The 72,089-nt window shown below is 43.4% G+C and overlaps 1 protein-coding gene across 1 annotated transcript; it reads right to left on the bottom strand.

The window, feature by feature from the left end:
• Positions 1 to 38,370: 38,370 nt before the first annotated feature.
• On the bottom strand, positions 38,371 to 40,578 carry LOC307072623 (uncharacterized protein). Its single transcript, XM_079732001.1, has 8 exons — positions 40,368 to 40,578; positions 40,094 to 40,211; positions 39,919 to 40,010; positions 39,729 to 39,846; positions 39,453 to 39,548; positions 39,147 to 39,335; positions 38,782 to 38,934; positions 38,371 to 38,677 (listed from the first exon to the last, which is right to left on the bottom strand). Exons 1-8 carry the CDS (start codon positions 40,575 to 40,577, stop codon positions 38,466 to 38,468), a joined length of 1,188 nt encoding a protein of 395 aa, XP_079588127.1. The 5' UTR covers position 40,578; the 3' UTR covers positions 38,371 to 38,465.
• Positions 40,579 to 72,089: the final 31,511 nt, after the last annotated feature.

Below are 72,089 nucleotides of genomic sequence, written 5' to 3'. Positions count from 1 at the left end.
GTTCTGGTTTTCCTTCTCTCCTTCTCCTGTTCACTTTTCTTCTACAGGTCCTAATCAAGGGATTGGAGTTCACTAGGGCAGTCTGATCCTGCTGTTTATTAGTTGCTTCGGAATGGGAACCTGCCTGCTTTAACCTCGACCGACGGTCTCTTTCTTCCTTGTTTTGTGCCTGGCTGTTAACCTTAGCTGATGCACTCTTTTTAGCAATCCTGCGGTACTTCGGTACATGCTATGTTGGGGGAGTTTGAGAGCAATAGTGAGTTGGGGGTACCCTTTACACACGCAGAGTTAAACCATGGTCAAGCGATATTAGCGCTATTAGTTATTTTGGTCGATGTCACACCCTGTAATTGTTGGCATTGTCATGTTCTTGAAGAAAGTAGTCTAAACCGGATCGCTTTTAACTCACTTAATTTGTTAAAGTATTTCGGTATGGTAACTATGAAGCAAAAGGAGGGGAATTGTATTTAACATGCGTGGAGCGACAAACGGCTCGCCCTCGTCTGACTCGGGACTGCCCTATGTTTCTGACCTCATCTGACTCCCGCTTCCTGTTTGTATGAAGTAGGCGTGGCCTATGTGAAGTAGGCGTGGCCTATGTGACGTATTGGCTCCGGCTTCCTCACCTGTCTAAAGGTGCTGCCATCTGTGGCTGGAGTAGTTAATGCAGCTTGTATGTTGCGTCCTGCTCACCCTGTGGCTATGTATAGTAATTACAGCTTATATCGTTGATCCTGTTCCTTGTGGCTATGTGGAGGTAATGCAGCTTGTTTGTTCGATCCTGCTTCCTTGTGGCTATGTGGGGGCAGCTTATGTGCTTAAAATACGTAACAGTATTGTGGCGACCACGGGTGTGGGCGCCATGTTCCGGGGCCGCGGGGATTCTGGGAATTGGGGTTGTCAGTTGACAAAGGGGGTTTTGTTGATTTGTTCTGTTGTTGGGGCTAATTTCTCGGGATGATGTGTGTTAATTGTGTGTTGTTCCATTGTTGTATGATGTGTAGTGTGATCGGGACCATTAGTGAGAGTGTTGTGTGTGTTGGTCAGGTGTCCCGTGTTTCTCTTATGTTCGTTGTTAATAAAGGCAGTCCGTAGTCGTGCGGTGTATGGGGCACGGAACTGCATAATTGTTCAACCTGGGCTCCCGTCTCGTCCTTCCCGTGCTGCTCGCCACATTGGTGTCAGAAGTGGGATTGGCCTGCGCACGTGGATAAAGGATTGGGATTGACGGTCGAGCCCATGGAAGCCCCAACCGACGCCGACGCACCCTGCGTTGTGGGAGCGCAGCGGCCCACGGACGGAGAAATGGCAGCGGTCAACCGCCCCCTGGTGGCAAGGACGGCGGTGAAGCTGCCGAAGTTCTCCGGGGCAACGCAGCTTGAGCCGTACCTTGCTCAGTTCCGGCTTGTTGAGTGGCACAACGGCTGGGGTGCCGGGGAGGCGGTCGTCCACCTAGCCCTGGCGCTGGAGGGGACGGCGGTGCAGGCGCTCCTGGACCTGGCCCCAGAGGACCAACGGGACCTCCGGGCCTTGATCCGGGCGTTGGAGAGGCGTTTCGGGCAGCGGGCGGCCGTGAACGACAGCCGGGAGCTGCTAACCAGCCGCCGCCGCCGGGAGGGGGAACGGTTGGGGGCCTTCGCAGCGGATGTACTGCAGTACGCCCAGCGGGGCTACCCCGACTTCCCTGCTGCGGCTAGGGAGGAACTAGCCCTTCAATCGTTCCTCCAAGGACTTGTCCCGCCGCGGCTGGGACGGCACGTCCGCCTCACCGGGCCTCCGAACCTCGAGGTGGCTCTTGAGGTGGCGGACCGGGCGGACTGGGAGTTTTGTGAGCAACCCAGCCTGCAGCCGTCCACGGAGGATGATTGCCAGGACCAGTGTGGTCCGGCCAAGTACTGCTGCCGCCGCTGTGGTGCCCGGGAGGACGCGGCTGGGACAGCCCTCTCCCGTGGCACAATGCCAGTGGCATTCCAGTCCGGGCAGGACAAGGACCGGGTCCTGAAACCCAGGCCACCGGACCTCGAGCCGGAGCAGTGTCGGTGGGTCAAGGATTGCGGGCGGACTGGACAGCGTCCAGTCCATCCCAGCCGCCGGCGTGGCCGTCGGGGGGCCAGGCGTCGGAGGGCGGCGGAGGATGGGGTGAACGGACGGCGCTCCAGCGCCACCCTACGGCAGGAACTGGTGGGGGCCCCGATGGCGGTGGTCCCCGACCACACCCCCAGGACTAATAGAGACTGTTGGAGACGGGCGTCCCAACCAGGGAGGAAGGCTGCGCCGCAACGGGGCCGCCGCTGGCAGGGGCCAAGGCGGCGGCGCCGACCCCCTGAACATTCGGGACTATGTGTTGGGTGTTGGGGTCGACGGGACGTCTGACCCCTAAGGTGGGGGCTGTGTGGCGACCACGGGTGTGGGCGCCATGTTCCGGGGCCGCGGGGATTCTGGGAATTGGGGTTGTCAGTTGACAAAGGGGGTTTTGTTGATTTGTTCTGTTGTTGGGGCTAATTTCTCGGGATGATGTGTGTTAATTGTGTGTTGTTCCATTGTTGTATGATGTGTAGTGTGATCGGGACCATTAGTGAGAGTGTTGTGTGTGTTGGTCAGGTGTCCCGTGTTTCTCTTATGTTCGTTGTTAATAAAGGCAGTCCGTAGTCGTGCGGTGTATGGGGCACGGAACTGCATAATTGTTCAACCTGGGCTCCCGTCTTGTCCTTCCCGTGCTGCTCGCCACAGTATGTATTCTTGAAAAGAAAGAGGGGTATTCCATCAAAGTCGCTAACAAAGACGGCGCTCAGTTGATTAAGCCCAGTTAAAACTAAGGCCAACTTCCACTTGAGGCTAAAGCCATTCCTTCAACACAATTCAGCTGCACCTTGTTAAGGCTAATCAATCCAGGCTAACGTTATGTGTATTATCCCGACGCAATTTGTAATTTATAATAAGAAAATATAGGCTGTTTGTACTTCATATATGAAATTTGACCAATTGTGGTATTTTACTTAACAAAATCGTGAGGACTAGGCTTGGCGGAACCTTCTGATGGTACACTTGTTTCCGACAGATGGACTTCTCTGAAACACTGCTAAAGTAAGCCTGCTAGTTAGCTTGCCACGGACCAGGTTAGTTTGGTCAGATAAATTCCCATGGTTACCGTGCGGAGAGTCCCTTAACAGAACTCTAACTGAGAGTAGCGAGGCTTAGCGAAATTTGCCCGGCTTTGCGTTTAGCTTGGTTGATGGAATACCCCTCAGGTGGGTCTTTTTGTTGTTTATTTTGAGATATGGAAGTGAGCAAGGGAGCTTGTTTTACTGATTAGTTTGTTTCGGCAGGACCACAATTGTTCTGTCGGGGTAATATAAGAAGCGGGGCTCAAGCGGGAGACAATCTCGAGCAACAATCCCTTTCTCCTCCATGTCTTGGTTCATGTACTTCAGGGAGTAAAAGCCAAAGTTCCTTTCCCCCAATACCTTCTCAACCATGGCTGCGTCGGGTTCCCCGACATCTCTGGTTCTTCCACTTCCACATCAATCTGAAGTTGACTGAACTCTGCGCTGCCCGCTGCCGGCTGCCCGCTGCCGGCTGCCCGCTGCCGGCTGCCCGCTGCCGGGCGGTGGTGCTTTGCGGTGGTGGTGCCTTGCGGCAGCGGGGCTCAACGATGGCTGAGATAACCCCAACTACAGTCTCGTTGTGGAAATACCAGAGACGTCAAAGAACCGACGTGTTATGTGCCACAACACCAAAAGCAGAACGGTTATCCAAATAAAATAGTGTAGGCCTACAACACTTGCTTTACAGTCTTGGAGCTCTATATCTAAATAATATCATATAGCCTAATAGGCCTGCATATCATATAATACACATTATCACGGCCAAAAGCTTTGTGCGCCTCCAGACGATATTTTGAATCACAAACGACTGCGTCGGGTTCTCCGACATCTCTGGTTCTTCCACTTCCACATCAATCTGAAGTAGACTGAACTGCGCGCTGCCTGCTGCCGGCTGCCCACTGCCGGGCGGTGGTGCTTCGCAGTGGTGGTGCCTTGCCACATTGAGTCTGCTCTTTCTAACTGTGTCTTTGTGCAATCTGCACCTCTTCACGCAGGTCTTTCTTCAGGCGTGACACAAACTCATTGTGGTCCACCACAGCACCGTCGGAAAGCACAGTTTGAAACAGCCTGTCGTCTCGTGCTCTGTGCAATGTAACAGAATGTGAGTAGCTGTAACATCTGGCGCCACTTTGCTTTGGACTTAGGAGGCAACGTTCTGATCATGGATCCAAGGGTCCTGTTGAACCTCTTAACCACGCCATTGCCCATGGGGTGGTATTTGTGTTGTGTGCGACTTCTCGACACCTGAAAGGATCAACAGCTCCTTGATCAACTTGCTTTCAAAGTTCGCTCCCTGATCCCTGAATGAATCCTCTTAGGGGAACCGTATATGAGAAAGAAATCATCACAGAGCTTCTGAGCCACTTGCTGTTGTTGGGGCTAATTTCTCGGGATGATGTGTGTTAATTGTGTGTTGTTCCATTGTTGTATGATGTGTAGTGTGATCGGGACCATTAGTGAGAGTGTTGTGTGTGTTGGTCAGGTGTCCCGTGTTTCTCTTATGTTCGTTGTTAATAAAGGCAGTCCGTAGTCGTGCGGTGTATGGGGCACGGAACTGCATAATTGTTCAACCTGGGCTCCCGTCTTGTCCTTCCCGTGCTGCTCGCCACAGTATGTATTCTTGAAAAGAAAGAGGGGTATTCCATCAAAGTCGCTAACAAAGACGGCGCTCAGTTGATTAAGCCCAGTTAAAACTAAGGCCAACTTCCACTTGAGGCTAAAGCCATTCCTTCAACACAATTCAGCTGCACCTTGTTAAGGCTAATCAATCCAGGCTAACGTTATGTGTATTATCCCGACGCAATTTGTAATTTATAATAAGAAAATATAGGCTGTTTGTACTTCATATATGAAATTTGACCAATTGTGGTATTTTACTTAACAAAATCGTGAGGACTAGGCTTGGCGGAACCTTCTGATGGTACACTTGTTTCCGACAGATGGACTTCTCTGAAACACTGCTAAAGTAAGCCTGCTAGTTAGCTTGCCACGGACCAGGTTAGTTTGGTCAGATAAATTCCCATGGTTACCGTGCGGAGAGTCCCTTAACAGAACTCTAACTGAGAGTAGCGAGGCTTAGCGAAATTTGCCCGGCTTTGCGTTTAGCTTGGTTGATGGAATACCCCTCAGGTGGGTCTTTTTGTTGTTTATTTTGAGATATGGAAGTGAGCAAGGGAGCTTGTTTTACTGATTAGTTTGTTTCGGCAGGACCACAATTGTTCTGTCCTTACCCACATATTGTGATTAACCCTTATGTTTGTTATTTGAATGAACCCCTTTAATTTTCACTTCTCTGATTCCTTCAATGTCTTTGGTTGTCGTGTTATGTATTTCCACCAGGCCGACGTAACAACATCGTAGCAACAGGATGGATATGCGGCAGGTTTTTCAGAATGATGTCCTGCTTCACTTATCCAGCAAGAAGTTGAAACCTCACATGTGTGTTCTTACACAATGTATTCTAAAAAGTGGACAATATTTACAAATCATTAATTTGACAACACATAAGTTATAACATATTTACACATATCAAAAATCTATTCTTTTTTCTTTGAACAATAAGTACTTGTTTGATGCTTTCCTTATGCAAGGGCTGTGGGCACATTATCAATCAAATAAAGCATGCATTGCCAACACAAACCAACACAAATACAAAGGTATTTCTCTGTAGAAATTGAATTCAGTAAGCATTAAAAAAACATGTTATATTTAAAGGCTGTCCAATATAATCTGTCAAAAATAGGTTTTCCATTTCCATAAATCTGTAGTCTGTTTCTTTAATACTGTTGATTTCAGTCCCTTCCTCATCGACTAGGCTCTATCAGACGTTTCGGTCACTCTGTAAAGTATTCATCTTTGAATCTGTGGGGCTGGTTGTGCTAGAGAGGGCTGCAGAAGGCTATCACCGCCGCTGCTTTCTTCTTCACACCGTGTCCATGCCGTACAGCACATAGCTAGGTATGCTAATGCTCCACGCCTGACATCCTTAGGGGACTTCAACATTCTGAGCAACACCTCCCGTTTATTTAGCATCTCTTCTAGGCACAGTGCCGTTCTTTCCTCAGTAAATATCCTTGTAAAAGTTATCGCTCTGCATTTAGGGCTCTCAACCAAATGAGCATACTATCATCAGGATTGTAATGATGATCATTGTGCCTGGTTAACTATTCAGATAGTCATTAAAAATTCCAGGTGAACTGAGGGCAGATAGAATTGTAACAATGTAAAGTTAACAAATTACATTAATCTAGAACGTGGGATAAAATTATGATGGACACACCTTGGCTGATGATGATGATTAAGATTATGATACTGATGATGATGAGTCCTCATGTCAAGCAGTGAGTCCGGACTCTGACAGGTATCGATCAACTGATGGTGCAGGGCCAATCAGAGACCTGAATCTGAGCCGGAGGAAGACACAACCCGATAAGCCTACAGGCTGTTATGGAATACAAGATAATGCAGCTAATGGCGGATGGCATACACTAAGATCCATTTGGGCTACAGACCTCTGTGTGTGAGTTTGTTGTGTTGTTCGTCAGTGAGCATTATAATTGAAATAAATATATATATATATATATATATATATATATACACACACACATATACATATATATTCATAATTCATTATCATTTATTTAATTTTTTTGGGTCAAATACAAAAATATATATATATTATATTTGAATTTAATCTACATAGAATTAATACATGACATTGCTTGTTTTTAATGACAATGGATATGATTATCAAATTTAGACACATTTTGACATTGTATGCAACTTAAGGGGTTTTATTATTTACTTATTGTTCAGCTAAATATCGAAAGCAATGGGCTATTTCATGTTGGAATGTTCAGGTTCTGACGTCTATTGCTTTTGGTGCTAAAGCCTTAGCCAAGATTTCACCAGAGACTTGGTCGCCCAAGTCTCTTGGCTTGCAGATGTTGTTTTACACACTGTTTCAGACTTAGGGCCCTATTTTAAAGGTCCCATGGCATGCTACTTCATGGATGCTTTAATATAGATATTAGTGGGCCCCTAACACAGTATTTGAAGAGGTTCCCGAAATTCAGCTGTGGTGCAGTCGCACATTGAGCTTTCCCCAAACACGGCATTTAGATGTCTGTAGCTTAAATGCAGTTGAGGAGGAGAGAGGCGGATCAAGGAGGAGGGTGGGGGTGTGGCCCTGAGCAGCTTGCGGCCACGGAACCATGCGCTGTTTACCATGGATGTATCGCAATGGCGAGGCGCACACAACCTTTGGCCGTGTTCTGTAAATATTCGGGAGTCCTGGAGCTCTATATCTAAATAATATCATATTATACATAGATATCAATATCATATCATATATATTATCCCGGCCAAAAGCTGTTTTCGCCTCCAGAAGATAGAATGGATCTCAAACGACTGCGTCAGGTTCTCCGACGTCTCTGGTTCTTCCACGTCCACATCAATCTGAAGTAGGCTGAACGACGACATGGAGGAGATAGGGATTGTTGACCGCGATTTTCTCCCGCCGAGCCTCGCCGCCTCAGCACTGGGCATCGGGCAGTGCTTAGGCACCACCGCCCACTGCAGCAGGCAGCGGGCAACGCCGAGGCGGTGGTCGCTTGGCAGCGGGCAGCGGGAAGCGGGGCTCAAGCGGGAGACAATCTCGAGCAACAATCCCTTTCTCCTCCATGTCTTGGTTCATGTACTTCAGGGAGTACAAGCCAAAGTTCCTTTCCCCCAATACCTTCTCAACCATGGCTGCGTCGGGTTCCCCGACATCTCTGGTTCTTCCACTTCCACATCAATCTGAAGTTGACTGAACTCTGCGCTGCCCGCTGCCGGCTGCCCGCTGCCGGCTGCCCGCTGCCGGCTGCCCGCTGCCGGGCGGTGGTGCTTTGCGGTGGTGGTGCCTTGCGGCAGCGGGGCTCAACGATGGCTGAGATAACCCCAACTACAGTCTCGTTGTGGAAATACCAGAGACGTCAAAGAACCGACGTGTTATGTGCCACAACACCAAAAGCAGAACGGTTATCCAAATAAAATAGTGTAGGCCTACAACACTTGCTTTACAGTCTTGGAGCTCTATATCTAAATAATATCATATAGCCTAATAGGCCTGCATATCATATAATACACATTATCATGGCCAAAAGCTTTGTGCGCCTCCAGACGATATTTTGAATCACAAACGACTGCGTCGGGTTCTCCGACATCTCTGGTTCTTCCACTTCCACATCAATCTGAAGTAGACTGAACTGCGCGCTGCCTGCTGCCGGCTGCCCACTGCCGGGCGGTGGTGCTTCGCAGTGGTGGTGCCTTGCCACATTGAGTCTGCTCTTTCTAACTGTGTCTTTGTGCAATCTGCACCTCTTCACGCAGGTCTTTCTTCAGGCGTGACACAAACTCATTGTGGTCCACCACAGCACCGTCGGAAAGCACAGTTTGAAACAGCCTGTCGTCTCGTGCTCTGTGCAATGTAACAGAATGTGAGTAGCTGTAACATCTGGGGCCACTTTGCTTTGGACTTAGGAGGCAACGTTCTGATCATGGATCCAAGGGTCCTGTTGAACCTCTTAACCACGCCATTGCCCATGGGGTGGTATTTGTGTTGTGTGCGACTTCTCGACACCTGAAAGGATCAACAGCTCCTTGATCAACTTGCTTTCAAAGTTCGCTCCCTGATCCCTGAATGAATCCTCTTAGGGGAACCGTATATGAGAAAGAAATCATCACAGAGCTTCTGAGCCACTTGCTTGGCGGACAGTTTTTTGGTCAGTCACAACAAGCACATCCATGGACTTCCCATCACTGACCTCTGCAGACCAGTTCCATCGGCTCTGATGTGGGGATGCTCTCAGGTGGAGCGCAAGCATTGGGCTCTGGTGTCTTTCCAACAACACAGCGATGAACGTTTTTCACATAATCATCAATGTCTCTTTTCATGCCAACCCAAAAGAATCTCCACCTAGCCAAAGACAGTGTTCGGCTCTTCCCTTGGTGACCAGCGGAATCATGAATTCCATTCAGTACTTACGCTCTGAGGGAGTTGGGAATGACAAAGAGATCTGCAGTTTCTGCAGTACTTATTGGAAAAAAGGTTTGGCCTTCTCCACTATCAAGGTCTATGCGGCAGCCGTTTCGGCTGGCCATGCAGGTAGACCAATCTTCAGCCATCCACTGGTCAAGAGATTCTTGCATGGGGCTAGACATGTTAGGCCTGTTCCGCACGTGCTTAGACCCTTTCGAGCCTCTGTCTCAGGCCCCTTTGGATTCCCTGATGGCGCTCTTATTGGCTTTGGTCTCTGCCAAGCAGGCCGGTGAGTTGACCGCTCTGTCTGTCAGCCCGAGCTGCTTGTTGCTTAACGAGGACAGCTCCTTTGCGCTGCTCAGACCTAATCCTGCGTTCCTCCCAAAGAACATTAACAGTTCTTTCCGGTCGAGAGATATTGTGCTTTTCACCCCCCGCCTCATTCTAGTGAAGCGGAGCTGCATCTCCTGTGCCCGGTGCGGGCGCTGGCTATGTACGTGAAACGCTCAGCCACGTTCCGCTCAACACAACAGTTGTTTGTGTGTTACAGGGACGCTTGCAGGGGCCGCGCTCTCTCTAAACAGCGGTTTTCTCGCCTGATATGTGAGGGTGTTTGCTTAGCCTACTCTCGGCAGGACTTAGCACCACCGTTGGGCGTTAAAGCTCACTCGACATGGGGCGTGGCCACTTCAACGGCTCTACTCAGAGGCGTTGAAGTGGAAGACATCTGCGCGGCTGCGTCTTGGTCTTCCCCCGGCCCCTTTGTCCTTTTCTACATGTTAGACATGTCCAGGGGCTAACTCGGCAACACCAACTGTGCTGGAGTCCGGGGCCCCTTCTACGGCTTAAGAATATAGGCATGTTCTTTTAAGTGGCATCTTTAATATCCTCTCGCCGGCTGGCGAGTTGGATTTGACTGCCAGTATTTCTCTCCCGCCGTTTTTCAAATGGAAAACGGACTAGAGGGGTTTTCTATTGGCTCGCCAGTTGACGAGTTGGATTCGTTTGCCAGTATAGCACTCCCACTGTTTTTTTTCAAATGGGAAACGGACGAGAGAAGTTTCTTATTGGAGAGTTGGACTCCATAGCTCGGCCCCCGGTGTTAGCAGACCTAATGGAAACCGTATTACCCTGGTTTATCTTTTCCTTTTCATGGATTCCATGAAGCACGGATTGGAGCCGGAGGTTTTACAGACTCACTTTTTTCTCTTGATCATCACCTTGCTTGATCTAGGAGGACTTAGTTTTTTATTAAGCTGTTGTGTTTTGCACATCCTCTGCTTTTTTGAGTCTGATGTGCCCTAGTGACTTAAGTCTTTTGACTGGGGTCCAGCAGGAGTACATTGTTTGGGCTCCGCTCGCAGCTTCGCCTTAGCCCATAAGGCGAAGCCTAGACGGCGTATCCTACATGAAATAGAATGATAGTTATGATATTATAACTCTAGTTCTATGACTGTAGGCGTAGTCGTCTAGTTTCCCTCCTGCTGTACCCTCCAAATGCTGAAAGTATAGCGTGGAGGATGAGTGGCGGTATGCGCCGCCTTATATACACGGTGCTGTGGCAAATGTGGGCGGTGCCCACGTGATTGGTGCATAGTTGAATTTTTTCAGTGAGCGCAAGCACGCGCACGAGACAAGCCTATAAGGCGAAGCCTAGACGGCTACGCCTACAATCATAGAACTAGAGTTAAAATAACATATCTATCGTTTTCCTAAACGTTGGTCATCAACGAGGTTGTAAAGTAATAACTTCAGGCACATCTGTTTTTTCTTCTGACATGTATCCGATCTTTATTCATTCATTGCACCGCGACCGAACTGACGGGGATATTCTCTGATATTATGAATTTTAAAGACTGCGTCGGGTTCTCAGACTCTCTGGTACTTCCACAACAAAGACTCGTAGTGGGGATTATCTCGGCCATGGTGGAGAAGGAATTGGGGGAAGGAACTTTGGCTTTGACTCTCTGAAGTCCAGATTGAAACTGTGGAGGAGTCCGCATACGAGAGAAATGGAGAAATGACATGGACCCGAAGTGAACTGACAGCTGTCTACTGAAAACATCTTTCTCGATTGCCGCCTGTGTTTGTTGTTGCTGGAATATAGAGGTCAACCGGAAGTGGCTCGATAACCACTTGTTGAAAGGGCTACAGCGCCACCTAGGGTAGCAGATTCAGCCATGCTCCAGCCATTATTCGATTCTCTTAAAGGCCATGTACTACTTCTAACACGAAACCGCATAGGTCCGGATATATTTGAAACCACCCTGGGACATGGTTCCAGAAATGTGCGGTTTTGGGCACCGGATCCACCGGTTTCGTCTGGACGGTCGGCCGAAACGAACAAGACTTATGCGGTTTCTGTTTCGGTTTTTGTGAGACCTGCTGTATCTAAGCTTTCAGCTGGCTGAAAGTGTAAAAAGCTTTTGGGAATGGCCCCATTGTAATAGAACCTCACAACTACAGACATTTGTTATTTTTTCTTTAAATCTTTGGTTTCATCTGAAATTATACTAAAAACTTCACTTTCTTTTACTTCTCTTAAGAGAGAGAGGCAGCAGAGAGAGAGGTCATGTTTCCCGAAGCTCTGCTAGGCATTGGAAAAAACTACTTTATTCACGATCAGATCTACTTTATTTTATTGTATTTGATGATCATAATACTTAACAATATATAGTATGTTTCCGTCGTCCTCTATCGCTCGATTCAACAATATATTTTGGGACTTTTTATGACTCCCGGATCAGACCACAGCAAAAGCCTTGGACTTTCCTATCGCCAACATGCCTCTGTACTGGGATATCTCAGGCACAGAGACTGGGAAATGCACAGACTGCACCAAACTGCGACTGACAGTGGCTTTATTTGAAACGAGACTAGCAGCATTAGAAAAATGCAAAGGACTTCTCCAGGATACAGTGACGATGGGTGAGTTTGCTGAGCTAACTCAGAAAAATACACAACAAGATGATCAAAGCCACACTGTATCCTTCCCGAAGTTGGACAAGAGTGAGACAGTTCCAGCTGCGTGTCACTGGCACAGAGTCGGCGCTAAGCCAAAACAACATACCAAAGTGAATCAACAAGTTCACTCAATGCCAAATGCTACGCTAACCAAAGCAGAAGTTGCATGTATCAGCCGGATTAGTCCGTCACTGAAGTTAACCCTGCCGCTGAAGAACCGGTTCCTGCCACTTCAAGAGTCCACGAACGCGCCTGCCACCCATGCACCCCTGAGCCCCGAGATGCATCCAGACAAACAGTGCGGACAGAGACCGATCATGAACCCGTCGCAAGAGAGGCGAGCTGTGCATGCGTCGGCCACCGGTGCACCCCTGAGCCCCGAGATGCGTCCGGACGGACGGTGCGGACAGAGACGGAATAAGAACCAGTTGCCGTGGAGGCGAGCTGCGCATGCGTCGGCCACCCGTGCACCCGTGAGCCCTGAAATGTGTCCGGACGGACGGTGCGGACAGAGATGGAACAAGATATACACCAGAAACTAGCCACAATCATATTGGAAAACCCCAAAATCTCATAGATTATTGTGCATGCAGGATTTAATGATATTTGAAGAGAACAGTCAGAACTTCTGAAGAGGGATTAAACTGATCTATTGGATACACTGGACAAAATACACATTAAGTCCTTCATCAGTGGACCAATACCAGCAGTTGACAGGGGAATAAACAGATTCAGTCGTCTACTTGCACTGAATACATGGCTTTCCAGAGTCTGCAATGAAAGAGGAAGGGGCTTTATTGACAATTTCAACATATTCTGGGGGCGCAAATATCTTTTCAGAGCAGATGGCCTACACCCAAACAGGTTAGGCTCAAAACTGTTCTCTTCTCTCTCTTCTCGCTCTCCCACAAATCTCCATGGCCTGACGCACAGCCCACAGTCAGAGCACAGGTTGAGAAGAAGCGAGACTACAGCATCCCCCACATATCTACTCTGCCACTATCTGACACACAGATAGCAGACAGACCACAGACCTTGAAGAGAGACAACAGCCTGCCCGACGCCATGGACACCTTGCCTTCCCCCACCGCTGATGCTGGCTTGGCGAGGAATGGCCACCCCCTCCTCTGCACTCCCCCATCGACGATGACCTCCAGCCTCATCTCTCCCAAAGCCACAACAACTCTAGCTCCACTGTCTCCTCCCTTTGCGATTTTCCAGCTGAATTTAAGAAACTGGAATATGTTGGCATCAATCTTGCATCTGTGTCAATGATAGCATCGCCACGTCATGGCACGTCATAACACCCAAGCGGAGGGCGCCCCAGCCCCCCCCCCCCCCCGGTACTAATAGTAGTCCTGAGTATTACTGAGACAAAAAAGGGTTCAGCCGTAGACACATTATAAAGGAAGTTTTGCATAATCTGCTGAACCGAAGGTTGCCTACGTCAAAACATGGCAACTTTTGCATTCCTGCTGTAACCACTAAGAGAGTAAACAAAGGGAAACTTAGACACACTGCTAACCTCACAAATCTCATACCTATTGCCTCCAAACCAAAAACAACCTTAAAGCCTATCAACAACAACATCAGGATGGGTCTACCTAATGTTAGGTCTCTTAATAACAAATCATTTTTAGTTAATGATTGTATTACCACTTCTAAACTGGATTTTATGTTTTTAACTGAAACATGGCTGGAACAAAATAACAGTGCAACCGGGCTGATAGAGACAGCTCCTCCCAACTATAACATTTTGATGCATGTAGATCTGGAAAAAGAGGTGGAGGGGTTGCTGCTATATTTAAAAATGTATTTCAGGGGAAACAGATGTTATTTGGTGATTTTCCATCATTCGAATACCTAAGTGCTGTATTGAAATGCTCCCCCAGTTCTATTAATTATTTACAGGCCGCCCACATACTCTGCAAATTTTTTGATGACTTCACAGAATTATTGTCTAGTATCACCACAGAATTTGACTTTCTAGTTATAACTGGTGACTTCAATTTTCATACTGATGATTTGAAGTGTGCAAAAAAACTTTTTCCCATTTTGGACACATTTGAACTGTCTCAACATGTGAAAGAGGCTACTCATTGTAAGGTGCACACTCTAGACCTGGTAATCACAAAGGGCCTCAATGTTTCTGATCTCTCTGTGACTGATCCTTACTTGTCTGACCACTTTTGTGTTTTCTTTAACATATCTTTTATTCCCGACATACAGACAAAATCAAATACTGTCAAAAAACGGTATATCAATAAACATTCTGATGTACTTTTTAAAAAGGCCATCTCCTTGCTACCACCTCTCAACCCATGTTCTGCTGATGATCTTGTAACTTTAATTTGAACATTTTGAAAGTCATAGATGTCATTGCACCTTATCAGGTTAAAGCGATTTCTGGAAAGCAAAAGGCACCCTGCAGAAATGCTGCTTCTGTAACAGTACAGAAAAAAGAATGCAGGAAGGTTGAACGTATCAGGCGTAAAACAAAACTTCATATTCACCATGATATATATAAAGAGAGCCTCAGTGCCTACAATTTAGACTTAAAAAGTGCTAGAGAAACATTTTTCTCCAATGTCATTAAAACCAATGCTAATAATGCAAAAACCCTATTTGCAACTGTTGACAGACTGACCAACCCCCCAACACAAATTCCACCTGATCTCCATTCCACGCAGAAATGCAATGAGTTTGTAGCTTTTTATACTGATAAGATTGAAGGCATCAGACGTGCCATCAATATCTCCACTTCAAACAAAAATGTTGGACTACCACCCTGCTCAGGCAAAAGTAATGTGGCAAGGATGGCATGCTTTAATGTTATAGACTCTAAAACTCTTGTGGAAACTGTGACACAACTAAAGCCATCCACTTGTTGCCTTGATACTTTACCTTGTGGTGACCCGGGTCTATCAGCCCCGCCTCCGAGCAATGAACAGGAGTCTCTGATGCTCACAAACTGCCAACAAAGGCACGTTTATTAAATTCAAAACAGAAAAAAGGGGAATCACCCGTCAATGAAAACTATAACTAAAAAGAGTCTGGGCTCAGTGAGCCACTGGGGACGTTGTGGTCGTCTCTCACGCGCTGTCCCGGTATCCCGATGAGGAGGTCCCTCCGTGTAGTTCCGTGGTCTCCTCTAGACTGGCCGCTGGGGCAAAGGTCCGTCCGGGTAAGGAGTCTCGGTCCGCTCTCTGCTCCTGCATGGGTCACATACCTGCTCTCCTCAGACAACGTCTCTACTCTGGTTATATACCCTCACCTGTGCCTGGTTGACCTCCTTCGCAGGTGTCTCCCGTTTGCATCGATTGGGGCTGCTCTAATGCAGTCCTTGGCTCCCTCTGGGGAAAAGGGTGGTAGACTGCCTGTATTACCTGCCCCCTGGGCTTCCAGAGCCGCTGTTTCTGGGCCGGGTTGCCACAACCTACCAACCTCTTTAAGAATGTTTTCGACTGCCTAGCAATAGACATATTGCAGATAGTTAACAACTCTCTCCAGTCAGGCAATTTCCCAAAAGCCTTGAAAACTGCAGTTATTAATCCCCTTTTAAAAAAGCGGAGCCTAGATGCCTCTATTATTAACAACTACAGACCAATATCAAATCTACCCTTCATAAGTAAAATCATCGAGAAAGTTGTCCTCCAGCAACTTAATCACTTCCTGGCATCAACTGGTTGCTATGACACCTTTCAATCAGGATTTAGACCCCTGCACAGCACTGAGACCGCCCTTATTAAAGTTGTAAACGACATCCGTCTTAACACAGACTCTGGCAAAACCTCAATACTAATGCTACTAGACCTCAGTGCTGCATTCGACACTGTAGACCAGGGGTCTTCAATTAAAATTGAACAAGGTCCAGTTACTAAAAATTCCTTCCAAGAAAGGTCAGAACCTTTAACCTACCACGTCCTAATAGCCTACTTTTGTCAAATACAATCAACACAGCATATTTCCTTATCATTTCAGATGTATTTATTTTCAAATTTCCAAATAGCTTGCTTTTAACCATGAAATACAAGTAAGAAAAAGTAACGCATATCAACATTTCAAGTAAACAAAACAGGTGCATTAGGCCTGCTTTTCAAGTAAACATTAAAAGTGCATAAGGCCAACATGTCAAGTAAGCAGAACAGGAACACTACACTTCAAATAAACACAAAGTGCATTAGGTCTACATTTCAAGTAAGCAAAAAAGGTACACCAGGCCTACATTTCAAATAAACACAAAAAGAGCATTAGGCCTACATTTCAAGTAAGCAAAACAGGTACACCAGGCCTACATTTCAAATAAACACAAAAAGAGCATTAGGCCTACATTTCAAGTAAGCAAAACAGGTACACTAGGCCTACATTTCAAGTAAGCAAAACAGGTACACTAGGCCTACATTTCAAGTAAGCAAAACAGATACCCCATCAGTAGTGACTGAGACAACCTTTGTTAGATCAATCCCCTCTTTGACAGCATCTCCTTAATAGCCTCATAAATATCTTCTCATCTTGTGTGTGTCTCAAGTGGTGTTAGATCCAACAGGTCCTGACAGATCTCTTTCTTGTCTTGATGAAAAAAATCGCACATAAATCAAAAGCTGGGCATTATCCGTTACATCTGAAGACTCATCAATGGCTAAAGATGGGGCGCTCTGAACAGCCGCATCAAGCTGTGACAGTGCGTCATCTGATTAAATTTCGGATTTTCTGGTTATCGTTGCAGCTGACATTGGGATTTGCTTTATTTTTTCACACAATTCATCCCTTTGTTTATCTTCAAGTAACGTCTCGGCAGCGGCGTTCAAGCACTCCTTCACAACAGTCGGTCACTGAAAGTATTTTTATGTTGCCCCAAAATCCATGCAATCTTAAGTGAGCATTTATTTGCACGTTGCTGGCCTGTAAATGAGTGTGTGAAGACTTCTGTAGACCTCTCATACTGAGCTCTCAGCTCGGATATTTTCCATGCTCTTACTTCTAACTTCTTGGGATACTTTTCCTCGAAGGATCTGTGTTTGGATTCATAATGCCGCTTAATATTCCCGCTTTTTATCAGCGCCACGGTTTCAACACATAAAAGACACAACAAAGGTTTAGTACTGCCTTGCGGGAGAATGAACATGTATTGGTCGGTCCATTCATTTTTAAAATGTCTGTTTTTGTGGTCAACTTTCCTAATTTTTGAACAAGCCATTTTCTCATTCCAAATCGCTCTTCCGGTAAACAAACAATTTGATTGGCTATATTTTGAGTGACGTTATTACTCACATGCCGTGACAGACGGAGGGAGGGGGGGAGTTCGGTGAGTGCATGACCTTCGCTCTGTGAAGATCATTACTTTTTGCTGTTTTTATACTGTGCTACGGACTATTCTGCCTTTCAATTTGTATTTCAGTGAGAAATTTCTTTATCAACATAATCATGCTTTGTATAGTGAAATATAATATATTTATAAAAAAATGTAAAAAAAAAAAATCGCATTATTTTAAATTGGTCATGGGTCCGGATAGGATTGTCGCTTGGTCCGGACCCAGACCGCGGTCCGCCATTTGGAGATGCCTGCTGTAGACCATACAATACTTTTGGACAGGTTAGAAAACTGGGTGGGGCTTTCAGGCACATTCTTAAATTGGTTCAAAGCCTACCTACAAAATAGGAACTACTATGTTTCCATTGGCGACTTTGTATCAGAATCAACCAGCGTGACATGTGGAGTCCCACAAGGTTCGATCTAAGGACCCTCTTTATTCAACATCTACATGCTCCCACTACGGCAAATCATGCAAAATAACAAAATTGACCATCCTCGCTATGCTGATGACACGCAAATCTATGTATCGCTATCACCAAATGACTATCGGCCCATAGATCTGCTGTGCCAGTGCATTGAGCAAGTGAAAGACTGGATGTGCTGAAATTTCCTTCAACTAAATGAGGACAAAACAGAGATAGTTGTATTTGGTGCTAAAACGGAAAGGCTTAAATTAACCCAACACCTTCACTCTCTGTGCCTGAAAACCTCAATCAAAGACAAATCTAGGGGTTATCATGGATTCAGATTTACATTTCGACAGTCACATCAAATCAGTTACAAGATCTGCATATTATCACCTTAAAATAGAGCAAGACTTAGAGGGCTCATGTCAACCGAAGTCTTACAAAAACTTGTACATGCCTTTATCACTAGTAAGCTTGATTACTGCAATGGTCTCCTTACAGGTCTCCTAAAACAAACTCTAAGGAAGCTTCAGCTTGTTCACAATGCTGCTGCTAGAGTTCTAACAAAGACCAAAAAAATTTGAACATATTACACCAATTCTTAAATTGTTACATTGGCTTCCTGTGGGTCAAATAATTGATTTTAAAATCATGTTGCTAACCTATAAATCCCTACATGGTTTAGGCCCAAAATATTTAACTGATATGCTTCCACTACATAAGGCTTCTAGATCACTAAGATCTTCTGAGACCAACCTGATAATTATCCCCAGAGCAAACACGAAACATGAGAAAGAAGAAGAAAGCAAGATTTAGTTACTATGCAATAAATAGCTGGGATAAACCCCCTGAGGATTTAAGAATTGCCCCAACGCTGAGCACCATTAAAACAAGACTGAAGACATTAATGTTTGCTTTAGCTTTCTGCTAAATCTTAAATACATTGTTCTTTCTAAAAAGCTTTTTTAACTTTGCCTTTATTTTCTATTTTATTACCAAAATGCCTTTTTAACTATCTATTTGACTAATTTCTTTGCATATGTTTTCTTTTACTTTTCTTTTATTTTATTGTATGACAATGTTTATATGTGAAGCACTTTGAGTCTGCCTTGTGTATGAAAAGTGTTACATAAATAAAGTTGCCTTGCCTTGCCTTGCCTTATTATTTCACTTCGTACCATCTCAGCTAAGCCCTCAAGAACTTCGGTCTGGATTTGGTGGCTTGTGTACTTAGCATTGCCACATGCGTTCATCCTTTTCTCTATGAGAGGGTCATGCTAGGGTTTTGCTATTTCTAAGATTGTCAAAAAATGACCCTTGTTGTGAGAGTTATACTCTCAATGACTTCTCTGCGCTATATTTTGAGTTGCAGTTAATAGGAGCCAGCGCCCCTTTCCGTTTCTTGTCAAAGAGCAACGAGTCTTCTAACCAAAATCAATTTATTTACAAAATGCCAAATAAAACATGACAGAAACTGTATTTCGCTACGATACTTGATTTGGAACATCAACGAACACTACTAACTACTCGGTGAGTTGCGGATTTCTGAAAACGAACGTTTAGGGTTGTTTTAAGGACATGTTTGTGAATGCCTGTAGCCAGCCATTGTGAATCAGGCAGGGGTGATTCGAAATGAGCCAAATATCCGAGACAGGACCAAAAGTCAAAATTTCGGTGTCATCCACTCTGTTTCATCCTAGACAAATGAGAGAGGGGGCTCAATGTTCAAAATATTGTCCTCCACTGACATCTGTACTAGTTACCCCACACTAAACACTAACTTACAACAGGCTAAATTGGGAACTGATCTCTCTTATCTGATTAACTGTCTGTTATGGAGGCAATTTGACAATATGCATCTACACAGTGACTCAACTTTCATAAAAGTTGTTCAGGAAACCTAAACCTGATGCTAAACCTTAGAACTTACTTCAATATGGTGCTTTCGCCAATCGCCGCTGTCAGTCTCTCGCATGACTCGTGAGCTGTGGGAAATATTCTCTCTTCCTCGTTGATTTGAAAGAGGCGCCGCCGGTAGTGAATGAAATATTAGGGTGGCACCCGGGGTGGCCAATCAGATATCAGGGGTGTCCATTGCCACCCCTTTGGCTCCGCCATTGAATACTACAGATCTAGACCCATGTGCCTGAGAGCATTGACAGCCAGCACCCTAGCACTTTAACTGACCACAGTCAAATTACAAACTACATTAGAAGAACCGTTACAGACCCAAGCAGCAGAGCCGAGTAAACTGAACCTGACAAAACAACCCTTTTAGTAGCAGACAAACAATAGTAAGGACATCTACCAGAACAAAGGTAGGTGTTAGGTATCAAACAATCAATCTAAATTAGATTTCCATTTCTGTTCAACCCCGTATCATATAGGCTGTGCTGGATGTTAACAGCAGTTGTGAATGTCATTTGAAAAAGTCTTTGCATCAAGTATCCAAAAAGTTAGCTTATGAAAAGCGGTTTGATTCAGACTGTGGACATTTATGAAAAAAAGAGAGAACCTGACTACCCTGAGCATCACATATAGAAATATAGACAATACAGAAGAACCCAAATTTGACAACTACCATGTGTCACGGTCTCTCCTACTGGATACTAGCTGCCACTGTTTTTCTGTTAGTCTTGTCTTTCTCTGTCGTCATGTTCTGTTTCAGGTACGGGGGCGTGGCCTGCTCAACTCCCCGACCCAGCCACGCTGATCACCCGCACCTGACCATCATCACCAATCACATCCACCTGCATATCTTCCCCAATCATTCAACCATTCGTCGCCAGATCGTCAGCTATACTTACCTGGTGAAGTTATCCTCCGACCTCTCTTGCCTGTTCCAGTTATTCTTATTCGAGTCTCCATTCCTGATCCAGCTGTCTTCCTCCTCAGTCATCTTAATCACGTCCGTCATTCGACTCTGCTCTCCTGCCGGAATACCAGTTCCTCCGAACCATCGAGGGTGACTACCTGTTCGGCAATCTACCTGACCCACCAACTCCGGTTCAGACAACCCGGTCAGCGGACTCCGGATCCCCACGAACATTCTCCTTTGTGTAGCAATAAACTGGTTAATTGCTACCAATCTCGTCCTGTTGTCATTTGTGCCGTGCGTTGGGTTCACCCCGTCTTGGCCCGTAACACCATGTGTCAGTAGTAACCTGGGATGATATTCTGCATTATCCTAAAGAACGTACAGTCGTGATTTGCCCGACCCCGGTCAGGTCTGCTGGAAATCTGTGTGCACAGGAGAGCCCCAGATGCATGTGCCAGAGCATATAAAACAAGAGTTTGCAGATTGGTCTGGTTCCCAGAAAAAAGATCATTGGAACAAATCAGATTCACCTGGTCTATCGGACACAGAAATCAAATGTCTGCTGTTTGCAGATGACTAGTTTTGCTAGCCAACCTCAGGAGGCTAGCACATATATAAAGGCAAATGGGATAAAAATAACATATACAGGGAACTACAAACCGAACCATGAATGATTTAAGAGAATAAGTCATAAAATATGCTAGATATTATATCTCACACTGGAGGCTAACCTCCTCACAGCACCAGGCCTCAGGACAGCCCTCACTCACTCTGGAGACTCAACTTCTCTCACAGCACAGGGTCTCAGGGCAGCCCTCACACTGGAGGCTCCCCTCCTCTCACAGCACCAGGCCTTAGGAAAGCCCCCACACACACTGGAGACTCACCTCCTCTCACAGAACCAGGCGGAGACATAACAACCTTTCCTGCTACACTGTGCTTTATATGAACACATAAGAACCAAGTTATTTTCCAAAATAAATCCTAAACGCAGAGAATTCCGATCAATGACAAGACTAAAATGGAGCATTTACATTAACTAAATAAAGTTGGTGCCTAAGAAGCAGTTAAATATGGCAATGCTGTTCACAGCACTCTACTCTTCTTCACATTGTTTATCATTATATTGAGTGTTTTCTTGTTCTCCTGTAAGCAATACCTGAATCCCCTTGATTTTTGTTTTTTATATTATTTTTGACAATATAAGATATCATATAAGATCAAATAAAGCAAGTAAAACAAACTAGAGAGAGAGAGAGAGAGGGGGGGGGGGGGGGGGGAGACAGACAGACCGAGAATCAGAACCAAAGAGAGAAAGACACTAAGACAGAGATTACACATTGCTTTTGAAACTGCTTCACAGTTGTGCATGTTGTTTTTGGCTTCAGTAGGAATTATTCATGACACATTAACATTGTGACAAGATGATGTAATTAAATGTTCTCACTTCAGTTTTCCTAAACAATATTGTGGGTTTTTTGTTGTGGATCTTTTGTATTGGATTTATTTGAATGCATTTAAGTGAGCCGCCATTGGAATATAGCCGTGGAATACTTTCGTTATTTTGAATGTTTTGCAACAGGATCATTTTTTATTGAACCGGGTCTGCATCACATTTCACTGTTATGCAGACCCGGTTCAATAAAAGTAAAATAATGGCCAGAATACTGCCAGGTTCAGAATTTGGTTTGCAACCTGGTCTAAATATGAACAATATGCCCCTGTATATCTGGTTTTGGAACAACCTTTGTCTATTGTTGACTGTTAATTTGTTGCAGAGTGACACTATTGAACGTTTTACTAACCTTTTCCAAAATGGGCAAACATCTATGTGTGTGTTTGCTCTCGCTATGGATAATTTTTAATAGGTTGAAGAGTAGAGTTCAATAAGCAAACATGAAAATAAGCAACTGCAGACATGAACTGCCAAATGCTCTCGACAGATAGATTTTTATCAAAGTGACTCTGGCTGTTGATGCTCCGATTGTCCTCGGTTGTGTTCCCTGCCTGTCCCCAGGGACGATCTGCTTATTTCACCGCGTGTCACCTGACGGTCTGGCATACTCCCGTTTACACTCCTTCCTCCCCTTGTTATAGCTACATTTTCATCCACGCCTACTCAAATGGAAATATGTCCATCCCCTTTTTTTTAAGATTCCTGACTCCTGCTCTCTACACCCCTCTCCCCTTCTTATTTTACTCTCTTTATTCCAACCTTCCTTCTTTCCTTCTGTCTTTCTTTCCTTCTTCCCATCTGTTCTTCTATGCAGGGGCAGAGCTAGCCACTCAGCAGTCGGTACACATTCACAACTCTGCATTACCTCGCCAGGACCTGCAGACGAATGCAGGGCTGATCCGCCTGTTAATGAGTACAGGGAGCGTAGAGAGAGAGAGAGGGAGGGAGGGCGGCAGAGAGAGAGAGAGACATAGAGAGGAGAGACATATATGTAGAAAGAGACCAGTGCGAGGAGAGAGAGTGACAGAGATGGAGAGAATGCCCGAAAAATAGTGCAGGCCACCGTGCAGTCACACAGGTTGGCAACCTCTCTGTGTAGACCCCAAAAGCCAACTAAAAATCTGAAAAGATATCGGCTTTTGCCATCTACATGTCTCTTTATTGCTTTAGTATGTTCTTATCTACTCTTGTGCTTAACATTTACACAAAAAATGAATAAAAACAGTGACCAAGTCCTCTACCCAGCCAAGAAGAGTCAACACCTTCTCTACACAAAACTACTGGACAATGGACGTGCAAGGCTACTGTAACCCAGGCTTCATAAGCTGTGGAAAGAGTTTAAAAGAAAAAGGCGTAAGAGTCTGTTATTTAGTTTGAATGAGTGTGCGAGAGAGATAGCTGGCGATTATAGGGTTAACTGGGGCACAGAGAGAGCATATCGTGATGACGTCACGGGCCACCTGCGTTGCAGTTGCGCACATCACTAGGGGAGACAGTTACAATGGGAGGAGAGACCATACCATCGGCTGTGTGAGGAGCGCTCTGCCCGAAAATAAACTATCCAGACGTGGTTTAAACAAAGTGAAAAAAAAGTTAGAATTCACCGCGAGCTGACTCTACCGAGTCCTCGATTGATATTACCCGCTCGGCGGTCAGGTTTTTTGAGAGGATGAGACTGGTGACACTTGATGTTGAGAGAGAGGACATCAGCGAAACCAGAAGTCGACACTAGAGAGAGAGGACCCCGGCACTGAATAGCCACCAGGCGGCTTTCCAGACACCTACTGGTGAGATGGATCCAGAGAACCAGATGGCGAGATAGAGCAGAAGGACAACTTGCCTTCCTTACCTGCGGTGTGGTAGGACAAGTGAGACTCACAAAGATTAAAGGGCCCCGACGAAACAAAAACACTGAGCTCATAACAAAAGAATAAAAAAAGAAGACAATACAGATTAAACACAATTTACGGTACCATTTTCTTTTGTTTTATTTTGTGCAAAATATTTTGTGCATGTTCAATTGTTACTGTTGTTATATTGTTCTTGTTAATGACCGAGAATATATTTTTAAACTAAATTTTGTGTGAGTGTGGTCAATGTCGATGTTCCATCCTGGGCTCCATGAGCGTTTCCCTAGAGTCCTGATAACTGGTCCAAACTGAGTTGAAACTGAAACCTAAATATTAGTACTTGTAACCTCATCAGGCAAAGAGGGGTTACACTACCCTCAGGTAAACATGAACAGTCAGACAAACTGAAGCCTGGTTGGCAGCAGTTAAACCTTTCTTGGGAATTGCACATATTCTGATGATACTGCTCCTGGCTGGCGATATTGAAATAAATCCTGGACTTTTAATGAACTCTAACGACCTGGATGCTAAACCACCAGAGCTAACAGGGCCACTGCTAAGTGGGCCACAACTACAGCTAATTGGGATACAATCATGGCTAACAGGCCTTCATTTAACTGGGCAACAACCACATCTACCAGGGCTATAATAACATCTAGCCAGGCTACAACCACAACTAACTGGGCTACGAGCACTGCTAGCTGGGCTACATCCTCAGCTAACTGGGCTACAATAACTGCCAGCTGGGCTACATCCTCAGCTAACTGGTCTACATCCACTGCCAGCCAGGCTACAGCCACAGCTAGCCAGGCTACATCCTCACCTAGCTGGGCTACATCCACAGCCAGCCGGGCTTCAACCACTGCCAACCAGGCTACATCCACAGCTAGCTGGGCTACATTCACAGCCAACCGGGCTACATTCACAGCCAGCCGGGCTTCAACCACTGCCAACCAGGCTGCATCCACAGCTTACTGGACTACATCCACTGCCAACCGGGCGTCAACCACTGCCAACCGGGCTTCAACTGCTGCCAACCAGGCTTCAACCACAGCCAACTGGGCTACATCCAACGCCAGCAGGACTTCAACTACAGCCAGCCGGGCTTCAATACCCGCCAGCCAAACCCGGTATCATGCGATTTCGTGCTCATGCGCACAAACGTTAATCTATTGAATCATATCCCAGAGCACGATTGTCTGACTTTTTTTTCGTGCTACACAGAATGAAATGTAAACTAATTCATTCTGAAAGTGAGTGTTTCTCTGATGTTTTCGTGCTACACAGAACAAAATGCAAACCAATGCATTTTGAATGGGAGCGTTTTTCAGATGAGAGAGAGAGAGCGAGTGTGCACGCAGACAGTACAGTGCACCCTCTAGTTATATATATGTCAATGTTTCCGCAAAAACTGAAACGAACGTGCGCCACAGGACGCGCGTTTCTCAGACAATTAACGTGCTCCACAAAACGAAACGAGAGAGAAAGAGAGAGAGGGAGAGAGAGAGAGAGGCTTCAGAAGGGGTGTGTGCAGATAGTACAGTGCACCCTCTAGTTATATATAGGTCAATATTTCCGATTTATTAAGCAGACCTCCTCAAAAATTGAAACGATCGTGCGCCACAGATGCTTGTTTCTCCGACAATTAAGTGTTCCACAAAACGAAACGAATGTTTGTGTCAAAACAATAAATGCATCAAAGGGTAAATGTAGTGTACTAGGGATACTCTGATTTCCCCGTTTTTCACAGGAGACCACCTCAAAAAGATTTTGTTCTCATGCTCACGAAAAGTAATCTATTGAATCGTGCCCCAGAGCACGACTGTCTGACTTATTTTGTGCTACACGGAACGGAATTTAAATCATTGCCTTTCAACTGGGATATTTTCTTCGTCCACAGAAAGGGTGTTAGTACAGTGCACCCTCTACGTATGTATGTGTCAAAACAACAAATGCATCAAAGGGTAAATGTAGTGTAATAGGGATACTCTGATTTCCCCGTTTTTTACAGCAGACCTCCCCAAAAACCTTTCGTTCTCACGCTCACGGAAAGTAATCTATTGAATCGTGTCCCAGAGCCTGACTGTCTGACATTATTCGTACTGCACAGAACGAAATGTAAACCCATGCATTTTTGATTGGAGCGTTTCTCAGAATATACACAGGTATATATATATATAGTGGCATCCCGCCCCTTAAACCTCGGCCCGGGCAGGTCCGAGGATCAGTGGTGGACGGCGTATACCGTCGCCACCCACTAACCGCCAATCAGCGAGATAGGGGACACGTGGCCGGAGGGAGGAGAAAGCCCAGGAGCCATTTTAAAAGGCACACCAGGACGGGAGAGGGGACAGGAGTGACACGGGGAAACAGCTCGAAACCCCAATGGACTAGAGGCCCTTGGAGACCCTATATTGAGTACATGTGTTCTCCGTCTGGTTAATAAACGCCGCATGTGGCTTAAACCCTGACTTTGCAGTGAGATCTGTCCTTGACCCCGAGACATCTGGGAGTGGGTACCACATATGGTGGAGAAAGCAGGCAACCTGAAGGACCCCACTACAACACCAACCCGGCCCTGCGTGGCCCTGGTGTGGCCCATCGTCCGGGAACACCTACGGCAAGCCCAAGCAGGCCCAGGCGAGGGTCTACAACCGGGGAGCCCAGCTGCGAACCTTCCAGCCTGGGGACCTGGTCCTGGTCCTGGTCCCCACGGCGGACTGTAGGTTCCTTGCGAAGTGGCAGGGACCCTATGAGGTGGTTGAACGCGTGGGGGAGGTAAACTCCCGGGTTAGACAACCAGGGAGGCGAAAGCCTACCCAAATATATCACATTAACATTTTGAAGCAGTGGAGGGGGGGGGGGGGCACCCCTGACCCTGCTCCTCTGGCGCTGGCGGCCCGACGCGAGATCCCGGAGGTCCCGGTGGGAGAGGACCTCAGCCCGGCCTAGAGGCACGACCTCGACGAGGTCGTCATGCAGCACCGGGACGTGTTTTCTGAGCTGCCAGGGAGGACCACGATCGCCCACCATGATATCCGGACGGCGTCGGGAGTGAAGGTGAGAGTCCACCCCTATAGGATCCCGGAGTCCCGGAGGGAGGCCATATAGGGCGAGGTATGCCGGATGCTGCAGCTCGGAGTCATCGAGTAGACGCGCAGTGCCTGGTCCAGCCCGGTAGTCCTCATACCAAAACCAGATGGGACCTATCGCTTCTATAATGACTTCCGGAGGCTGAACGAGGCGTCCGAGTTCGACGCCTACCCCATGTCCCGCGTCGACGAGCTAATCGAACGCCCTTGGTCCGGCACGTTATCTCACGACCTTGGACCTGACCAAGGGGTATTGGCAGGTACCGTTGACCCAGGCGGCCCGGGAGAAGACGGCGTTCTCAACTCCAGGGGGCTTGTACCAGTACACTGTCCTCCCCTTCGGAGGACATGGCGCTCCGGCCACCTTCCAGCGCATGATGGACCAGCTCCTGAGGCCCCACCAGGCCTACGCAGCAGCCTACATAGACGACATCATCGTCTACAGCCACAGCTGGGATGTCCACGTCCGCCAGCTGAGGGCGGTGCTGGGGGAGTTGCGGAAGGCGGGCCTCACCGCCAACCCGGCCAAATGTCGTCTAGGGCTGGAGGAGACGGCGTACCTGGGGTACCAGGTAGGGCGGGGTACCGTTCGGCCACAAGAAAGCAAGGTGGCTGCCATCCGGGACTGGCCCCAACCCCGCACCAAAAAGCAGGTGAAGTCATTCTTGGGACTAGTCGGGTACTACCAGAGGTTTATACCCGGGTTTTTGCCAAGGACACCAATGCCCGGGTGACGCGGTGGTTCTTGGCCCTCCAGGACTTCCGCTTCAAGGTGGACCACCGACTGGGTAGGGAGCACGCCAACGCCGACGCCCTGTCACGTCGGGATACCTGCCTGGGCGGGTTTACCGTCTACCAGAGGCCTGAGCAAGCGGTGGAGGAGTGTGGCATCCCGCCCCTTAAACCTCGGCCCGGGCGGGTCCGAGGATCAGTGGTGGACGGCCCGGGCAGGTCCGAGGATCAGTGGTGGACTTCTCTCCCCCCAATCAGCGAGATAGGGGACACCTGGCCGGAGGGAGGAGAAAGCCCAGGAGCCATTTTAAAAGGCACACCAGGACGGGAGAGGGGACAGGAGTGACACGGGGAAACAGCTCGAAACCCTAATGGACTAGAGGCTCTCGGAGACCCTATATCGAGTACATGTGTTCTCCGTCTGGTTAATAAACGCCGCGTGTGGCTTAAACCCTGATTTCGCAGTGAGATCTATCCTTGACCCCGAGACATCGGAGAGCGGGTACCACAATATACATATATTCATTATACACTGTAAAAAATAGTTGTGCCCATTAGTCATGATAACTTCTAATTCCAACCCGGTATCACGCCATTGCGTGCTCCTGCGCACGAACGTTAATCTATTGAAGCGTGTTCCCGAGCACGATAGTCCGACTTTTTGCGTGTTACACAAAACGAAATGTAAACCAATGCATTCTGAATGGGAGTGTTCTAAGACAATTAACGTTCTCCACAAAACGCTACGAGAGAGAGAGAAAGAGAGAGCGGGAGGGACAGAGAGAGAGAGAGAGAGAGCGAGAGAGAGGCTTCAGAAAGGGTGTGCGCAGATAGTACAGTGCACCCTAGTTATGTTTATGCCAAAACCTATATATATAATTAGGCTATAATTATATTATTTAGCGTGTAATGAGACAATCTATAGCCAAATTGTCGAAGATGCCCGAGAATCTTTCGGGATATCAGCATGGGAAATCGGCGAATCAGACCCATGAATCTATTGTAGCGACCCTGGGACAGTTAAATAGTTTGTGTGTTATGTGTTACATTATATTTCGTTGTCCGTTATGCCAGTTGTTCTATGTGCATGTATTGTAATGTTATTCTTGTCAAACAGCGTGTGGGGCGAATCATTAGGTCAGCTGGGGGAGGGCCTTGGAAGAACAGGAGGGTGGGGGCCTGCACGCGAGTGAGACCGTGTTGCCGGGGTAACCGGGGTTTGTTTGGGTCCGGTTTTCAGCTGTTGGTTTCAATGTTGTTACAATGTTACGGGTTTCAGTGACCTGGTTTTTGGTCCATTAAAACTACCTTCAACTAATGACTCGACATGATTATGTCACCGGCGAGGTCGTTACACTATAAAGAAACACGTCATCTCAAGCGGGAGAGAAAGTTTGCGGTGCTGGTTTGTGTCACCAACCCAGCAACCCAGTCGCCAAGAAAAAACGTTGACAGTGCACGTTTCCATGAACACTGGATACGTAGCATTTCAACGTAAAAAATAGCGTGTTATACCTACAGTATCCACGTGTGCCGCTGTGGAGGCGGGTTTCGGGGTTTGGGACACGATTGTTTAGGGGGGGGGGGGAGACTGTTGTTGACCGGGGAGGGGGGGGGGGGGGGGGGAGACACGTTTGTTGAGGGGGGGGGGGGGGGACACACGATTGTAGGGGGGGGGGAGGGGGGGGACACACCAACCCAGCAACCCAGTCGCCAAGAAAAAACGTTGACGGTGCACGTTTCCATGAACACTGGATACGTAGCATTTCAACGTAAAAAATAGCGTGTTATACCTACAGTATCCACGTGTGCCGCTGTGGAGGCGGGTTTCGGGGTTTGGGACACGATTGTTTAGGGGGGGGGGGGGGGGGGAGACTGTTGTTGACCGGGGAGGGGGGGGGGGGGGGGGGGGAGACACGTTTGTTGAGGGGGACGACGACACACGATTGTAGGGGGGGGGACACACGTTAGTTGAAGGGGGGGGGGGGGGACACGTTTGTTGAGGGGGGGAGACACGTTTGTATCCTAACAACAAAACAAGTTAACAAAAGCCCCATTTGTCAACTGAGAACCCCAATTCCCAGAATCCCCCGCGGCTCCGGAACACGGCGTAGATTATATTAATCTTTATTATCTGAATGGGAAATGCAATATTTTAGGACAGATACACCATTAAACGCGTTTCTAATGACATTTCTAGCGAGAAATGTAAATTTTCCTTACATAATCTTCAGACAGTGAATGTGTATGATCTTTATTAATCTTTATTATCTGAATGGGAAATGCAATATTTTAGGACAGATACACCATTAAACGCGTTTCTAATGACTTTTCTAGCGAGAAATGTACATTTTCCTTACATAATCTTCAGTCAGTGAATGTGTATGATCTTTATTAATCTTTATTATCTGAATGGGAAATGCAATATTTTAGGACCGATTCACCGTTAAACGTGTTTCTAATAACATTTCTAGCGAGAAATATACTTTTTACTTGCATAATCTTTAGTCAGTGATTGTGTCTGATCTTTAGTTTTATAGTTATTAGGATTTGATCGGCTCGCTCGCATGTTTCAACGACGTCAGGTTGCTTTCGCTAAACTAGCAGCTCACGTGCTTCCTGCGTTTGTGTTATTAAACTGTTACTTTATGTAACTTTTAATGATATCATCTTGTTAGAAACACGTATATCTGAGAGCCAACCCAGTCGCCAAAAGCATACGTTGACAGTGTACTTTTCGTGAACACTGGATTACGTCGCATTTCAACATAAAATAGCGTGTTATACACACACACACACACACGCACTGCACAACTCTGGAGTGACCGAAAATTTGCGGTGCTGGTTTGTGTGACGTAAGTTCAACTATGATTGACTGCTATTTAAAAACGGTTGAATGCTTGAAATACTAAGATTATGGAGTTGATAGTGCAAATAATTATATTGCCGTTGTCAAAGAATATTAACAGGTATTAACAGCTAATAACAGATAACAAAAGCGTTGCTTCATAGGCTAATGTAGGCCTACGTCGCCACCTGTCCCTCGGGTAGGCTAGCTAGTTCGTTAGTAATTGAAATTGAACAATGAGAAAGGCTTAGATAAGTACCATACACAGCATCATGTTAGAAGGTAATTTACACAATGTAGTCGGCTGTTTGTAAAAAATAGTTTGTTTTTAGTGATTTACTTTTTTCTCCCTGCAGCTTCAAATAAGCATCATACATCTTAACTATCTCTCTGCCAATGCTAATATTTTATATCTATAATCTTTCTTATCTATCTACTATCTGTGTATCTAATCTGTTTTGTTTATCTGTCTATTCAGTTTGTCTGTGTCTTTGTAAATTAGGTAATCTTTCAATATGCCAGGCAGCACATGTAAAACATGCCCCTCCTGCAAAACCATTCTGCCTTGCGCTAAAAAGGTTTGCAGGCACTGCAAAATGGTCCAGCCTGTAAAGGAACGCCTCAAAATTGCCTTGAGAAAATTTGAGGCTAAGCGGGAAGAGTGGGCGTCTTCCCGCAAGAAGAACCACAACATGGCTGTTGTCAAGCAGGAAATGTTCCTCCTGGTATGTAAACAATTCAGATTAATTATGTTCTACCTTTAACTGTCTGAATCACTATTGCTTTGAATAGTAGGTCTTTTTTGATTACTACAGGCAAAACATTAACATGCTGTGATTTCCTTACAGCTCGAAAAGCTTCAAGCAGCAGGATATAAACCTGTCCTGCTGCTTGGAAAAGCCACTAAAAAGAGCCATGTAGTCAAGGTGTTCACACCTCGTTGCACCTTGGCCACATTTGCGGAGGAGTCCCTCAAAAAAATGGGCTCCATCCATGAGTACATTTGTCAAGGTATGATTCTTTATTTTTATAAATTCCACACACCCTCTGCTTTGTTTACCAAAATACTAACTGCATCTTGTTATTTGTCCACCACATTCATTTTTATCATGGAACTATTGCTACAATTTTTTTGGTTGCCATTTGCAATTTAATAACCCTTTGCAACACTTTTCAAACATGCACAGGATGGACCCCTTTTGCAAGTGGGACTGCAGAGGGGCCAGAAGAGGGCAGGGGGACCACTCAGGTGAAGACATACAGGAATATCTATGACAATTAAAGAGGCTAATCCTATATATTGTTATATACTGCATATATACTCCAATATATTATGCTACAAATTACAATATACTAAGTCAGCTGTATAAGTGCTAACCTCTTTTCATGTTTGTTTATGGTTATTTATGTGTATAGATGTGTATAGATCTGTATGGTCTTAATTTCATATTTTTTAAAACTGAATTTACACTTGCACTGTTGAAGTTCCACTGTTGGACTTTGAGTGAGTGTTATCTTATGTCATCTTAGATGGACATGGACATGGGAGAGGTGGAGGACAGGGCCGTGCAGGTGGAGGAGGGGGAGGAGGTGGCCCTGCAGGTGGAGGAGGGGGAGGAGGTGGCCCTGCAGTTGGAGGAGGTGGCCCTGCAGGTGGAGGAGGGGGAGGAGGTGGCCCTGCAGTTGGAGGAGGTGGCCCTGCAGGTGGAGGAGGTGGAGGAGGTGGCCCTGCAGGTGGAGGAGGTGGCCCTGCAGGTGGAGGAGGGGGCCCTGCAGGTGGAGGAGGGGGCCCTGCAGGTGGAGGAGGGGGCCCTGCAGGTAGAGGAGGTGGCCCACCCGGACACGGAAGGACCAGGTATGGATTTTTCAATTAAAGCATGCATGAGAAGGTACTAAGTGTCATACAAATAAACATCATTGCCTGAATGAGTAATATTTTATTTTCCATTCCAACAGCGGTCTCTACTGTGCAGAGGAAGCGGAGGAGAAAAGGTATGTTCAGAATGTCTGTACAGATCGAATTGCTAATTGACTACTATTCTTTTCACCATAGCATTACATTTATTGTAGTTATTTTGGAAAAAGGACTGTAATAAGAATGTTGGTTATGACCATTTGAGTCTTTGTTTGAATACCTCAACATTTCTTTCCTACAGAGCATCACAGCCAGAAGGGGCTTGAAAAAAGGAACAAGACTTTACCGAAGAGTAAGATGAAATAGTTTGTAATGATCAGAGCACTGACAAACCCTTTACACAATTTATAATTATGGAATTGTAAATTATTCTCCTGTGTATTCATAGCAGCGATTACAGCATTAATACAGTATTAATAATTACTGTTATTGATTTTATATTTGCGGTATTTTATATTTGCCAGTGGATAAGCATAGATGGTTTTGTTGTGAAAAACATGTTTTTTATATTTTCAGATTGCCCCTACCATATTGGTCGTGACTCCTTCGAAATAAGGAGTTACGGGAAGGAGAGGATGAGAAAGGTTTGACAGACCCATAAAGACCCAGCAAAAACACATGCGTGATTAACTGTAGGAATGACATTCTCGCTGATTGATCATGAGCATGCATATTAAGTGCATACTGTAAATGTAATTTACTCATGTATACAAGTAATTTGCATAAATATTTTGGAATAGTACCGTCAATGCATTTTGTCTATCAAACTCATAGGCTAACACTGAATTTATTATCTTACTAATGAATTTATGGTTCCTTTCCTTGATAGGGCATTAAAGAAGTCCTTGTTGATTGGCAGCCTTGCCCAGTTTGGTATGTATTTAATTTGGTTTCTTTCTGTTTCACTGGGTTTTTTTAAACCACTTCATTGCTTTTCCGAGTATTCTATATTATACCATATTATTTTGCACCATCTTGGTGCAAAATAGCTGCTGCTATTTTAACGTTTAACAGTAGTTCTTCCACCAAACACACTTGCCAACCAGATTTCCTATCAAGTGGTTTCATCATTCCCTTTCTTATGTGTCATACACTATTACATTATTAGATCTTGAATTATTAGAAAATGACTTGAAAGTGTGGTATTGCTCAAGAACAAAAATGTGCAAAGATTGGGCTTGATTTGTAATTGCCTTTATAGATGAGAATCAATATAAAGTAGGTATATACTGTGTGTTATGTAAGTGGAGTTCGACCAATCATCACAAAACGGTTCATTGATATATTATTTGTTCTCTTTTCAGTGGGAAGGAGTGGGCCAGGTCCTGGCAGCCAAAAGATTTGAATTAGTCCCCCTGCCCTCTTCAAATAAAAACATATTTTCAGTCTTTCTAGAATGTGGTGCTACTCCTGATACATGATTGCCCTGCCATTCAAATGTGGTCACTAAGAGCTTAATGACACACACACACATATATATATATATATATATATATATATATATATGTATGGACACAACAGTTAATATAAATATGAATTCCAGTCTGTAGGCAGTACATGGTGGGTAAAGTTAAAGTAACTCAAAAGTTGTGGGCTGAAGGGTCTCTAGCTAATAGAGTAGTAGCAGCAATTAATTGAGTATTTAATCCATTCAATGTATTTAAGATATGCATCCAGGTATAATTGCAAATGGCTATATTGTATAGAAAATATTGATTTTAAACATACAAGTGCAAGCAGGGCCTACTGAATGTCAATTTAGTCACAACAGATTATTAAAATATTGTGCTGATAGATCTTTATTCAACACCAAAACACCATATTCTCTTGGATGATTAAGTTAGCTGCTACGTCAAACCAACCATGGTGTGGTGGTGGTTTCATATATGTGAAAGGGCATTCAAATATAGCCTACTACAATAATAATAATAATACATTTTATTTGTAAATCACTTTTCATAAAAATAATCTCAAAGTGCTACAACAAAACACGAAGGGCAATAACACAATAAAATAAATAATAATCTAAGGACCATAGGTGTTATAGGGTGTACCGATGAGAAGGCTGTTACAGTAATCAAGCCTGGAGGGGATTAAGGCGTGGACGAGTTTCTCTGCGTCAGAGAAGGTGAGGATTGGGCAGAGTTTTGATCAATGATCAATTAGGAGGCCGAAGCCCTAAAGGACAACCCTGTCTCATGAAAATTACGTTCCCAGAGAACTATTCGGCATTCTCAATTACGTTTGTCTGAAAACGTATTTTGTCTCGACAGAAAAACATGGTGGCTAAGCCTATGATGGTTGCTATGGACGCTGAAACTAGCAGCCCGAATGCCGTTTAAAGCATGGAAATAAAACCATTGTCTTTGCTGATTATGTTATTTTATGGAACCGTGTAATGATGTTATTTTTCCACACATAAACACAGAACAGTCTGTTCAACCCGGTATCACGCCAAGGCGTGAAATAGATACATTGGTCCACCTCGCAAGGAGTGTTCAGTGTCACGCTATGCCTGACCAAAGCGTGAAGAGATACACGTTTCTTCCGCCCATCTAAATGAATGGAGGAATAGCACCAATAGGGGTCGATATGTTCTCCCAGCATTTGGGGGAAATGGTTACGTATATATATATATATATATATTAGATTAGATTAGAAAACTTTATTTATCCCAAAATGGGCAATTTCGTTCACAGTTTCCAGTCTCACATAATAGATTACTTAATAAATACAATAAATAGCAATAGGAGGTAGACAAAAACATATATCAAAGGCAGTCCAACACACACATTTAACTCACAATTCATTTCAGCCCGTCAGTAACAACCACCCTGCCCCCGGAAACACCCAGCAACACTGGTGTGCTCTCCACCTACTCCTTACTTTTGTCATCATTTAGTAACCTGATGGTTGCAGGGATAAAAGAGTGGGAGTACCTCATTGTTCTTGTCCTGATTGAACAGTAGCGCCGCCCTGAAGGCATTAGGCATATATATATATATATATATATATATATATATATCCAATATTTTAGGACAGATTGACCATTAAACGTGTTTCTAATAACATTTCTAGCGAGAAATATACTTTTTACTTGCATAATCTTCAGTCAGTGAATGTGTCTGATCTTTTGTTCGATAGTTAGTTTTATGGTCTCCCTAGCATGTTTCAAAGACGTCAGGTTGCTAGGGACGCGACGATCTAGTTGTGGGCCAGCAGAGGGTAACATTTATACCGAATTTGGCCTGTAACCAAATGTATGATATGCTATACGTATAGCCTAGTTTATATGTTATAAATATTTGTTATATGGTCTGGTTATACCTGAACTTGGTTAAAGATGTTCAATGGTCAGATACAGATCATGTTATAACGATAATTGAATAAAAGTTATGGTCTACTTATAGATAGAATATTACACGACGTAATAATTGTATACATATAATAGCCTATATTTTAATATTAAATTAATTAATTACAATAACGGCTTTAAACATGTGACATGCCTACGTTTTTTGGGCCTTTTCTTTTCAATGGGCCTGCGTCAACGTCACGTGACTCTCGGCAAACCACGTTGGTTAAAGACGGCAATGGAGCTTGGTTAGGAAATAGAAAGATATACCATGAAAATATCTTCCCGTAACGGGGCAAACAAGGTGTCATTTGTCATCTACGTTTCGAGGCGATTGCAACGGTGCCATGCATGACCATATTTGACTATGTTTCAGGGTAGTAATTAGCTGTCGATTTTGGAGGCCTTTATAGATAATAACCAGCTATAGATTTGCTACCCGATGGAGTTTTCTGACAAATTACATGTTATTTAGCATCTACATTAGCAGCTGAGTCCAATGAGATCAAGCTCGACCTTGTGCCACACAGAGATCATGCCCTAGACCATAGGTGTACCATGTAAAATACAGGGGCCATGTAGTGTAGGGGGCCGTGTAGGGCCGTGGAGTGTCATGCTTTGTGTCATTGGACTCAGCTCAATGTGTAGATGCTAAATAACATGTCATTTGTCACAAACTTTTATCGGGAAGCAAATCAATAGCTGGTCATTATTGATTAAGGCCTCCAATTTCGACAGCTAATTACTACCATTAAACATGTTTGAATGTGTTCATGTGTGGCACCGTTGCAATCGCCTGGAAGCGTAGATATTGAAGGACATCTTGTTTGCCCTCTTACGCACCGGCCCTACAAGAAATTACTCAGCAAGTGCTCCATCTTGTTGCACCTCACCCAGCGGCTCGCTTACAAGATTTTGGTCTGAAGTTCTACCCAAACCTACACCCTAGCCATCCAACATGCATATCTGAGAATCAGGCCTCTCTTTAATAATGACAAAAAGTTATGAGAGAAACACACATTAACTTTTTGTTATCTCATAAGCGGCGTGGTGCCGGCTCCTTTTGACCTTTTGACCCCCGACTTCAAAAACGTGGCCACAGGCCAGCTGTGTCTACACACCTTTAGCCACAAATGTACACCTCCATCCCACAAAAAATGGGGACTAGAAACTAACCTCTGTCTTATGTACATTTACTGTACTGTTGGAGGTCACGCCCCTTTGCCGACCTTTTCGAGATAGCTAGGGATGCTAAAATGTTTACACACATTTCCCGGGGCCCCGTGTACGACATATCCGAGATTTGGAGTTCTAGCCCTTAGAGAAAAAAAGTTTTCCCAAATGGAGTGTCATTTGGACAAAGCCCCTCAGAAGTGTAGCCTGCAAGACCTAATGGTTCAGAATGTGGTGGAAAAACAGTTTTTGAGATAGGAAGGTCCTACCGCCCTGAAATTTTAATACCTTGTTCTAGGGCCTAACTGGGACCTCCGCACCGAAACTTGGCCCGGTCGGACCCCGAGGGCAGGAAGGGGGGGCCCTTCCTGTCCGAGACTTGGCCCGGTCAGACCCCGAGGGCAGGCCCCCCCTTCCTGCCCTCGGGGTCCGACCGGGCCAAGTTTCGGTGCGGAGGTCCCAGTTAGGCCCTAGAATAAGGTATTAAAATTTCAGGGCGGTAGGACCTTCCTATCTCAAAAACTTTTTCCACCACATTCTGAACCATTAGGTCTTGCAGGCTACACTTCTGAGGGGCTTTGTCCAAATGACACTCTATTTGGGAAAACTTTTTTTCTCTAAGGGCTAGAACTCCAAATCTCGGATATGTCGTACACGGGGCCCCGGGAAATGTGTGTAAACATTTTAGCATCTCTAGCTATCTCGAAAAGGTGGAAAAAGGGGCGTGACCTCCAACAGTAGAGTAAATGTATATGACAGAGGTTATGTTTCTAGTCCCCATTTACTGTGGGATGTAGGTGTACATTTGTGGCTTAAGGTGGGTAGACACAGCTGGCCTGTGGACACGTTTTTGAAGTCTGGGGTCAAAAGGTCAAAAGGAGCCGGCACCACACCGCTTATGAGATAACAAAAAGTTAATGTGCATTTCTCTCATAACTTGTCCTTAAAGTGACTGTCAACGTATGCTTTTGGCGACTGGGTTGCCATACCACAAAGGTTCAAAATAGTTTTTCATCAACCCCCAAACCTTGACATTCTTTCTCATTATAACAAGATATTTCTCGAATCTCATCCACTTCTGAAATTGTATATATGAATGAAATTCATAGTATCCGCGTTTACATGGCACATCTGATCCGCATAGATTTCTATGCGTCATAGATCTCTTCCTAAAATGTGATCCGAATGTACTGTATACATGGCAGTAACAAAAGTGTCCGTTAAGTCTCGTGCATAGAAATCTATGCGGAACAGATGTGTCCATGTCAATAAGGCTAGTGAGGTTATAGCACTATTTATTCTCACCCACCCCATCTTGAATTGAAGAGATAGATTTTTTTATTTTTTTATTTTAAACATAGCAATAACAATGATCATTTGTGTACATCAAGCGAGGCACGAAACCACACCATCAACTAAGTTGCTTGTTCTCTTGCATCTTCCTCATCCTCGCTGGTGTCTGGACTGACCAGGCCCATCGGATCACATTCCTCTTCCTCACAAACATCAAGGAGGACAGAGGCCAATGGACCTAGAGCAGTCTTATACCGCTGCAGGACCATTTGATGTCGTTCTTCCACTTCCGCAAGTCTTCTTGCCAAGAGACAGTGAAGTCCATTTTCATCTTCTACAAGTAGAGGACAGAAAACCCAACGACGTTAATATATATTGAAACATCCCCCACTAATTGAATACATTAAATGGGATCCCCAAAACTTGTCTTTAACTTACCGTATCTTGCAAGCTCCGTCTTGAGGGCCACTCCCAGGTTCTGCAACCACGTACAGTGCTGGGCCATCTCCAACACCAGGATAGGGAGCTCCTCTTCCAGCCGTGTTTTCAGCATTTCCTGGTCGTGCAGTCGTTTCTTGACCCCGATTGTTACTAATGATCCAAAATATTAAGATCAATACATGAGTATCTGGCATAACATTTAGCAATGCAACCATAATGGAAACAGAATTTAGAAATGATGTTTCTTTCCCAAAATCGTTTTATATATTACAAAACCACCATTATATTTAATATATCATTTCAGGATAGTTCACTATTCCGATATACTGCATGACATTTTAAAAGCATTGAAAAATGCATACCACTGCCATAGTCCTCCCATGGCCATATTGCGCCAGTGCTCTGTCCAGCCAAAGAGTGGTCAACCAAGGCCACATCAATCCTTTTGGAGAGGTCTGCAACAAGACTGTTGTATTTATCAATCTCCTGGAGAAGGCGCTTTTTGTCTTCCGTCAACTTTCTTCGGAGACGATGGCGAAGCTTGTTGCTGTCTAGATTGTTTAGGAGAAACGTAATATGCAGACACAAAAACCTTGTATAGGTTATATTAAAAACAATATAGATACATTGTTAGGTATACCGGATAACTCAAGAAAAAGCCTACATACCATTCTGACGGTAGAGGGTTTGTTTCTGTTGCTTTAGACCCAGATGGAGACCCTCAATGGACTGCTGGAGAACGTGCAGACCCGTTACTGGGGTCTCTGTAGATATCCGTTAGGGTGAAATTAAGCTCAGTGTACTGTATTCTATACAATGCAACCGAGTTTTCTAGATTTTTGCAGCACTAATGCTTCACTGATTGTGTATTATTTTGATTACCGTTTGAACACAAATGTCTGTAAGGAAACTGCAAAAAGGCATGTATATTGTTCTGTCCTCACCGCTCTCTGCCCATTCCTTGACTTCAGCAATCCACTGTACAGCCATTGCATTTGAGCACTGCAGGTCCTTCTGCAGTTGTGACAGCCTCTCTGCCTCTTCTTCTGCCCTTTTAGATGTCTAAAATATTTACAATAGGAACTCAGTCTGCCTAACAACTGGCACAAAAACATACATGAATATGAAACATACCTTCACATATCTTGTGGAGAGGGCCTTGTGTAGCGTCTCTGCTTTGTGATGGTTCCAACCCATTGCATGCACAGTGAGCATGTCCACACGTGCTGGTATAAGGAGAATTACATTATGTTCTGCAATATATGAGCAATATTAGATGATAGCATAAACTCAGACCAAAGTGACTTACCTGCTTTTGACATGTACTTTGTTGTCAGGGCACAACGGGAGAGGTAGCTGTTTATTTGCTCCACCTCCTCACCGGCAGTTGTGCCTGCTCCCTTCTGATTCCGACCACTCCATTTTATCTGTTGCAAGGATGGGTGGATTTGGGGTTCATTAGAGCCTATGAAGCAGTTGGAAAACGTGGACAAATATTATGGAAAAGGAATTCAGCTTAAAGCTGTCCATTCCTATAGTAACACATGGCGTATTCATTTGAAAATAACAGATAACAGACATACCTCACACTTGGTAGCATGAGCTCTTGCATGCATGATGCTCAGGAAGGGCTTCATTTCTGTGAGGCTCTTGAGAGCTGGAATGACCGAAGCAACTTTTTGTAGGTATGGCCAGTATTTGCATGCCACATCCATAGCAAAAAACTGTGCCTTGCTTGGGAGAAGCTCCCTTTGGAGATACATAGGATACGCAAATATCTCTCCTCGGTACATGTTAAGGGCTTTTAAAAGGAAGCCATGCTGACACACCGCAACCTCAACGCCTTCCTCATCCAGTTTAGAGGCCCGCCTAGAGGTCTCCCTTGCTGCTGCCCATTGAGAGTCTCCACATGTGCCTCTCCCCTTTATCTGTGAATATAGTGCATACACATATTGTTAATGTAATTCACGACAAAAGAGTAGGGAGTATGGAATACTTCTAGAAGTCCAGGAAATGCAATGATTCCTTTAGTAACAGAACTATTTGAGTGTTTAAACTTAGCTTAAACTTACATTCTTCACCGCCATCTGTATTGTGTTGACAAAATCAGACACCTCACTGTCTTTGGCTAGAAATAGCCCATCAAAAAAGGGAGTGTCATTAGATCTAGGGGAAAAATATATAACATCCATTACCTACTCTTGTTGTCACTTACAGTCACGACTCAATTACCAAAGAGAACTTAAAGTGCACCTTCCAGTATGGCCAAAGCGATAAAGCTTCCTGTTGCCATCTGCTGACACTGCTACCATTTCAGGTGTGCAGGCAGGGCAGGTGAAAGGGGTATCACAGCAGAGCTGGTCTTTCTCAAAGGAGGCGTATGCAAACTCAAGAAAGCTCCTCTGCAGGGCATCCCCGTTGATCTGTCCAGACTAGAAAGTATATCAGAATATGGAAAACATTTTTGAGATAGTCAAAAAAAAATAAAAAAATTGCTGACAATATTGGTGAGCATAATAAATAGTATTGCTGATGTCACTTACTCTTCCTGCACACAGTGTGCGATGTTCCAGCATTTTTGCAAGGGCTTGCCTGGAGAATCCAGGTGAGATCAACTTCAGCTCCTGAAAGGTGTTGAGGAGGTCCACCGTGTAGATTGTGGAAGCATTTGCAGAAGCTGGCCAATATCCACTCCTGACTAGGTCTCTCACATCAGGGGCCCACTGCTGCAGGCATGTTTGGCACACATAACGTGGCAAATGCAAATCATAACGCCCTAACGAAAAAAACAACATTAGTCATAATCATTGACAAATTGTATATTAGACTAACAGAAGTCTAAATAGAGAACTGGTTTCTACCATTGATGGTAATCAAGATGACTGGTTTCCCAGCTTCCACTGTGAAGCTAGGGACCTGGCAGGTGCAGTGCTGTGCTGGCATTGTGGGTAAAATGCGATCTGTCGAAAAGAAAAGTGAACATTCTGTATATGGCAGCAGACTGAATAAACAAGATAAGGATCAGGAAGTCTAGACAGGTAGATTTGTCAGACCTTACCTTGCTCATGTGTGGCATATATTCCAGTCTCTCCTCTTGAGATACATGTGGATGGGGGAATGGCTTTAAAGAAGCCATCCACCACGCTGTCCCTGTTGTGGAGTGGCCGTTTGCTGTGGTTATGCATGTCGCAGGCCCCACAAAACCACTGCTCCGGAAGGCACTCTCTGCACCTAAGCAGACAAAACACTCAAGTCAAGTCACTCAATTTATATGATATACTTTTTTTAGTGTACATAGATACATTCTATTATTTGATTGATGAACATCCAACCTTATAACAGCCGGCTTGTGGCAGAAGCAACACAATGGCTTGCCAACAGCCTCAGATTCCAAAAGGCATCTGAGGTGGTACGGCCGTGCTTCCTCCCAACGGTCAGAGGCTTTCTGCTGCCTAACAGACCACGATGATGCTGCGCTTCTCTCAGGCTCAGCAGGACAGGGGCTTGAATCCAGTAGGGCAGAAAGCCTCTCCATGTTTTGTTCTGCAAATAAAATATAACCAAATGATCTACATTCTATATACAGTATTTGGATTTCAGAATTAAACACTGTATATTTACCAAACATCTCTTGAGGATTTTGCTGTGCTCTGGGTAAGGGCAAGGAATCCTCTGAAGGAAGTGCCAACACCTCAGTGTCCATGCCTGTTAAACAGTACATGACAGATTAATATATCTCTACGGCAGACACTCAAGTGCTTGCACTGCTGCAAGAAACTCATTTGACAGTAAGTACGTCAATCAAACGGTCGTACGGCACTCCCTCTCCCCCGCTCCCATGTACTTGTACTTGGAATGGGTAGAGTCAGCGTTGAAGGAGAGGGGGTAGGACCATTTGAGTTGTGTATTTTCAAAATCTGCTGGCGTTTCGCAAATCCCATACCCAACCTTTAACGGTCCAAATGTTACAAATCGACTTTGACCCACGGGAACGAAAAATCGAATAATAGAAAATTCTGACCCATCCCTAATTGCCATGGGTAATTGTTTGTCACCAAATTAAACTAATCTGAATTTGCACATAAACAAACCTGTAGTTAGGCCACTCCATCGGTCTGCACGGCCTGTATGGCCCGCACGGCCTCCACGTCTCCCTCTGGCCTTGCCGCGTCCGCTCCGTTTGGTTGAGCTCCGTGGTGAATCCCCTCCAGATCTTGCCCGATTGACATTCTCCGCAGCCTCCTGTGTGTTTAAGTCCAACATCTTGTTAGACGGAGTTTCTGAGGTACTGAAACATTCATTTCATGTACAAGTTCAAGTTCAGTTAATGTACAAAAGGTTGTTACCATGGCTTCTGCAAGGAATTGGTCATGCATCAACCCAACGGCAAGGTGTCTTCCTTCTGTGCGGGGGTCACGGAGATCCAGGTCAAACAACTTGTCCATAGCAACACGAGAGAAAAGTTACAGCGATAGAATGAATAGAACTACTGCCGACAATCGATCTTGAGAATGCTTGTAAGATTAGCAGTCCTATCTATATGTCGCTCGAGAGCAGCGTCATAGAGCTCGTAAGTTCGCCCCTTCCGGTAGGCCCCCCATGGGACCTCTGAGATCGAAAAATATGAATGGGTTTCAATGGAGAGAAAGTAATTATTTTCTGGTCCCCGTCTTTATATGTGCTGGATTACACATATGTATACGTAGCGGAAGAGTCGGAGCCAGGCTGAGCCAAAGTCGGCGCATTTTCCACATAGCCTGCATTAATAGAGTCATTTTTTAGTTTTTATAGTTTTTTATAGCTGCTAGGCGTAAAGAGTTCATCTTTCAAAGCGGGATGTTTATTGCGGGGGAGGAGCCACGGCGGCAGTCGTGATCGTAATTTCCGGTTAGTGCACCACGGAGTACTCGATTTGGAACAGCACTCACATCTGAAAAATTAACGTAGTAGATAGTACGGATAGTATACTTCCTTTAAGTATACTCATGGAAGTACAGGTATTGGAACACGGCAGCCTTAACAGCATAGCCTATTTGTATAATAAGGGAAATAATTACTTTTCCAAAGCCAAAACTTACTTTATTTTTCAAGTTTTACAAAGAAGAAATCTAAAAATCATTGTACAAGATACTGTGTGTGTGTGTGTGTGTATGTGTGTGTGTGTGTGTGTGTGTGTGTGTGTGTGTGTGTGTGTGTGTGTGTGTATAACACGCTATTTTATGTTGAAATGCGACGTAATCCAGTGTTCACGAAAAGTACACTGTCAACGTATGCTTTTGGTGACTGGGTTGGCTCTCAGATATACGTGTTTCTAACAAGATGATATCATTAAAAGTTACATAAAGTAACAGTTTAATAACACAAACGCAGGAAGCACGTGAGCTGCTAGTTTAGCGAAAGCAACCTGACGTCGTTGAAACATGCGAGCGAGCCGATCAAATCCTAATAACTATAAAACTAAAGATCAGACACAATCACTGACTAAAGATTATGCAAGTAAAAAGTATATTTCTCGCTAGAAATGTTATTAGAAACACGTTTAACGGTGAATCGGTCCTAAAATATTGCATTTCCCATTCAGATAATAAAGATTAATAAAGATCATACACATTCACTGACTGAAGATTATGTAAGGAAAATGTACATTTCTCGCTAGAAAAGTCATTAGAAACGCGTTTAATGGTGTATCTGTCCTAAAATATTGCATTTCCCATTCAGATAATAAAGATTAATAAAGATCATACACATTCACTGTCTGAAGATTATGTAAGGAAAATTTACATTTCTCGCTAGAAATGTCATTAGAAACGCGTTTAATGGTGTATCTGTCCTAAAATATTGCATTTCCCATTCAGATAATAAAGATTAATATAATCTACGCCGTGTTCCGGAGCCGCGGGGGATTCTGGGAATTGGGGTTCTCAGTTGACAAATGGGGCTTTTGTTAACTTGTTTTGTTGTTAGGATACAAACGTGTCTCCCCCCCTCAACAAACGTGTCCCCCCCCCCCCCCTTCAACTAACGTGTGTCCCCCCCCCTACAATCGTGTGTCGTCGTCCCCCTCAACAAACGTGTCTCCCCCCCCCCCCCCCCCCCCTCCCCGGTCAACAACAGTCTCCCCCCCCCCCCCCCCCCTAAACAATCGTGTCCCAAACCCCGAAACCCGCCTCCACAGCGGCACACGTGGATACTGTAGGTATAACACGCTATTTTTTACGTTGAAATGCTACGTATCCAGTGTTCATGGAAACGTGCACCGTCAACGTTTTTTCTTGGCGACTGGGTTGCTGGGTTGGTGTGTCCCCCCCCTCCCCCCCCCCTACAATCGTGTGTCCCCCCCCCCCCCCTCAACAAACGTGTCTCCCCCCCCCCCCCCCCTCCCCGGTCAACAACAGTCTCCCCCCCCCCCCTAAACAATCGTGTCCCAAACCCCGAAACCCGCCTCCACAGCGGCACACGTGGATACTGTAGGTATAACACGCTATTTTTTACGTTGAAATGCTACGTATCCAGTGTTCATGGAAACGTGCACTGTCAACGTTTTTTCTTGGCGACTGGGTTGCTGGGTTGGTGACACAAACCAGCACCGCAAACTTTCTCTCCCGCTTGAGATGACGTGTTTCTTTATAGTGTAACGACCTCGCCGGTGACATAATCATGTCGAGTCATTAGTTGAAGGTAGTTTTAATGGACCAAAAACCAGGTCACTGAAACCCGTAACATTGTAACAACATTGAAACCAACAGCTGAAAACCGGACCCAAACAAACCCCGGTTACCCCGGCAACACGGTCTCACTCGCGTGCAGGCCCCCACCCTCCTGTTCTTCCAAGGCCCTCCCCCAGCTGACCTAATGATTCGCCCCACACGCTGTTTGACAAGAATAACATTACAATACATGCACATAGAACAACTGGCATAACGGACAACGAAATATAATGTAACACATAACACACAAACTATTTAACTGTCCCAGGGTCGCTACAATAGATTCATGGGTCTGATTCGCCGATTTCCCATGCTGATATCCCGAAAGATTCTCGGGCATCTTCGACAATTTGGCTATAGATTGTCTCATTACACGCTAAATAATATAATTATAGCCTAATTATATATATAGGTTTTGGCATAAACATAACTAGGGTGCACTGTACTATCTGCGCACACCCTTTCTGAAGCCTCTCTCTCGCTCTCTCTCTCTCTCTCTCTGTCCCTCCCGCTCTCTCTTTCTCTCTCTCTCGTAGCGTTTTGTGGAGAACGTTAATTGTCTTAGAACACTCCCATTCAGAATGCATTGGTTTACATTTCGTTTTGTGTAACACGCAAAAAGTCGGACTATCGTGCTCGGGAACACGCTTCAATAGATTAACGTTCGTGCGCAGGAGCACGCAATGGCGTGATACCGGGTTGTCTAATTCATTGTCAGTATGACTACAAATTATTGAAACAGTTGGGATAACTCTGAATTTTGTGTTTGTCTTCTCAACTAGTGAAATGTTTTCAAACTAAGAAACATGATTCAATTGAAATTAAGAATGTCAGTCAAAAGGATGTACGGATAATCGCTTCTGTCATTGGCTGCCTACGTCAGCCAATGACAGTCCAAAAAAAACGTTGACAGGCAAAAAACCTTTCTGCTGCCGCCATTTTCTCTCATTTTCACAACATCGAAGTCGGTTCGGTAGTTTGGATTACCCTGCTAGAATCAGAGATCTCTAAGATAGATAGTTTATTTGAAAATAAAAGAGAAAACTATTTTGTAAAGCCATTTCTTGATAACTCTGATATAGTTAAACTTCAGTGTAACTGCGTGTCGCGCGTGACCCCCCGTCTATCTCCAGCGCGAGGCCGAGCTGATTGTGTACTCGGCAGGTGAGGTCAATGTGACGGAGAAACCCACAGCCGTCACACAGAGACATTCTCCTTTCTCCTCACGAAGAAACTGGTGCCTGCTCCACAGTTTGTCATCACGGTGGGTTGAGTTAATTAAATGTGTTTTGTCTTGTCTTTTGCTAACTTGGTAAGTTAGCTACTGCTAACTTAGCAGTAGCTAACGTAGCTTGTGGTAAGTTAGCCAGTTTCAGCCCAGCTCGGATGGATTGGTTTTTCAGGGGTATGTCATGATGACCATGAGACTCTAGGTCTCACGTCCAATTTCTCACAAAGTTAGTAAGTAGTTACTAAAAAACTAAAACACATTCATAACTGATAATGTCACGGCGCGAAAAAGAGGCGCGAAAAAGAGCCACGCATGCGCACAGACAGAGCGGCGCACAGCACTTTCTCTGTTGTGCTTTTACGTTATTCAGAGAAAAGAGAAATATTAAATTCAATTAAATTGTATTTGTATAGCCCTTAATCACCTGTTTCTGATAAATCGCTGTCTAATCAAGTTTCATTCTCTGCCTCTTCCGTGGTCATTACAATATTATGAATAGACTAGACTGCGTCGGGTTCTCCGACGTCTCTCCCTCTTGGCCTGCCCATAACAGGATCGAATATTAAAGCTAGGGTAGGCGATTTCTTTACTGAAATATTTTGATGAGCTACACAAAACACCATTATTTCCTAAGGCTGTGAGGAGGCTTACCTTTCTGTATGTATCGAGCTGAAAAAAGTTTGTCTTCTGTTTTAATTTTGTTTATTTCCAATAGATCGAAGCTGAATTCACTCGAATCACTTCAGCTGACTTGAGAGGGTCCTTCTTTTCCGGGCTGGGACAGCATTTGCCACGACTACTTCAGCTCTACAGGGCCAGCAGCTTTCCAGAGCTGAAAAAGGTCCTAAGCATGCTTGAGGAGGATGTAAGTATATTTGCTCAGGGATGCAAAAATGTATCAGTCAAAGATACTTTCGATCAATACTCACTCTCAAGTTTAATAACATTGATTTATAATTTGGCTGATGCCGCAGGTGATATCATTACACTAGAAATCCCAGCATGTAAGATGTCTTTTTTTTCTCAGCATGTATGAAGAACATATAAGATTGTATATTTTCAACTTATACAACTACTATTGCTAACACATAGTAGCATTGTTATCACCATTAACCTCACTAACTCACACACTCTTACTGAAGTGGCGAACCCTTTGTTCGCCCTATTTATTCCTGAGGCAGAGATAGTCCGACACACATTTCTTGGGAAGCACGCACAGAGAGTGTTTAACTTGGTGTTGATTAATTTATTAAGCAATAACTCCGGTTGACTTTCCAGGAAACAACTAAACATAAAAACTCCAAACAATGTAACTGTTTGCTGCCAAAACGGGGTTCTTCGTATTGTACAAAAAAGGGCTTTTCAATGTAAAATAATCTGTCCAATAATGCGTCCAATAGTACGAAATAATACGTCTAATAATGCGAAATGCGTAATGCGTCCAACAGTAATTAGCCTGCCCTATATGAGGGCCTCCAATAGGCTCCAGGTAGAGCGTGACACACCTATTTCCCCAGGTGACACAACAGACTTCATCACCACTTCATCACAAAATGAATAAATATACATATGAATGAAGATTTGATTAATATTTCATACACTTTATAATTCATAACTCATACTTTTAGTCTTAGACTCCTTTACTAAAAAATATTCAACACAAAAGACCTCTAAATGGCTCCAACACTTACTGTTCCTTTCACAATTTATCTCTCCCTCATTGTCTCACTCTGTCACTCATTCATATACTTTCATTCAGAGCACCATTTTGAGAGAGTGAACAAACTGTTGCTTGTTAAATGAAATTAACTTAATTGATCCATAGATTGTTATTGAAGTGAGGTGTCCTCATGGCTACATCTACTTGAGTGGCTAGTTGCTTTTATTGTGTATTCTGTCTCTTAACAGAATTCCAACCAAACAAAAGGGGCTGGCATTCTGAGAGGCCTGCCGTATTTCCTCCGTGAAGATCCTTCAAAGTTCCTCAGGACTGCAGAGGTAAGCTTAGTTATTGTTACTGAATGAATTGATGAAATTCTGTTGCTGGCTGTAAATGTTTTAATGCCAATGCCTGTAGAAAACTGTCCCCGTTTTATTCACCCTATCATTTTGGTTACAATATATGGCATGCCGTTTAGGAAATTTACTTTGAATATATTGAATGAATGTTTGAATATATTGAATGAAAACGGACTCACTGGTGCCATCTTTCGTATGGGCCTATCAGCTTCTACCTGAAGTGTTATTTCAACCAACATCTCTCCTTCAAGAATGATGCATAATGTTCTTTCAGCAATGTTTTGTTGAACATGATTACTCATAAGAGGATCTCCTGGCTGGGAGCTTTGCAGCGGTGGTTGAGGCAGGTCAGTAGTCTGATGGCATGGGGGTAGAAGCTGTATCTGAACCTGCTGGTCCTGGTTCGGATGGTTCGGATGCTCCTGACCCACCTGCCTGACGACTGGAGCGTGAACAGACTGCGGCTGGGATGGCCTGAGCCAGAGAGGACGCGCCGTGCCCTCCCCCCGCAGCACTGGCTGTACAGGTCCCGAACGGCCGGCAGCCCACTCCCGACGACCCGTCCCCGATCACTCTCTGCAGAGCTCCGTGCCTGAGGACAGCACAGCCGCCGCACCAGGCTGCGAAGCCCCCAGCCGTGATACCCTCTTATGAGTAATCATGTTCGCTAACCCTAACCCTAACAAATCATTGCTGAAAGAACATTATGCATCATTCTTGAAGGAGAGATGTTGGTCGAAATAACACTTCAGGTAGAAGCTGCCCATACGAAAGATGGCGCCAGTGCCTTCATGATTTCAGTTTTCATTCAATATATTCAAACATTCATTCCATATATATTTAATTTCCTAAACGGCATGCCATAATGCCGAAACCTGTTCTTGTTTCTCATAGACAGTTAGACAAATACTAAAGAATACAAAAGTAATGCTAAAATATTTCTTCCTTTATTTGTGAAGTCCACAGACATGGAGGACAGCATGATTAGGGGAATGAATGTCGGCATTGTCCTAGTCAAACAAGGAGAGGATCTTCTTGACATATCGGTGGTCCTAGAGGAACAGATCATTCTGCATGGCATCAAGGACTACTCGCATGCAGTAGCTATGTTAATGGGTCTGCTATATGCACTGAAAATTGACTACCCGAAGGAGCTGCAATATACCTTCGAAGTCATTCAGAAGGTTCTCATGAACATCGGCAGTGAGAACTGCTCTGCCAGGGTTCATGGACTGAGGAATAGACTTTTTCGTAAAACTGTGTAGACACTACACTGAGACTGAGAGTTTTCTTTTGAGTTCTGTTACTACTATTCTGTTACTACTATCTGTTACTAGTTCATTACTATTGTAATGGTCACTGACATTCTCAGTTGTAAGAGTTGACAGAGTTGACAGAAGTAGACCGGGTTTGAGGTCTTTCCTGGAAAGTCTTTTTGACCTGTTTGGGTCTGCATCATTTTATTTTATATTTTTCTCATGTTATGTCAGACGTTATGAGTAGATAACTCATTTGTGTTATTCTGAATGTGTTATTGTTTGTGTTATTGTAATATTCTAAATAGACACACACACACACACGGCTCTCTCTCGCTTCTCTCTCTAATTTTTTTTGCACTACATCCCATATCTGCTTCCTCTGGTCTCATCTCCCATATTGCTAATTAATGTTTTATTTTCTCTTTAATAAAACACAGTGACACACACACACCATCTTTGTTTGAATATTTCTCTCCCTCCTGCCTCACTTCCCCTCACTTCATCTTGTCATTGCCTGTCAGTAGGTATCCTTCTCTTGCTGGTACTGAATGGACGTAATGAGTACTCATTTGTGTTATTCTAAAGAGGAGATGTTTTACCCATAAGCTTGTGCTGTTTTTGGGGACGTTTTGTACTTGATGGGATGTGTTGCTGTGTTTACCTTGCCCATCTGGTTTATTAAAGCTTTGAAGAACTGGAATTGATTTGGTTTCTTTGGAACAACCAATAACCTATAGAGATAAGATCTTTAAGCATAATGTAAAATAAAGTTGAAAGAGAATTGCCAAATATGTAGTATAAATTTAATCTTAAGAAGAACTAAATTATGAAAGTTGACTCAAATAGAAATGTATAATGAAGTTGACATAACATAATAAGTTAGGTAAACTAGATATTGTAGGTAGACTGAAATGTAGATTAATTCTTTTCAGCTTTGGAATTCCAGTTGAATTAAATGAAGATTGTGTTGACTCAACTAAATAATTCTATAGGAACTGAAATTTGAAGTTATGTAAACTAAAGGTTCAGTTTATTTGACTAGAAAAGTGTATTTGTTTTGAATCACTACACAATTGTCTCAACTAATCTTCACAAGTTCAGCTAACAGCCCAGACACTAACTTTTGTTAGTTGAAACAACTACTTTTTTTTTTACAGTGTATACGGGGAGCGGGCTGTGCAGTGCACGCTCTAGCATACAGATCTTGGTATAACGATAATTGAATGAAAGCTACATGTCTACTTATAATATAACTAAATCTTTAAATATTTTAAATGAAAGGCCAATATAATATATATTTTAATATTTAATTAATTTAATATTAAACCAATGCATTTCAATCGGGAGATTTTTTTAAAAGTTCAGAAGGGCGGCGCAGTGCACGCTCTATATCGCCCCCCTCGTTCTATTTTCCACAGTTTATATTAATACGTTTGCAATTAATACGTTTATTTTTTAATCAACGTGACTCTTTTTTTATCACTGTCTGGTGGCTAGTAGGCTATAACGTCACTCTACGAGATGTGCACGGACACATTTAACGAGGCAGGGTTATTTGAAATAATTCATTAAGTTATCATGTGAGAGGTCATTCCTTCTCCTGAGTGTGTAGGCCTACTGGGTGTAATGACAACACAGTCTCACTCCGAGAACGTCAGATAGGCTACCAACTGTCGGCAAGGGCACATTAGCGTCGGTCGCTGAGGGAAAGGTACCCTTCGGCATCGTCTGCAGATGGAGACGGGGTTCAATTCACTACAATATTATATCATCCCCGGCGATGTTTGACGTTCAGAGCGGGTGCTCCAGCATCCCATTCACTCCTGTATTAACCCGACTACGGCACTAATAGACACTGTGAGCATCTTTCCTATTGGATAGTTTTTATGATACTTATTTATTTATTATATACAGAGACCCCCAAACTTCTTCGAAGCAACAAGAATGGTCTATTAAATTCAAGATGGGTGTGCGCGAACAGGGATATAGTGCCATACCGTCATTAGGAATTTCATTCAGGCTGGACAGACACAGATCTTGCTATAACGATAGTTGAATAAAAGCTATGGTCTACTTATAATATAATAACTAAATAATTGTATATTTATATATAATATATATTTTAATATTTAATTAATTAAATATAATAACGGCTTTAAACATGTGACATGCCTACGTTTTTTGGCCCTTTCTTTTCAATGGGCCTGCGTCAACGTCACGTGACTCTCATGGTTGCAATGGTGGTCATCGACTGCCCCCTCTGCTCCTTACATGGCTCCAAAAACCACGTTGGTTAAGGGCGGAAACGGAGCTGCCGTCAATTGTGTCGTTTTCGTCGTAAACTAGGGTCCGCTGGTTAGGAAATAGACAGATATTCCAAGGTTTCCTTCAAAAGGCACCTTGGATGTTTCTATTTTCCGCAGTTTAGACTTGTAATTAATAAGTTACTTTTTTATTAACTTGACTCTTTTTTTTAAATCTTTGTCTGGTGCCTTGTTACGTCACTCTGAGAGATGGGTATGGACAGATTTCATAGTGACACACTATATAACCTATTATTGAAAGCAAAAATACCAATCTCATTGATTTAAGGAGGCAGGGTTATTTGAAACAATTGATTAAATATGTGTGAGAGGTCATTCCTTCTCCTGAGTGTGCTTCCTATTTATGTCTAGTGTACACCCCTACTGTCCACAAGCAACCCCCGCTCCCCATATGGATTTGGAGAATTGTTGCCACGTCCCACTGGTTGTGGTGTCATATATATGAAAGAGGGCATTCAAATATACTACAATGATCAATTAGGAGGCCAAAGCCCTAAAGGAAGTGATGCAATAGGTGACTGAGTCGAGGACATTAACAAGTAACCTATAGACCTGGGGTCTCTTTTATATCAACGGGGGTCTCAAAGGAAGCACACGCATCAACTTGTGGCTACAGCCCAACAGGAAATGACTCAATAAGTGCTCCATCTCTTAGCACCTCACCCAGCGGCTCGCTTGCAAGATTTTGGCCTGAAGTTCTTACCAGACCTACACCCTAGCCATCCAACATGCATATCTGAGAATCAGGCCTCTCTTTAATAATGACAAAAAGTTACGAGAGAAATGCACGTTAACTTTTTGTTATCTCATTAGCGGCGTGGTGCCGGCTCCTTTTGACCTTTTGACCCCAGACTTCAAAAACTTGGCCACAGGCCAGCTGTGTCTACAGACCTTAAGCCACAAATGTACACCTCCATCCCACAAAAAATGGGGACTAGAAACTAACCTCTGTCTTATGTAGATTTACTCTACTGTTGGAGGTCACGCCCCTTTTCGACATAGCTAGAGATGCCAAAATGTATACGCACATTTCCTGGGGTCCCGAGAACGACATATCCAAGATTTGGAGTTCTAGCCCTTAGAGAAAAAAAGTTTTCCCAAATGGACTGTTATTTGGACAAAGCCTCTCAACTGGGACCCCCACACCGAAACTTGGCCCGGTTGGCCACAGAAGGCAGGGAGGGGGGGGTCTGAGGTTTCAGGTTAGGGTTAGGGTTAGGGCTGGCTTTTTCCCAAAGACCCACAATTTTCACTGATCAATCCCAAGATGCACCCTGGTTGAAGGTCTAATGGACAAGTTTCTATCACTTGTCAACTATTTTAGATTAATTTCTAGCAACGGCTTGTTGCCAATGCATTTCTATGGAGCATTTGATGATGTTGTGTGAGCCTTTCCTGTAGTGCTGTCAGGGTTCTGGGTTTGTGTTTCATGTGTTGGACTTTTATGTTGGTTTTTCAGTGGTATCTGCTGGGTTTGAACTTCCTGTGTTTGTTTGTAGTCTTACATGTGCTTCAGTTTGTTTTCCCTTGTCTTGTGATTCTATGTCTCCGCCCCTTACCTGAGTCCCACCTACTTAACTCGTCATTACCTTGTTCCCTGCCCACCTGAGTCTAGCTATTAGCTTGAGGTTGATTGTTGTCTTGCCCAATGTTCTACCTTGTTCCCTGCCCACCTGTGTCTTTTTAGTCATGTGTATTTAAGTCATTGCCTTGGTTCAGTTCCTTTCTCGATCATTGTTTCTGTTGCTGCGTTCACCTTGTGCCTCATGTATCCAGAGCTTTGTGTGAGTAAAAACCTGTCGTTTGGAAAATAATCTTTGTGTCGTGCCTTTTGGGTCCTCAACCTTAGCAGCAGGCGTGACAAGGGCTGGAGCCCACAAGTTGATCATCGTATGCGTCCTTTGAGACCCCCTTTGATATAAAAGAGACCCCAGGGCTATAGCTTACTTGTTAAGGTCCTCGACTCAGTCAGCTATTACATCACTTTCTTTAGGGCTTCGGCCTCCTATTTAATCATTGTAGTATAATTGAATGCCCTCTTTCATATAAATGATACCACCACCACTAGGGCGTGGCAACAATTCCACGTCCCTCCTCCAATTTAAAATCTGTCCATGTGCGTCTCTCAGAGTGACGTAACAAGCCACCAGACAGCGATTTAAAAAAACGAGTCAAGTTCATTCAAAATAACTTAATTACAAGTCTAAACTGCGGAAAATAGAAACATATTCCAAGGTGCCTTTTGAAGGAAACCTTGTAATATCTGTCTATTCCCTAAACAGTTCATGGGACGCTGAGTCACAATTACAATTAATACACACATTGACAAACCGACGGCAGAGTCAACCATGCAAGGCGACAGCCAGCTCGTCAGGAGCAATTAGGGTTAAGTGTCTTGCTCAAGGACACAGCAACACTCAGCTTGGAGGAGCTGGGGATCGAACTCGACACCTCACATGATGTTGACGCAGGCCCATTGAAAAGAAAAGGCCAAAAAAACAGCTTTAAACATGTCACATGTTTAAAGCCGTTATTGTATTTAATTAATTAAATATTGAAATATATATATTACATATAAATAAAAAAATATTTAGTTAGAATATTATAAGTAGGCCTAGACCATAGCTTTTATTCAATTATAGTTATAACAAGATCTGTATCTGACCACTGACCAGCCTGAATGAAATTCATATTGACAGTATGGCACTATATCCCTGTTCGCACACACCCATCTTGAATTTAATAGACCATTCTCGTTGCTTCGAGGAAGTCTGGTGGTCTCCGTATATAATAAATAAATAAATAAGTATCGTAAAAACTATCCAATAGGAAAGATGCTCACAGCATCTATTGCAGCCGTAGTTGGGTTAATACAGGAGTTAATGGGCTGCTGGAGCACCAGCTCTGACCGTTAAACATCGCCGGGGATGGCATAAAATTGTAGTGAATTGAACCCCCTCTCCGGCCCGGACCTGGACGACGCCGATGGGTACCTTTCCCTCAGCGACCGACGCTAAAGTGCCCTTGCCAACAGTCGGTATCTGACATTCTCGGAGTGAGACTGTGCTGTCAATACACATCCAGTACACACTCAGGAGGAGGAATGACCTCTCACACATGATAACTTAAGGAATTATTTCAAATAACCCTGCCTCGGTAAATATGTCCGTGCAAATCTCTCAGAGTGACGTTAGGCTACCTATTGCCACCAGATAGTGATAAAACAAAAAAAAAGTGTCACGTTCATTACAAAACAAACTTATTACTTAAAAGTCTAAACTGTGGAAAATAGAATGACGGGGGTGATACAGAGCGTGCACTGCGCCGCCCTTCTGAAGTCGAAAAAAATCTCCAGATTGAAATGCATTAGTTTATTATTGAATTAATTAAATATTAAAATATATATTGGTAAAACTTTATAATAAGGTGCCATAATAAATAGCAAACTAGTCATTACCTAACCCTTTGTTGATATTCGTTAATTGTTACGAAAATATATATTTGGCACAAGTTAATAGTTTTTTCATCATTAATTAAATATTAGTTGTTTGCATACAATCTGTATGTTAATGTTTTAAAAAATATTAAACAATCTATTAACTAATATTGTATTAATATTTGTTAATAGTTAACTAAATGTATTTTTGGCACTAATTAAGTTATTTCTTACATCATTTAAATGTTAAATGTTTTTTTCACAAACTATATGTTAATGACATATTATTTAACTAATTGTAAACTGTGCTTCTGCCGATCCCAATATGAACCACTCCTCATAGGACCCTTACAATGAAGTTGGTTAAGCTTAATTAATATATTAGTAATATAGAACTATCAGTATGGGGGACCCTTATAATAAAGTTGGTTAAGCTTAATTAATATATTAGTAATATATAACTATCAGTATGGGGGGACCTTATAATAAAGTTGGTTAAGCTTAATTTATATATTAGTAATATATAACTTAGTATGGGGGACCCTTATAATAAAGTTGGAACAGTAATTATTAATTATTTACAAATATTGCTTCTAACATTTATTAACGATAGCAAATATTTTACAGTGGGTCTCTCACACTGGAAATGAATGACCTCAGCACACACTGTTGGCAAGGGGGATGAAAATACTTTATTTATAAAGTCAAAGTTTTTTCATCCCCTGGGACGACAGGCGTCATCTGTACAGGAGGGGGGAAATGTAACGTTGCGGCTGCCCGTTACCACATGCAGTTGATGTAAACAGGGCCCTGTTTCCCCAAAGCATTGTTAGCCGGATGTGGATCGTGAACTGCGTTGTACAAGCATCGTACAGTTTTAACACCATTTCCCGAAAGCATCGTTGGTAACGAACGTCGTGAAAACGCTCGTAGCTAACGAGGACTCCAGGGGTACTCGTAGGATGCTAAGAGCATCGTTAGCCTACTATAGCCTCAGTGGCGTCACCAGCGGGCCTTTCGTGTATTAGATACGTTTTATTAAAACACATCCAGTACCACGGACTGCCCAGCTGGCGCAGTTTTGCAACCAAATACAGTGGTTGCCGCCGATATATTACTCATAGACTACTGTTAGATTCAAACAGCAAAGATAGAGACATGTTAGAAGTCAACAACAACATAATTTATTGCAGCAATTTAAAATTCCAAAAATACATGCGCAGCCAAAATGTACCCATCAAACGCCACGTCACAAGGCCTATAATAAAATCAAATGATTCCATTGCTCTTGTGTGGGAGGTCGCTTTCGAGCTGCACTTGCTGTCTCCCTCTGATTTTAATTCAATCATCGTGGTTAAAATGTCCTCATAATGATCAATGACAGAAGACATAGGCTACTGTAGACATGCATCATGCTGAGACCAGAGGGTATCGAAGAATTTCTGCAGGCGTTTTTTGTTGCGATTGTTTGCATTAAGCACTGTAGGCGCTTCGGTGAGGCTGTGATGAGGTTCACTATTTATTGGACCCTGCCTAGACAGTAACGAACATCCCTGACCATAAATTGCGTGTGTAGTCTACACTCAGACGTGAACTCATTATTGCATGCGGCCAGTGAACCAAGAAAGCCTGCGCCGTGACGAACGGGGGATTTGACCCCCTCGGTTTTACACAGGTAACTTGAGATAAGAAGGTGAAATCGCTGGGCGTGCCAAGCTGCGACCAAACCGGATTGGCAGTGTAAAAAGACCTATAGCCTACTTCATCCTGCCCAACAATATGGATCTGGACCAAGCTCTTCTAATCGGGTCAGCAATAGCCGTGTGTCAATGCCTAATTGAATGATAATGAATGAATGGAACGTTGCATTTTTAATGTCTACAAATATTCTAGACTAGAGAGTGCGCGCCAATCAATGAAACCTTATGCGGAATCAGATAAAGTCGGCTCTCTTTGCTGCGCAAAGTATGTTTCAGAAATCAGCACATCAAGATAAATGTAGTTGTCACACAAGCTAATTTGGATTTTTGTAATACAGAATTATTTCAGGGGGGGAAATGCCGTGAAAAAAATGTATGCAGTGCGTTCAGTATTAGGACTGATATAGCATATGTCGGCCTAGGCCTAATCAATTGTGTTTTAATATCTTTAGCGTTCATATTATTGCAGTCTATTCTTTTCGTAAGCTACTCTGCTGTTGGACTTGATGGGGAGATATTTTAACCCTTTTAACCCCATTTTCCTGCGACATTCCTGCGTCTCCCCCTCCTACATAGCCCGTTTCAGCACCGTGTCAGTGGACAGGTACAATCCTACGAACGTCGTGAGTGCAGTGAACGCGCGTTCATGTTAAGAGGAGAGTCGGGAAACGCTCCAAACGATCGTACGAGCGAAGATCCATCGTTATCGAGAAACGAGGCCCAGAACTGACACCGCGATTCACAATAGCCCTTTTATTGGCACACACGAACAGGGACGTCCTTCGGGGGGGTAAATTAGGATGATTCCAGGGGCGCCGCACTGACGGGGGCGCCCCAGAGGACACTGGTATTATTAAAACTATATGCAAAAAAAGAAAGAAAAGTTTTATTTTTCGGATTAAATCATCAAATTAAGGTGGTTTGTTTCGTTGTTTTGTTGTGGTTTGTTTCTCCATTTTTACAAAATCATTAGAAAGTCTTCACCCTATTATCACCCCTCTCATTTGTCATTATTTGGTACAGCCCAAGTCTTACCTACTGCAGAGCAAAGTAGCAGCCAGGCAGATCGTGGTGAAGCAAGTGCAGACTGGTAGTGTCTTGCACTACTGCTAGTGTCTTAAACTAGCAGTCTAAAGTCAGTTTGTGTGTATCCCGGTCGGTGAAATGAAGAAGTCAGGTTTTCAGGGGAGGAAAGAAAGAGAGGAAAGAGCTCAAAGCGGTCGACAGTTCGTCACCCAGTTTTTTTACCAAGAAAGGTATATTCCTTCTCTCTACACTTTCCCAACAACCTGATAACAAGCCTAGCCTAGCAGCTAGCACTACTGTAGCTAAAATAATTACAGCCAGCACTGGATGATAAAACTGAAAAGGTCGTTTGCATTACCATTCACATGATATCCAATAGCCTACCTATCTACAAAAAGCCTACATTATTTGTACAAGTCGAGCGGACTATTTAATATCTCCTGTATGCAGGAGTTGCCAAGCAACGTGGCCATAGCGTCTTCATAGGGTCAACGTCTTTCCTACATGTAAATTAACACTTTTTAACCTACACCCTCCAGCCAGTCAGAACTGAGTATTCACCCAGACCATGGTATAAATGGAGATAATGCAATGATTAACATTCCATACTGCTTGCCATCATGATAGCTGTTGACATTAGCTAATGAAAACTGCCGTCATGCACAGATGCATCGCCAGGATTACCCCCCTTAGTTGGAGGGAGAGAAGGTGAGCCTATGTGCAATCCATGAACAAAAGTCTTTGGGGTTAACATTTATGTAAACAGATTTTGAATATTTTGATTGACTGCATTACAATATAAGCAGAAATTAAACTAAGGATACTTACATTTTAGCTGACTTTTAAGTTTTAAGTCAGCTGAAATTACAAGTAGTTACCCTTAGATTAATAGCTGCTATTTATTTTAGGCTAATGCAGCAAATCAAAACATACAAATACATATTTAGTCATGCCCAGCTCAATCCAATCAAATAGACTGTTGACAACATTGTTTAATATGTTCAGATAATTATGAGACATATTCTGAATTCCCTGAATAGTATTGAGGGATACAAAATGAGCAGTGTGAAGTGGCGACGAATGTATGACAAATTTCCAAGCCATGAAAATAACAGGACCCACAGACAGTGTTATGTAAAGTGAGAAAATCTGCAGTGCTCTGTTATGGCTGCAAGTGGCATTGACTGTCACTTACAAAAACAGATGCAGTCTGAAATTGAAAGGAACAGAGCTCGCTTAGAGAGATTACTTCAGGTGACTCTCCACTTGGCCTCAAGGAATTTGCCTTTCAGGGGTAGAAACACAGAACTAGGGAATATTCACAATGGTAATTTCTTGGGAACCCTTGAGCTTTTAGCTCATTTTGATCCTATTTTGAAGGAACACTTAGAGCAAATGAGAACTTCAACAAATAGCAGACTGACTCACTACACGAGTCCAAGAATTCAGAATGAATTCATGGAATTGTGTGGGCTAAGAGTCCTGAAAAAAATCCTCAATGAAAGGTCAGAGGCCATCTATTATGGCATTATTTGTGATGCAACCCCAAACATTTCTCACACAGAGCAAAATGTTTTGCTATTGAGATATGTTTCACCATATATTACAGGTGAGAATGAATGGGCAATAACGGAGAGGTTCATCAAAAATTTCAATAAAAAAACAGGACAAGAGATAGCCGACATGATGGAAAATGTGCTTTTGGACTTAAACATAGACATTGGAGATTGCAGGGGACAAGGATATGATAACGGTGCAAATATGTCAGGCAAAATAAAGGGTCTTCAAGCACAAATTTTGAAAAAAAATACCTTGGCAACCTTCTCCCCTTGTGCCTCACACACATTACATCTTGTTGGTGTACATGCTGCACAGACTAGTACAGAGGTTAAAACATTCTTTGGCAACATTGAAGCTCTGTACACATTTGTGAGTCCAAGTCCGGAGAGATGGGCCATTTTCAAAAGAATCACAGGATGCTCACTTCATCAATTGTCCGACACCCGCTGGAGTGCACGAATTGATGCAGTGAGACCTGTGGCAAAACACTTGCCCGGAGTGATTGAGGCTCTTGCCTCCATTCTAAGCACATGCAGCCTTGCGATAAAGCTAGAGCTGATGGTGTTGGTCTGAAGAATTATTTTCAGTCGTTTGAGGCCATTGTACTTCTCACCATTTGGGTTAAACTATTGCGGTGTATTGATAACAGAAATGTGATTCTGCAATCAGGCAAGTTATCGCTGGAGGTAGAGGCGGCCAACGTGAATGCACTGAAAGGTGAGATGCAGGCCTTTTGAAATAGATGAGATTCTTTCCTCTCTGAGGCATCATTGATTGCTCAGGAAATGGATGTTCCACCTCAATTCAAAGGAGAGGTCAGCCGTGAGAGGAAGAGGAAGAGGCTCCCTGGTGAAACCTCGGAGGAAACCCAACAGAAAGACAGTGCAGGTGCAACATTCCGAAACACTGTGTTTTTCACCGCCATTGACCACATAATTAGTGACTTAGATTCTCGCTTTCAGACCATAGCAAATATTGTTGAAGAATTTGCTGCCATACTTAAAGTGGGCCAATTAAGTGACAGTGATATTGCTTCTTTGAGTCAGCCACTGATGGCTAAATACAGAAAGGACCTCACACCTCAATTTGAGAGGGAAATCATACATCTCAATTCAATATTTAATGCCACGTTCCCCTCAGTTTGCAGCTGCCTTGGTCTCTTGAATGCAATTTATAAAATGCAACTCCAGAGCATTTTTGGAGAGGTCTGCATTGCTCTTAGGATTTTTTGCACTCTCCCAGTTACTGTTGCTGGTGGAGAAAGGGCATTTAGTAAACTGAATCTTATCAAGAATTATATGAGATCAACTATGTCTCAGGAGAGGTTGAACAGCCTTGCAATACTCTCAATCGAACATGAGTTGGCTCTGTCACTTGACTTTAGGAATTTGATCAATGATTTTGCTACCCGGAAGTCTCGGAAGTTGGATTTTGGCATCTAAATGATTAGTGCAACAGGCGGGGAAAAAGCGTTTTTTATACGTCTTTTTTTCATGACGTTCATATATTCATATAGTTTAGAAATATCTGTACAATATTGCTATTGTTTTGTTTGTTTTATTTTGATAAATCCTGTTTGTTTTCTTACTGGATTGCTGATTACTGTATTTACTGTGTCTTCTATTAAATTTGTGCACCTGAAAATTTGTCATTTTTCAGTTGATCAGTCGATAAGTTTGACTTAATATGTTAGCACCCAAGGGGTTGAATGCAGAAGCCTGTTTACTGAGAAGTCTTATTAGCTTATTTCTGTCTATAGTTACTACAACCCAGGTAAATGTGTAGCTAAATACTAATATCTAGTGTACAAAGTAGCCTAGGTAAGTAGGTAGGTTTATCATGTTGTTATTCAGTTGTTATTCATTTTCTTCTGATGATAATGAATACCCAATTTTGACCCAGTATTACCCAATATTTAATGATTATAAAATATGAATGAATTTATAACATTAAAAATGTAAGCTTGTCATGGGTAGATGTGCTGGAGCGACTTGAACGAGATGGAAAAACACTCAGGAGCAGACGAGGAGTGATGGATAGGATGGGATCTTTTATTTATCCCAATTTAAGGCCCTTAAGGCGATAAAAAATAGAACAAAAATAAACAAAAAAACAAAAACATAAAAAAAATCTATACATATACATAAGGTTGACTCAGCATACCAAATAGGCTTGAGAGTCACCAAAAAAAAACATGAGTCAAAACTTCAAGAAACCGGACCTTTAAACAAGTCAAATACAGGAGAGCAATATTCAGACATAAGTCCTTTCTCCATCAGCTCCCCGAACCACTGTTGAACGTCGGCCTAAGTAGGCCTAACCCCCACTGCTAATTGGTGCATACCAATTTTCCCGTTGCGTCAGGGGTCTTTACCAGAGCAGTTACACAACAGCTTTAAAACAGCTTCCATTCTATCCTCAATTAGCGAGAAACAATTAACCTTGTAAACTGTGCACCATTGCTATATTTTGGCATAGCCAAAATGTACAAAGACAGCAATAAAAATAAATATAATAACTCTGGGTCACTTCCGGTTTACCCGGAAGATTTGACGTCGATATAAACCCTGGTGATGCGGTGCTCCAACCCTCATATAAACATAAGACGAGTGGTTATTGCGACAAAACAGGTGACGTTAATGGTAAATTGAATCAAACAGTAAGTTGTAATGATGGTACTTGCAAGATTGTATTAAACTGTCGTAGTGCGTATGATAAATGACATGGTAGATGAATGATTTTAAAACAGTACGAAGATAACGGAATACATAAACAAACAAGACAAACCCACAGGCAATATTCACACTCAGTCTCCTGTGTGTAGCGTATCGCTACCGTGACGGTAGCTATGCGCCCCGTCACAAAGCTATATATAATTTTATTTTTTTTGAAAATATTTTTTGATTTTTTTTGGGGTTGGGGGTGGGGGGCTCCATAACTGAATTCTGTCAGGGGGCCCAGAATTCCTAGGGATGTCCCTGCACACGAACATAGCATTCCAACACACACACAAACATAATATTCCAACGCTTTCATGACGCCACCTGCAACACACAAACATAAAATACAACATTACGAGAAAGCCGGTCATGGGACACAATACAAACATCTCATGAACAAGGACAAGACATTAAAAATACTTACAGTTGAGCTGGCTTCTGGGTTCCAGAGGATGAGGGAGGAGCAGACGTGAAGTCCGGAAGAACATTTGTGCGTTTGGGTGTGGCGTCAGACGGGCAGGGATCAAGTGTGTGGGATCAGAGGGCTGTTTGGGGTACTTGGGGAACATTTAAGGTGTCAGAGAAGTTATGTATAAGGATGCTTACTAGACCAACATGTTTTGAGTAATGTGTTAATTAGGTGTGGTGATATTTAAATCGATAAATTGTATTTGTATTGTGAATTGAATATCAGGTGTTATGGGTCAGGCCATGAGGGTTATATTTGGGGCCAAAAGAGGTCTGTGAGGTGAGCTTGTGGCAACACCTAGCTCTTGGACAAGCCAATGGCTAAATGGAAATGCCACAGTGGAGGACGGTTATTTTTAGTGTTGCTTTATGACGATATTGTAAAGTATAATTATTAATTGAGTTATTCTTTGTGGATTTTTTTTGGTTCATTTGGTTTATGCATTTTTTTTGCCTCCTGATATATATATGCATATTTACCTGCGGCTACGGAGAATAAAACAGGTCAACTGCCTTTGCCCAAACCTCTGTCACACTGCCTTCAGTCGTTCCACCACCGCAAGGCTAGCCAGGCAACAGTCCCCCATACTGATAGTTATATATTACTAATACTTTAATTAAGCTTAACCAACTTTATTATAAGGGAACCCACGCTGATAGCTATATATTACTAATATATTAATTAAGCTTAATCAACTTCATTGTAAGGGTCCTAGGAGTGGTTCATTTTGGGATAGGCAGAAGCACAGTTTAATAACAATTAGTTAAATAATAATATGTCATTAACTTTTATATTAACATAGTTTGTAAATAAACATTTAACATTTAAATGATGTAAGAAATAACTGTTGATTAGTGGCAAAAAGACATTAGTTAACTATTACAAATGTTAATATTAATATTTCCTGTCTGCCGGCGCCAGTTCGTCGTTTACTACTACAAGTTCGTATCGCCCTACCAGCTCTTCTTCCAGTCTTGCCCCGATTCCTTGCTCCCTTTGTAATCCCCTCTCCCCCTCTCTAGTTCTCCTTCTGCCTGCCTGCCTACCTGTTATCGGACCTTCGCCTGCCTGACTACCCGTCCATCGCTGAGCCCTTGCCTACCCGATCGCCCGCCCGGTACCTGACCCCCGCCTGCCTGACTACCCGCCTTGCTTGTACCAATAAATCCCATTGCCCTCGCCCTGTCTCCACCTCCCTAACTGTGGTTCAGGTATACCAGACAATATAAAAATGTTTATAATATAAAAACGATGTAAAAAATAAGGTTAGCGGGCGAATTCGGTTAAAATTCTGCCTCTGCTGGCCCACAACTAGATCGTCTCATTTCCTCGTTACACGCTTAATTTAATTATATTAAAATTATTATGACCATGGAGCCTTTATTTTCTTGCCGTTATCATTACATACTTTCTCGTTATATCGATATAAAAACACAGTGGAAAAGAGAGAGAGGGAGCCATAGAGGGGGACACTGATGAACTGCGGAGCCAAGTAACTGATGGGCTTAAGAGGGCCTCTCCGTATATATTATATATATATATATATATATATATATATATATATATATATATATATATATATATATACAGTGGCGCCGGAATGATTTCAGTGGTGGGGGGGGGGGGCAAATGCGCGTGCATGATGTTTCGAACAGCGCGTGACACCTCATCATCCTAAAGCCGGCCACTAACCGGCACCGAAGCGCCGCGGTGCGCATTTCACGCGCGTCAATTGCCGCCCCTAGTAGAGATGGGATTTATGACTCTTTGAGGGGAGCTGGATCTTGAGGAGCCGTTCTTTTCAAAGAGCCGTTCAAAAGACTGGCTCATTCATTTATTTTTTCCTCTGCTTTGACACTGAGTTCACTATTTTGGATCTTTGTATACAATGTGTAGAAGTGTAAACACAGCTCTTTTCACTTGTTCATCGTGTTTCACCTTTTTAATTGTTGCACAATAAAAACTAAGCAGGCAATGAACAATGAACTTCCATGCAAAAATATAATTGACAAAAAATATATTAAAATAGAAACACTTTTACAAAAGAAGTTTCTTTATAACACTGCAGAGGACTCCTGAACTGTCCTTTGTAACATTAGTGCAAATCTTAGTAAACAATATTTTTAGAAAGGGATGCTGCTACGCTTTCTTTGGCTCATAGGTGCAGTACTCTGCCTCCACCGCAGACGCACTCACGTGAAACAAACAAACGCCTTTCCACCATGAGTGCACTCTGCATGCTCTCGTCTCAGTGGAGTAGGAGGAGGAGCTTGTGTGCGCATGCTGTGAATGTGACAGCGATAAAAAAAAGAAAAGAACGACAAAGATAAAGAATGGCTCACCACTGCGACTCGGTTCCCATCGTTCATGTTAAAGAGCCGTTCAATAGATTTGGTTTGTTCTCGAACGTCACAACTCTAGCCCCTAGCACCAATAGGAAGCGACGCGCTGCAGCACCGTTGTGATCCAAATAATGTGTCGTCACCGCAAATTAAACACTGAATCATCATAATAACTTTCTTCATTGTCATCATTATTAACCTTTATTTACCCAGGTAAGCAAATTAAGAACAAAATTCTTATTTTCAAGTGCAGCCTGAAAAGAGCTAGAAGGTCTTTAAGGGGAAGTGGGAGGGGAGTGCTAAAAGTGAAAACAAGGTTATATAAATTACACTTAGAAAAATACAATATAATACAATACAATACAATAAAACAGTTAATCAGTAGGGCACGACAAGAAGGCCTATTTAGCAAGTGCAGGAGTCAACTTTGATTTCTTGCAGATTTTGTTTGAAGGCAGAGAGAGACGTGACGACAGAAAGTTTAAGGGTGTTTTGAAGGGTGTTCCAGTCAAAGGCTACAGCGAACCGGAAGGCACTGCATCCGAAGACGGTGTAGACTTTGGGGATGGAGAGGTTGATGAATGCACTGGACCTTAGATTGCGGGGTGGGTGGGAGAGGTGCAGAAGGGAAGAGAGGTAGAGAGGTGTAATGGCAAGAATGGTTTTGTTGGCAAAATTGGGCTGAAATCGTGTAGTATGAACCAGTCATAAGCAAGCAGCAGCAGCGCCATTGTGCGAATTCCCTACTAAACCAAACAAGACTCGTAATGGTAGGTAAAAACAATACTTTATTAAAGCATGCAATTGTGATGTAGTAAAAAAGAAAAAGAAAACATAAAGTGCTTGCATGATATTGAGGCCTAAAGCGATCGTTAGTTAATTAGTGTGGTGGTGCCTTATCATTTGTTTACCCATGGGCCATGGCAAACGCCATTGCTACCTGCTGTAGTACTCACATTGGCTGAATCGATGAGTACGTTTTAGACTCAATTAATATAAGGTCGCGGGGAGACGAAGCTGTTTGTTTGTATAATAACAATATTAGGCCAAAACATTACTAAGAAAATAAATAGTTCATCAATACAGGCTAAAAAAAGTTCAAAAAGATTATCTTTTTTTTTTTTTTCAACAAAAAGTGGGGGCCCCGCGGCCTCATAGGTTCCGGCGCCTATGTATATATATATATATATATATATATATATATATATATATATATATATATATATATATATATTTTTTTTTTTTTTTGTATATATATATATACACCTGTGTATATTCTGAGAAACGCTCCAATCAAAAATGCAGGGGTTCATATTTCGTTCTGTGCAGTACGAATAATGTCGAACAATCGTGCTCTGGGACACGATTCAACAGATTACTTTTCGTGAGCGTGAGAACGAATGGTCTTTGAGGAGGTCTGCCGTAAAATAAAGGGGAAATCAGAGTATTCTTAGTACACTACATATACCCTTTGATGCATTTGTTATTTTGACACATACTGTACATAAGTTGAGGGTGCACTGTACTATCTGCGCACATCCCTTCTGAAGCCTCGCTCTCTCTCTCCCTCCCTCTCTCACTTTCTCTCTCTCTCGTTTCGTTCTGTTGAGCACGTTTGTTTCAGTTTTTGAGGAGGTCTGCTTGACAAATCTGAAATATTGACATATATATAACTAGACGGTACACTGTACTATCTGCGCACACCCCTTCTGAAGCCTCTTTCTCTCTCTCTCTCTCTCCCTCTCTCTCTTTCTCTCTCGTTTTGTTTTGTGGTGCACGTTAATTGTCTGAAAAACACGCCTTCTGTGGAGCTGGTTTGTTTCAGTTTTTGGGGAGGTCTGCTTAAAAAATCGGAAATATCGACATATATATAACTAGAGGGTGCACTGTACTGTCTGCGCACACTCTCTCTCTCTAGCTCGTCTAGAGAGAGAGAGCCCATTCAAAATGCATTGATTTACATTTCGTTCTGTGTAGCACGAAAACATTGGAGAAACGCTACCATTCAGAATGCATTGGTTTAAATTTCGTTCTGTGTAGCATGAAAAAATTCGGACAATCGTGCTCTGGGACACGATTCAATAGATTACCGTTCGTGCGCATGAGCACGAAATCGAGTGATACCGGGTTGGCCAGCCAGGATACAACCTCAGCTAGCCGGACTACATCCATTGCCAGCCGGGGTACAACCTCAGCCAGCCGGGCTTCAATACCTGCCAACCGGGCTACATCCACTGCCTGCCGGCCTTCAACCACAGCCAGCCGGGCTTCAACCACAGCCAGCCGGGCTTCAACCACTGCCAACTGAGCTTGAACCACTGCCAACCGGGCTTCAACCACTGCCAACTGGGCTTCAACCACTGCCAATCGGGCTTCAACCACTGCCAACCGGGCTTCAATCATTGCCAGCCAGGCAACAACCACAGCTGACCTCAGCCAGTAGGTCCATGCTTGGAGATGGGGCCCCTGCAGTCTGATACGCATGTTGACCCAAAGCTTCATGATATCGAAGGTAACAATCCAATAGCAAAGTGTAACATTAACTCAAAGAACAAGCCACGTGTGGCCAGAGGGCTAAGGGATGTAAATTGCAATCAAGTCATTAATCAGGCAATCACAAAGAACAGGAATTGGAAAGTCTTTCAAACTGTCAACCACTCCAGAATAATATGGGATCCCAAAGTTAAACCTAAGGGTTTGGTGGTCATCTTAACATAAGAAGTATCATATCGAAGAGTGACCAAATCTGGCATATACTAATGGAATCAAAATCTAGATTTTCTCTGTCTATCTGAAACTTGGCTCCATGAAAACTCACCATCTGCAGCACTAACAATACCAGGCTATCAAATGTATAGAAGACATAGGGGGAAATCAAAGGGAGGTGGGGTCATGGTCTATCTGAAGGATTGTATCCAACGCAATGAATTACGGCCGTCAAACTGTGATTTGGAATGTATTGGCTTGAATATCACTCTATCACCACAAATGTATTTTATTCTTATTGTAATTTATCACCCACCCTCCTCAAATAATGATTTTTATGAAAAATTCCAAAACATGCTCAAGGAAGGGAAATTTAAGAAAGAGATAATAATAATGGGAGATTTTAATGTAAATCGTGAAGATAAATCAATTAGAAAGAACCTCAAACAAATAACCGATGGGCTAGATCTCTCACAGCTGATTAAAGGTCCTACAAGAATAACCCCATCCACCAGAACTCAGATTGTTTTAGTGTTCAGTAACAGACCGGAGAGAACCTCAAAAACCTCAAAAACAACATAATAACTGGGCTGTCTGACCACAATTATCTCTTGTGGTCAGAAAATTAACAAAACAGAGATTTAGCTCCTCTACTAAGGGACATGAAAGCATTAGAATCCCCAAGAACATGCAAGAGTGTTTTAAAAGCTCTATTCATAGTTTTAACTGGAATGATCTGTTATTTGGAAAAAACCTGAGTGAAGGGAGTCAAATATTCTCAAGTAAAATGCAGAGTATTAATGCAGAATTTTCTGCAGGAAGTAGGTGTAGGAATAGAGAGAACAGTTTTTCCTGGATAAATGCAGACATTTTGAAACTAAGCATTTGGCACTGTGAATCACAGGGTTCTTCTATCCAAGTTATCCACTTTTAATTTTTCTGCTGAGGCACGTCAATGGGTTGAATCATACCTTTTGAACCAAACTCAAACTGTTTGAATAAATAACCAGCAATCTGACACTCTCTCCTTGTTTACTGGAGTCCCACAGGGATCCACACTGGGGCGACTTTCATTTTTGTCTGTATATTAATGACTTGCCGCCTGTGTGTCTCAAGGCCCACATTCAAATGTATGCTGATGACACTGTGCTGTATGTGCATGGATTGACAAAAACCGAAGTTGCTGCCAAACTCACAAATGCTATGGTGAAAATTACAGCATGGCTCAATCAGCGCTGTCTCCAACTAAATGTGTCGAAGACTGTTGGCATGTTCTTCCCCAAAAATAAATGACTCTAGCGAAAACCAGATGTTCTTGTGTCAGGAGAAAAATTAGAAATTGTTAAAGAATTTAAATACCTTGCCATTATTCTAGACTCCAACTTTAATTTCAGGGCACATGTAAGAACTGTCTGTAAACGGATCAAATTCAATCTTGCCAATTTCAAATTTATAAGAACTCCATGTCCACCAAGGCAGCCATGATGTACATGCACTCAATGATATTCTCTCACATGAGCTACTGTCTGACGAACTGGTCTCAGGCTAATCACACAACACAATTACAGTCTTTGTATAAAGAAACACTGAAAGTTCTGGACAAAAAACCAAGGCAATTCCATCACTGTGCAATTTAAGAAAATACAATCTACTGAGCTGGGAAAACATGATTAAGCACAACAATTTAAAAATCTCTTTTACAAAATCATACATGGCATGGCCCGTCCTTCACTCAGAGAATTTGTTAACATTAGAACAAATCAACATCGGATCACAAGAGGTGTCACGAGAGGGGACTGCATTATTCCATTTAGGAAAAGTGCCTTTAGTCAGTCAGCGTTCTCTGTTGCAGCCTCACGTGAATGGAATAACATCCCAACATGTATCAGAGACCTAAACACATATCGGTCATTTAGTTCCAATCTGAAACAGTGGGTCATTGATAATATGACCTGCCAGCACTAAACTTGACCCGCCTGCTCTTGCCTCCTTGTGTCAGCGTGTCTGTGGATTTGTCCTGCGTCTTGCAACTTACTTTCTTTGCTTTCTTTGTTGCATGCTTCTGTGTAGCTTGTTCTATGTCTCTAATGTGCTGCGTCATATGTACTATGTCATGTCGACTTCATGTTTGTTGGTTGTGCATGTACTGTCTGCTTTGGGAGGCTACTGCCTCGATGTCTGACACATCTGATGTTGCTGTATGTCCTAGTCTAACTTTTTTATTTTGTATTTGTCTGATGCTGACTCTTGTTTGTCCTGCATGCTTAATGTATTTTAATACTTGAACTACTGAATACTTGTATGTGGTTATAATTAATGTTTTATCTGTTGCTTTTATATGTTCTCTTTTTTTCTTCCTGTTATTTGCTTGTTATTTGCTTTTTAGGGAGCCTATTGTTACATCTGGCCAAGGATTGCAGATGGAAACTAGCCTTCTGGCTAAATCTGGCATATTTACAGAAATGTTTATTAATATGCACTGTCCCTGTCAAATAAAATAAATAAATAAAATAAATAATTAGAGAGAGAGAGAGAGAGAGAGAGAGAGAGAGAGAGAGAGAGAGAGAGAGAGAGATTTCAATGGCTGAGGAAGAGAGGGGTAGAGTGAGATATACGTACGTAGCAAGAGAAAAGTGTGAAGAGAGAAAGAAGAAGAAAGAGACAGATATATATAGATGCAAAGAGAGAAAGGATAGATTGGGAGAGAGGTAGGGGGAGAGAGACAGAGACAGACAGAGAGAGAGAGAGAGTGGGAGAGATTCAAGCAGCAGAGGATGATAGACAGCGGGTCAGGGAGGGGACATCAGGAGCTAGGAAGCTATACAGGCTGCATTAGTGTACACACACCTGTGCCCACAGAGCTTGACACAGTTCCCAGGCCGACAACAACCGCCTTCCTGCTTTCTCCTCCTCATGCAGACACATTTGCACATACCCACACGTGCTTGTGTCCCAGACCTCCTTGTGTATTTCCTATAGGGGGGAAATTATGTTCACAGTCAAAGGGAACAGGTGGAACTCTCAATTACACTTGATCATCAGGTAAAAGGGTACATTGATTGATTACATTATTCTGAAACAATAGTATTAATAAAAATTCAGGGTAAGTTCCTTTGGACATTTCTCCAACGAGAACTAAGTTCAAGCTCAAACCGTCATGCTGCCCCCAGACGAGTAGGCATAGGAATCTGAATAAAAGGACTTAATAGTAGTAAAAGACTATAAGTAATAAATAGCAGTCATCTATAGATTCAATGAGGTATACAGAGTGTGTAAGTGAGGAGAGGGAGGTTTTCTGTTACACAAGACACTCCTCTGTGGGCTCTATCTGCACCGTGTTTGTTGGCGGTAGTAGTCAGGTTACAAAGCCATGCATTTCTCTGTTGTACAATTTTCATTCCAGTCCCAATCTTGTATACTACCAAGTGTGTTCAGCTCATCACATTAATCATTCATGTTGACAAGATTTGCTTGGCTTTACTGTTGGACTGTTGCAATAATGTATTAGCCCACATGTCTCAATCAAATAGACAGCTCCGCTGCCTTGGTACACAAATTGCCACAAGTTAGATGTTCAAAGTATTCAATTTAGAAACCAACAAGAGAAAGAAAGACATCATAATCTCATGGTTGTTGCCTGTTTTCCCGTTTTGTTTGATCTGTTTCTGTACTCCCTTTCTTCTCCGTGTATCTAACTGTCAACCCATTTCCTTCTGTGCATATTTCCTCAATTTCAATCTGGCCGTCTTTTGTTCTCTCTTTCCCCCTCTTCCTTCCCCATGACTTCAAATTTATCGCAATGTCGC

The sequence above is a fragment of the Pollachius pollachius genome, assembly GCF_949987615.1.
Source record: "Pollachius pollachius genome assembly, chromosome: 3".
In the NCBI taxonomy this organism is placed as follows: domain Eukaryota; kingdom Metazoa; phylum Chordata; class Actinopteri; order Gadiformes; family Gadidae; genus Pollachius; species Pollachius pollachius.
Note: the sequence above shows the minus strand (reverse complement) of the source record. Positions and strands in the feature narration are given on the sequence as shown.

Bases quoted from the DNA above. Each gene is read 5' to 3' on its own strand.
- LOC307072623 (XM_079732001.1), bottom strand. From the start codon at position 40,577: ATGTACCGAGGAGAGATATTTGCGTATCCTATGTATCTCCAAAGGGAG. The intron at 39,847-39,918 runs GTATGTTTCATA...TAAATATTTTAG, and splicing joins TCTCCACAAGATATGTGAAG to ACATCTAAAAGGGCAGAAGA. The intron at 38,935-39,146 runs GTATGCATTTTT...TTGGATCATTAG, and splicing joins ATGGGAGGACTATGGCAGTG to TAACAATCGGGGTCAAGAAA.